The following is a 72,089-nucleotide window of genomic DNA, read 5'->3' on the forward strand; positions in this document are numbered from 1 at the left end:
CAAGAAGAGAGTTGGGGAGATCCAGAGAAGATAGAGAGAAAGAGTTCAAGGCCAAAGAGTTGCAAACTGCACTGGAGTTGTAATAAGGAGAAGTAAAAGAGCATGCCCTTTTAGAGCACCTGCCACATCCTGAAGATGTCTCAAAGCACTTTACAGCTAATGAATTACTTTTGAAGTGTAGTCACTGTTATGGAGGCAAACAATTTTATACAATAATAACTTGTATTTATATGGCACCTCTAATGTATGAAAATGTCCTAAGAGGCATCACAGAAGCGATAATCTAACAAAATTTGACATTGAACCACTTGGAGATTTTGGTCAAAGAGGTAGATTTTAAGGATTGTATTAAAAAGAAGAGAAAGAGATTGAGATGTGGAGAAATTTACTGAGAGAATTCCAGAGCTTAGGACCTCGGCAACTGAAGGCATGACTATCTATGGTGGAGAAAGGAATATCGGGGATGTACAAGAGGCCAAAATTGGAGCAGCAGAAATCTCGGAGGGTTGTAGAGCTGGAGGAGGTTACAATTATCAGGAGGGGCAAGGTCATTGGAGAAATTAGAAAGCAAGGATGAAAATGTTAAAATTGAGACATTGGAAACCAATGTAGGTCAGTGAGCCCAGGATGATAGGTGAATGGAACTTGGTGCAGTTCGGGTACGGGCAGCAGAGTCTTGTTTGAGCTTAAGTTTGCAGAGGATGCAAAGTAGGAGGCTGGCCAGGAGAGCATTGAAATAGAAACAAGAAATGCTGGAAATACTCAGCAGGTCTGGCAGCATCTGTTGCAAGAGAAGCAGAGTTAACGTTTCACGTCAGTGACCCTTCATCAGAACTAGCAAATGTTAGAAATGTAATATGTTTTAAGCAAATAAAGCAGGGGTGGGGCAAGAGTTAACAAAAGGCAAGGTGTTGATAGGACAGAGGGTCACAGAAAATAACTGACCAGAAGGTCATGGAGCAAAGGCAAACAGTATGTTAATGGTGTGTTGAAAGACAAAGCTTTAGGGCAGAGAGGGTGTTAATTGACAGAAAAATGAACAGCCCAGGCCTAAAGCACAAACAGGAAAAAAACAATGGGTAGGCACATGGTAAAAAATGGATGATGAAACAAACTAAAATAAAATAAACAAATAAAAAATAATAAATAATAAAAAAGAAAAACTAACTAAAAATAAAAATTCTGAAATTATTGAACTCAATGTTCAGTCCGGCAGGCTGTAGCGTGCCTAATCGCTAAATAAGATGCTGTTCCTCGAGCTGGCATTGATGTTCACTGGAACACTGCAGCAAGCCCAGGACAGATTTGTGGGCATGAAAGCAGGGGGGTGCGTTGAAATGGCAAGAAACCGGAAGCTCAGAGTCATGTTTTTGGACTGAGCGGGGGTGTTCCACAAAGTAGTCACCCAATCTGCGTTTGGTCTCCCCAGTGTAGAGGAGACCACATGGTGAGCAGTGAATACAGTATACTAAATTGAAAGAAGTACAAATAAATCGCTGCTTCACCTGAAAGGAGTGTTTGGGGCCTTGGATAGTGAGGAGAGAGGAGGTAAAAGGACAGGTGTTACACCTTCTGCGATTGCATGGGGAGGTGCCGTGGGAAGGGGCGAGGTGGCGGGGGTAATGGAGGAGTGGACCAGGGTGTCGTGGAGAGAATGATCCCTTCGGAATGCTGACGGGGGAGGGGAGGGGAAGATGCGTTTGGTAGTGGCATCATGCTGGAGGTGGCGGAAATGGCGGACGTGGCGGAAATGGCGGAGGATGATCCTTTGGATGTGGAGGCTGGTGGGGTGGAAAGTGAGGACAAGGGGAACCCTGTCGCGGTTCTGGGAGGGAGAGGAAGGAGTGAGGGTAGAAGTGCGGGAAATGGGCCAGACATGGTTGAGGGCCCTGTCAACCACAGTAGGAGAGAATCCTTGGTTGAGGAAAAAGGAAGACAAAGCGCTGTCGTGGAAGATTGCATATCAGAGTAGATGCGTCAGAGATAGAGAAACTGGGAGAATGGAATGGAGTCCTTACAGGAGGTAGGGTGTGAAGAAGTGTAGTCGAGGTAGCTGTGGGAGTCGGTGGGCTTATAATGAATATTAGTAGACAGCCTATCACCAGAGATGGAGACAGAGAAGTCGAGGAAGGGAAGGGAAGTGTCGGAGATGGACCATGTGAAGGTGAGAGAACGGTGGAAATTGGAAGCAAAGATGATAAAGTTTTCCAGTCTGGGGCGGGAGCAGGAAATGGCACCGATACAGTCATCAATGTACCGGAAAAAAGAGTTGGCGGAGAGGGCCTGAGTAGGACTGGAACAAGGAATGTTTGACATATCCCACAAAAAGACAGGCATAACTAGGACCATGCGGGTACCCATAGCAACACCTTTTACTTGAAGGAAGTGAGTGGAATTGAAGCAGAAGTTGTTCAATATGAGAACAAGTTCAGTCAGGCGGAGGAGGGTGATGGTGGATGGGAACTGGTTGGGCCTCTGTTCAATGAAGAAGCGGGGAGCCCTCAAACCGTCGTGGTGGGGGATGGAGGTGTAGAGTGATTGGACGTCCATAGTGAAGAGGAGGCGGTTAGGACCAGGAAACTGGAAATTGTCAAAATGATGCAGGGCGTCAGAAGAGTCACGGATGTAGGTGGGAAGAGACTGGACCAGGGGAGAAAAGATAGAGTCAAGATATGAAGAAATAAGTTCAGTGGGGCAGAAACAAGCTGAAACAGTGGGTCTGCCAGGACAATCCTGTTTATGGATTTTAGGAAGGAGGTAGAAGCGGGCTGTACGGGGTTGCGGGACTATGAGGTTGGAAGCTGTAGAGGGAAGATCTCCAGAGGAGATGAGATCAGTGACAGTCCTGTGGACAGTAGTTTGGTGTTCATTGGTGGGGTCATGGTCCAGTTGGAAGTAGGAAGAAGTGTCTGAGAGTTGGCATTGAGCCTCTGCAAAGTAGAGATCGGTACGCCTGACAACAACAGCACCGCCCTTATCTGCAGGTTTGATGACAATGTCGGGGTTAGAACTGAGAGAACGGAGTGCAGTCTCAGAGAGAGACAGGTTACAGTGCGTGAGGGGGACAGAGAATTTGAGACGGCCGATGTCTCGTCGACAGTTTTCAATGAAAAGACCAAGAATAGGTAATCGGCCAGAGGGACGGGTCCATGTGGAGGGAGAATGCTGGAGGCAGGTGAATGCGTCTACTGGTCGGGGGGAGGACTCCTCGTCAAAGAAGTGAGCCTGGAGGTGAAAGTGATGGAAGAAGAGCTCAACATCATGCCGAGTGCGATATTCATTGAGGTGGGGGCGTAAGGGGATAAAACTGAGACCTTTGCTGAGTACAGAATATTCAGCGTTAGAGAGGGGAGGGTCAGAGAGTTTAGTGAATACACGGAAAGGCATTGAAATAGCCTTGTCTAGAGGTAACAAAGGCATTGATGAAGGTTTCAACAGCAGGTGAACTGTGACAGGGAAAGAGATAGACGATGTAATGGAGGCAGAAGTAGGTGACCTTTATGACAGAGAGCATATGAGATTGGAAGCTTTGAGAAGTCTGCTGGATGTGCAGCAAAGCCATGCGGAAAATATCTCGGAGATGCCTGAGGTGGTGCATGGCTTTACGCATGCCATGGAAGAGTCCATGCAAGTCATGACATTTGCCATGTCCCAGGCATATGAGGGCATGGCTCCCTCAGTCGAGAGTCTGGCGAGCTCCATGGCGAGTCTGATTGAGCACTTGAGCCATATGCGATCTGTTCTGCACTCCATCACTTTATCCATTGACTCTATGCGGCACAGTCTAAGTGAGAGGGGGACAAGGAACCTGGACCTCCCGCCAGGTGCTCCTTCCCTTCAGGGAGACAGGCAGATGTCATCATGCACACAGATGGAAGAGGAGGGCATACCAGCTTCCCCAAGGTCTTCCTCTCAGGATACCCCTCGGGTAAGCAATGTCTCGACTTCTACCCCTAACATTGATCCCCTTACCTCCAGCAGGCGATCACACAGGGGTTACTCAAGCACCATTGCAGTAGACCCCCAGTAGGATGGAGCCATCAAGGCCCCGTTCCTCCAGAAGACTCCCGCCACGGTCATTCACAGCAATGGGGCAGCGCACTGAGCAGACTGCCTCCACCTCAGCTGCTAATGTCAGGGTAGAGCCTAGACGTAGAAAAGAAAATTGAAACAGTTTTGAGCATGAAGGTGGCACAGGTGATATACATATTGTGATATTAGTAAAGATTTTTCAATGCATCTTTATTTCATTTAAAATTTCATCCATTCTCGCTAATTATTTGCTTGGTTTCAGATGGAAAAAAGATGTTCTTAGGAGGCCTTTGGCAGGAACGCAATGATATTTGCAAATTATCTCAGAACATGTCCAATGTCTATTTCTCATGGAAATTTGAGCCTTCACTCTTCAATGATGGCTGGTTTCCGATTGATGATTATTAACTTTTTCCACTACTGTATTGCCTTACTTTTGTGTTTCCGCAGTCATAGCTTAATGCTGCTTGCAGTGGTGCATAGTCAGATTCATCGTAGCCCATGGATGATTTCAAATGCCAATCATGAAAGTTCATGAAAACTTTGTTAAGATTGCAGCGACGAATAAGACCTCATGCAAAAGGGAATTTCTGTGGGGAATTGTTATGTTTCTCCTCCCAACGTTCCTTGATGATGTGACTTATTTTTGGCTGAAAACTGCATAAATGAGGTTCTCCCTGATGTCCCTTGCATGTCTCTCCATGGCCCTCATATCGATGATGGCATCGTTGTCATTGTTGTCCTCCTCCTCACCCTCTTCATAGTCATCCTCATCTGAGGAGGATTGGTGTTCCTCCTATTCCTCTACCTGCAGAATGTTTCTGGGTCTAGCTGCAAGGTTGTGCAAGGCACAGCAGACAACAATTATTCATGACATCTACTGTGGAACGTACTGAAGAGCCCCTCCAGACTGGTCAAGACAACGGATTTGCATTTTCAATGGTGTGTTCAATGATGGCTCTGGTGGATGTGTGAGCAGCATTGTACCTCTCTTCAGCAGTGCTTTGGGGATGGCGTACTGGTGTCATCAATCATGTACAAAGGGGGTAACCCTTGTCATCCAGGACCCATCCGTCCACTTCGGCTGGTTCCTCGAAAACTGCTGGCAGAATTCCTCAAAATGTAGGAGTCATGACAGCTCCCTGGGAAACATGCGCAAACATGTACGATTCTTCTCCTGTGATCACAAACCAGTTGATCATTTAAAGAGTGGTTGCCTTTGCGATTCACAAAGACAGCAGGCTGGTCCTCGGGAGCTCTAATGGCCACGTGAGTACAGTTGATCACCCCTTGCACTCTAGGGAATCTAGTGATGGCGCCAAAGACCACAGACCTTGCTGCCTGGCTGTCCTCATCTACAGGTAAGTAGATGAAATCATTAGCAAGTTGAAAAAGGACATTGGTCACCCCTTTGATACACCTGCGAATCACAGACTGCGAGATGCTGCATATGCTACACGTGCATCCCTGGAAGGGCCCGCTAACAAAAAATTGAGTGCAGCAGTCACCTTGAGGGCAACTGGCATGGGATTCCCACCGAAGCCGAGTGGCTGCAGGTCATGCCACAGGATCCTATAAATTTCTGTGACTATTTCACATGACATCCTTTGGCATCTCTGTCATTGCCTCTGAGACATTTGTACGTAATTTGTCCTTGTCCTGAGAATGCAATGACATGCCATTGCCCATCTTCAATAAGGCCATTCCTGATTATTATCATTCGGACCATCCTCACCTTCCTGTTCTGACTGTTGCTGCCGCTCACGCATCATGAGTTGAGGGAAAAGAGCCTTCCTTAGTCTCACTTTGCTCTTCATCCCGTGGTATGAGACAAATTGGGTGTATGAGACCCATGTCATTGTAGCTTTTCTAAACAATAAATAAGCAGAGTGTGGTGATTCAGCCGTCTGTAGCCAGTGAGCTGAAACATCAAGGCAATGAACAGCTCCCTTATATCAGCTTTCAAATTGCAGCCAGGTAGAAGACACACCCACTGTCATTTGTCTCCTCCCACTCTCCTTGCTATCTTTGAGTGGTCACATGGTTTCCATTATCATAGGAACATAGGAAATAGGAACTGGAGTAGGCTATTCGGGCTATCAAGCCTGCTCTGCCATTCAAACCGATCATGGCTGATCATCTACCTCGACGCCATTTTTTCCCCACTATCCCCATATCCCTTGATGTCATTAGTATCCAGATATCCATTGATTTCTGTTTTGAACATGCTCAATGATTGAGCTTCCACAGCCCTCTGGGGTAGAGAATTCCAAAGAGTCACCACCCTCTGGATAAAGAATTTCATCCTGATCTCAGTCTTAAATGGCCTGTCCCTTATTCTGAGACTGTGTCCCCTGGTTCTAGACTCACCAACCAGGGGAAACATCCTACTCACATCTACCCTGTCATGCCCTGTAAGAATTTTGTAAGTTTCAATGAATTTAGCTCTCATTCTTCGAAACTCTAGAGAATACAGGCCCGGTTTCTGCAATCTCTCCTCATTAAACAATCCCACCATCTCAGGGATTAGTCTGGTGAACCTCCATTGCACTCCCTCTATGGCAAGTATATGCTTCCTTAGATAAGGAGACCAAAACTGTACATAATACTCCAGGTGTAGTCTCTATACAATTGCAGCAAGACATCTTCACTCCTCTATTCAAATCCCCTTGTAATGAAGGCCAACAGCCTATTTTTCTTCCCAATTGCTTGCTGCACCTGCATAGAAGCTTTTATTTTTATTTATTTAGAGATACAGCACTGAAACAGGCCTTCGGCCCACCAAGTCTGTGCCGACCATCAACCACTCATTTATACTAATCCTACATTAATCCCATTACCCTCTCACAGCCCCACCTTCCCTCAATTCCCCTCCCACCTACCTATACTAGGGGCAATTTATAATGGCCAATTTACCTATCAACCTGCAAGTCTTTGGCTGTGGGAGGAAACCAGAGCATCTGGCAAAAACCCACACGGTCACAGGGAGAACTTACAAACTCCGCACAGGCAGTACCCAGAATCGAACCTGGGTCACTGGAGCTGTTAGACTGTGGTGCTAACCATTGCACCACTGTGTCACTTATGGTGACGCATGAACAAGGACACCCAGGTTCCTTTGGACATCAACACTACTCAACCTCTCATCATTTCAGAAAAACTCTGCCTTTCTGTTTTTTCTACCAAAGTGGATCACTTCACACTTATTGACATTATATTCCATCTACCATGATCTTGCCCATTCACTTAGCCTGTCCAAATCCCTTGAAGCTTCCTTGCACTTTCCTCACAATTTACATTCCCACCTTGTTTTGTGTCATCAGCAAATTTGGAAATATTACTTTTGGGCCCCACATTCAAATCATTTATATAGAGTGTGAGCAGCTGTGGCCCCAGAACTGATCCTTGCGGTACCCCACTAACACCTGCCTGCCATCCCGAGAATGACCCATTTATTCCTACTCTCTGTTTTCTGTCTGTTAACCAACGTCTCAATCCATGGCAGTATATTACCCCCAATCCATGCACTTTAATTTTGTTTACTATCCTCCTGTATGGGACCTTATCAAAAGCCTTCTGAAAATCCAAATACACCACATCCACTGGTTCTCCTTTATCTATGCTTTAAGTAACATCCTCAAAATACTCCAACAGGTTTGCCAAACATGATGTCCCTTTCATAAATCCTTGTTGACTCTGCCTAATCATTTCATTATTTTCTAGGTGTCCAGTTATCACATCCTTTATAATAGATTCTAACATTTTCCCTATTGCTGACATCAAAAGGTCTGTGGTTCTCCGTTTTCTCTCTCGCTCCCTTTTTAAATAATGGGGTTACATTTGATACTTTCCAGTCTGTAGGAACTTTTCTAGAATCTGCAGAATTTTGAAAGATAACCACCATCCACTATCTCGACAGCCACTTCCTTCAATACTCTGGGATGTAGCTCACCTGGTCGAGGAGAATTAGTAACTTTCAATCCATTAATTTTTGGAGTACTACCTCCTTTTTGATATTAATTTCTTTCAGGTCCTCATTTTTACAAGTCCGTTAATTCCCTAGTATTTCTGGAAGATTTTCTGTGTCTTCCTCCGTGAAGACAGACACAGAGTAATTATTTAGTCTCTCCACCATTTCCTCATTCTCCACTACAGTTTCTCCTGTCTCTGCCTGTAATGGACCCACATTTGTCCTTGCTAATCTTTTCCTTTTCACATACCTAAAAAAGCTTCTACAGCCCATCTTTATGTTTCTCGCTAGCTTGCATTCATATTCTGTTTTCCCTTTCTTTATCAGTTTCTTTGTCCTCCTTTGGTCGATTCTAAATTGCTCCCAATCTTCGGGCTTACCACTTTTTCTAGTGACCTTTTAAGCCACTTCCTTTGATCTAATACAATCTTTAACTTCTTTTGTTAGCCAGGGTTGATTCACCTTTCCAATTGGGTTTTTGTGCCTTAGAGGAATGTATATTTGTTGTAGACTGTGTAATTCTTCTTTAAATACTAGCCATTGTCTGTCTACATAAAATCTTTTAATATATTTTCCCAATTCACCATAGCCAACTTGCCTCTCATACCTTCATAGTTTCCTTTGTTCAGATTTAAGATCTTAGTTCTTAGAATGAACTATATCTCCTTCAAACTTAATGTAAAATTCTATCTTATGTGGTTACTATTTCCTAATGGCTCCTTTACAGTAAGGTTATTAATTAGCCCTTTCTCATTATATAATACTAAATCTAAAATAGCCCAATCCCTAGTTGATTCCTCAACATAGTGCATCAGAAACCCATCTCATACACACTCCAGGAATTCATCCTCCGCAGCATTAGTGCTGATTAGGTTTACCCAGTCTATATTTAAATTGAAGCCGCCCATTATTACTGTATTGCCCATGCTACATGCAGCTCTAGTTTCCTGATTTATACCATGCCCAACATTACCACTACAGTTTGGTGGCCTATAAACAACTTCCAACAATGTTTGCTGCCCATTGCTGTTTCTTAGCTTCATCCAAACTGATTCTACAACTTGCTCCTTCGATCTAAGATCCTCTCTCACTAATGTACGGAACTCATCCCTTACAAAGACTGCTACCCCACCTCCTTTTCCCCTCCGCCGATCTTTCCTCAATGACGAATATCCCTGAATGGTCAGTTCTCAGTCCTCGTCACTCTGTAGCCATGTCTCTGGCAATTAAATCATACCCATTTACCTCTATTTGTGCCTTCAAATCATCTACCTTGTTGTGAATGCTGCGTGCATTCAGATAGAGTGCCCTTTACTTTGTCTTAACATTATTCCTCATTCTGATCTGATTTGATGTTTGCCTTCGTTTCGTCTGTCTTTGAATTTCGCTTACTTTTCTACTACTTTTCTACTTCCTGTTATCAGTTTTGTTTCCCTCCAATCTGAACTCCCTCTTAGGTTCCCAACCCCCTGACAATTTAATTAAAACATCCCCAACAGCACTAGCAAATCTTCCTATGAGGATGTTAGGCCTGGTCCTGCTAAGGTGCAACCTATTCCATCTTGTACAGGTCCCACCTGCCCCAGAACAGGTCCTAATGCCTCAGAAGTCTGATGTCCTCCCTCCTGCACCAATTCTCCAGCCATGTGTTCAAACGCTCAGTCCTCCTATTCCTATACTCACTAGCAAGTGGCACCGGGAGTAATCCTGAGATTACTGCTTTTTAATTTCTTTCCTAACTCCCTAAACTCTGCTTTCCTCTTCCAACCTATGTTATTGGTACCAATGTGGACCACAACCTTTGGCTGTTCACCCTCCCCCTGAAGAATGTCCTGCACCTGCTCTATGACATCTTTGACCCTGGCACCAGGGAGGCAATATACCAGCCTGGTGTTATGTCTGTGGCCGCAGAAACGCCTGTCTGTTCCTCTAACTAACGAATCCCCTATCACTATTACCCTTCCACTCTTCTTTCTCTCCTCCTGTGCAGCTGAGCCACCCATGGTGCCACCGACTTGGCTCTTGCTGCACTTCTCTGAGAAACCAACGCCCTCACCAGCATCCAAAATGGAAAACCGGTTAGCAAGTGAGATCGACTCAGGGAACTCCTGCCTTGCTCTCTTAGACTGCCTGGTAATCACCCATTCCCTCTCCGCCTGCACACTCTTAACCTGCAGTGTGACCACCTCCCTAAACGTGCTATCCACATAGGTCTCTGCTTTGCGGATGCACCACAGAGGCTCCAGCCACTGCTCAAGTTCTGAAACCTGGAACTCAAGCTTCTGCAGCCGGTGACATTTCCAGCAGATACATTTGTCAAAGACACGTGGTGCGTCTACATACCACAGGAGGCACATTCCACTTGGCTGAGCTGCCCTGCCATACCTTAAATTTACAAACTAATTATTCTTAGTGGAAAAAGTAGAACAACTCACCAATCAGCTTCCTCCTCTGTACCAAAGTAAGAACCAAATACTGGAGGCTGAAAAGGCCGAAAAAGAAAAGAAAGAGATAAAGGAGCACCTCCTTGCCCTCGTCAGCGAACTCCCTCACACACCAAACTCACAGCTTCACACTCCATCCAAGCAGCACTTTCTAATTAGTAATTACTAATAAATTACACTAAATTAAACCTCAGTAATAATAATAAACCTTACCACTTATGAGGGTTAAAAAAACTACTTTTTTTCTAATTTTCAAGCTATTCAGAGACACTGTTTAAGACCAGTTACTCACCTGGAATGCTGCAAACCCGCTGCCAATGTAATTTCTCTATCGGGAATCCGAAAAAATATCTCCCGCCTAATTATATCACCTCGCATGCCACCAAATCTGCTCTTGCACGGCCCATAAAATTCCACCCCAGGTTACCATTTACACCTTGAATTACAAGAACTCTCCTGATCATTTATATATCAAGGTGGCATAATGCAATGGAGATGTAGCTTACATTATTTAAGAAGCATTATAAAAATTGCTGTCCTTCCCAGGGGCTTTTCCGCTGGCTAGAGAATCAATGGCATCACTGAGTTCCGATTTTGTTGGCTGTATGTCCCTGGGAAGGACAGCATTACCCCTGAAATAATCAAGAGTGCCAAGCCTGCTATACTCTCAGCACTACATGAACTGCTATGCCTGTGCTGGGACGAGGGAGCAGTACCTCAGGGCATGCGCGATGCCAATATCATCACCCTCTATAAAAACAAAGGTGACCGCGGTGACTGCAACAACTACCGTGGAATCTCCCTGCTCAGCATAGTGGATAAAGTCTTTGCTCGAGTCGCTCTAAACAGGCTCCAGAAGCTGGCTGAGCGCGTCTACCCTGAGGCACAGTGTGGCTTTCATGCAGAGAGATCGACCGTTGACATGCTGTTCTCCCTTTGTCAGATACAGGAGAAATGCCGCGAACAACAGATGCCCCTCTACATTGCTTTCATTGATCTCACCAAAGCCTTTGACCTCCGTCAGCAGACGTGGTCTCTTCAGACTACTAGAAAAGATTGGATGTCCATCAACGCTACTAAGTATCATCACCTCATTCCATGACAATATGAAAGGCACAATTCAACATGGTGGCTCCTCATCAGACCCCTTTCCTATCCTGAGTGTCGTGAAACAGGGCTGTGTTCTCGCACACACACTTTTTGGGATTTTCTTCTCCCTGCTGCTTTCACATACGTTCAAGTCCTCTGAAGAAGGAATTTTCCTCCACACAAGATCAGGGGGCAGGTTGTTCAACCTTGCCCGTCTGAGAGCGAAGTCCAAAGTACGGAAAGTCCTCATCAGAGAACTCCTCTTTGCTGACGATGCTGCTTTAACATCTCACACTGAAGAGTATTTGTTTTTTGGTGTAGTTGTCATGCTCTAGAACAGGAGGCAGTGACTCCAGATAGATGAGACATGAAACATAGTGATTATTGCACTTACACTCCAAATCCATGCCAAAGAAATATACCTGTCATGAGGCTGAGGTTGTGAAATCAAATGAAATTGATGTTTCTTGGAAAAACTTGGGCATCATGTAGGTTTGTGCAACAAAACCAAGGAAGCTAAATGCCTCTTTATTAAATGTAAAGAAAAAAATGAGCCATTTATTAAGTTAACATTACCATTAAAATTGTGAAACACGCATGGAATAACACCAAGCTGAGCCTTAGGACCAAGCTGATGGTTTACAAGGCCTGTGTGTTCTCAGAACCTTGATTTATGGCTGTGAAACATGGGTGACTTACAGCTACCAGGAAAAGAAGCTCAATAATTTCCATTTTTGCTGTCTACAGCGTATTATTCTGGCAGAGCAAAATCACAAATGCAGCAGTCCTCTGAAAGGCAGAGCTCCCAAGTGTGTTGGCACTAATCGAACAGAGGTGGCTTTGGTGGATCGGACATGTCCGCAGGACGTCACATACCCAAGGACCTTCTGTATGGTGAGGCAGCTGGGGCCAAACGACCAGTGGGGTGCCCAAAGCATGATATGGAGGCCTTAAGTGTCGACTATTGCACTTGGGAGTCACTAGCTGGTGAAAGAGGGAAATGGCAAAACATCCTGTGGATTGGTGTGCACTACCACGATGACCAGTTGCTACAGCAGCTTGGCAACAGGTGCCAACGTCACAAACAACACCTCACTGCATCACTTGGCAGCTTCGCATGCAGCACTTGTGCCAGAACCTGCCTCCCAAGGATTGGCCTTCACAGTCATCAACAAAGGTGCACCAAGAGAAGACACCCCACTTAAATGAATTGTCTGCTGCGTGTCCATCACTTTTCATAGATGGAAGGATGCCAACCATTACCATTAAAATAGTGGATAGAGGAATGTCACATGAATATCATAGAATCAGAATCATAGAATGGTTACAACACAGCAGGAGGCCATTCGGCCCATTGTGTCTGTGCCGGTTCACTGCGAGAGCAACTCAGCTAGGCCCACTCTCCTGCCTTTTTCCCGTGGCCTGCAATTTTTTTCTCTTCAGAATAGAAAGCATTTGTTGCTAACATCACAAACCATAACTTCTAGGTTACAACTTTTCCTTTGTAATACTGCGTTAACTGATTAAACAAGAGTAGTGATAAGCAGGTAGATTTTATCTATTGGGGGACTGACAGGCGGAGTCCCAGTCTGCTGCCCAGCTGAATGGTACTGGTGGGAGGGCCAGGCCATTCCCACTAACACTACTGCTCCTTCTGGACCCATTTTAGCACTTATCTTTCTGAGTCTTTTCTATTGTACTATCAGGTTTTATGGAGTAGAGTGTCCATGGCACATAATTAACCCAGTAGCAGTTAAAATAAGGACCCCCATTATATCTATATTAAAAAATCTCCCACTTGATTCAGGCAGGTGCCTCAGTCTCCCAGTGGAGAGCCTTGGGAAAGATCGTAGCAGAGCAGAAATGTGGCGGTTAACCGTGTTACTATCCTGTTTACACTAAGCGGAAATTAAAAATCTCCCCCAAGATTTTTACTTCCAAACTTTGTAACCCATAAGCATATTAAAAAGAAAATTAATTATTTGTTATATCCTAATATGTTCAAAAGTGGAATGCATCCTTTCGCTCAACTAATTTACAAAGCCTATTTGGCAAATGAAAGATAAAATGGATGGTGAATATTATATGTAAAACCAGTTCAAATTTTGAATCCTAAAGAAACTCTTTTGGAGTATATTCATCATTTTCTGGAGTTAATGGGATTTGCACGTCCAGTTTAGTATTATGGAATAGATATGCTACCTTTAGTCCTAGCTGAATACTTCACAGGAAATTGCCTGGGGATTGAAAGAAAAAAAATACGTTTGGTTCAGGACAGCTAATGTATTTTGCTTAGAGTGTTGTAATATATTAGGATCTATTGGAACAAGCTTGATTTATTATGGGAAGTATTCTGGTGGGGATGTGATGTCCTCTCTGCAGAGCTGCATGTGAGAGAATCTCATTAAGCCATCATAAGAAAAAACATGCATCAGGGTTAGCATCAACCCCCTCACGCACAAAGGAACTTCAAATAACGCTTGTATCCGAAGAGGCTTATCACTTGGCTCACTCAGCTGCACAAGAAAAATGATTTTCTGCTTCCCTTAATACCCTCCAGCGATTTTTCTATCTGTTCATTTAAAGAATCATTAACCTGATGCTTGTTTTTCTCTATGTTGCTCAGTACTATAAGCTGTCCTCCATGTTATGTTGCAACTTGCTGAATTGGCAATGTATATTGTTGTCGTGAAGTAGTTTCAACACATTCAAACTGTATGTAGCTGTACATTAGGCTAGTTTGGCACTAGTTTTCAACATGATTTATGACATTTTGGTAACATCATATATTGCAGTGTAATCTGGCTCTACACTTCATACAAACACACTTAGTGAGTGGGCAAGAACATGGTAAATGGAATATAATGTGGAAAAATTTGAGGCTATCCACTTTGGTAGGAGGAATAGATGTGCATAGTATTTCTTAAATGGTTAGAGATTAGAAAGTGTAGATGTACAAAGGGAATTGGGTGTCTTTTTCAGTAAGTCACTGAAAGCTAACATGCAGGTGCAGCAAGCAATTAGGAAGGTTAATGGTATGTTAGCCTTTATCGCAAGAGGATTTGAGTACAGGAGTAACGAAGTCTTGCTTCAATTGTATAGAACCCTGATTAGACCGCACATGGAGTACTGTGTGCAGTTTTGGTCCCCTTACCTTAGGAAGGATATTATTGTCATAGAGGGAATGCAATGAAGGTTCACCAGACTTGTTCCCGGGATGGCGGGACTGTCCTATGAAGAGAGATTGGGGAAACTGAGCATGTATTCTCTAGAGTTTTGAAGATTGAGAGGTAATCTCATTGAAATTTACAAAATCCTTAAAGGGATAGACAGGGTTGATGGAGGTAAGATGATTCCCTTGGTTGGGGAGTCTAGAACCAAGGGACACAATTTCAAGATAAGGCAGATGGCACTTAGGACCGAGATGAGGAGAAGATCCTTTATTCAGAGGGTTGTGAATCTTTGGAATTCTCTACCCAAGAAGGCTGTGGAAGCTCAGTCATTGAGTATGTTTAAAGTAGAGATTGACAGATTTCTAAATACCAATGACAAAAAGAGATATGGGGATAGTGTGAGAAAAAGGCATTGAAGTAGATGATCAGCCATGATCGTATCAAATGGCGGACTCCATGTGGGCTGGGGGGGCCCTCCTGTACCACACAGAAGGCTCCCCAGTGACATGGGCTGCCCCTGCTGGAATACATCCCTGCCCTCTCAATTGACCCCGGCCCCTCTTGCTGGGGCCTGGCTAATTGACCTCGGCGAGCCCTGACCCCAATTCTGAGACCGGCATCGATGGTGCCGCTTCTTGCTGGCTGCAGTCCCAGCAGTGGCCACCGCTCCCAGTGGAATTGCGGGGACTGAAGAGCGGCCGGCTGTCAGGTTGGCCGGCAGCTCTTGGAGGTGGGACGTCCTGTCTCACGACTGCAGGCAATAATTGCCTGAGCCACATAAAATACAGTTGTGACATCCAGGGCCAGCAGAGATGGGTTCGCTCCTGGATTTCCAGCCAGTGGACCGGGGCCACCGCCTCCTCGTGAAATTCTGGCCTACAACACTAAATACTATTTTCTGCAAGAAACCTTATCAAACTTGCTTTTGAATTAATTCGTACTATTTGCTTCTATTGTTGCCCTATGGAGTCCATTCCATAGATTTACCATTTGTTCACTGAAATATGTTCCCTCAGTTAAGTCTAAATTTTACCCCCTTTTAGCCTAGGCCCTGTCCTTTTGTTTCTACTGTTCTGGACAAGGTTTTTTTAAAAAAAAGAATTCATTCATTCATGAGATTTGGGCATTGCTGACAAGGCCTGCATTAATTGCCCACGACTAATTGCCCTTGAAAAGGTGGTGGTGAGCTGCCTGCTTGAATCGCTGTAGTCCATGCGGGGTAAGTACACCCACAGTGATATTAAGAGAGGGAATTCCAGGATTTTGACTCAGCAATCATGAAGGAACTATGATATATTTCCAAGTCAATATGGTGCACGACTTGGAGAGGAACTTGCAGGTGGTGGTGTTCACTTGTGTCTGCAGCCCTTTTCCTTCTAGTTTGCAGAGGTCGTGTTTGGGAGTTACCGTCAAAGTAGCCTTGGGAAGTTGCTGGAATGCGTCCTGTACATGGTAGACACTGCTGCCACTGTGTGCTGGTGGTGGAGGGAGTGAATGTTTATGGTGGGGGATGGGTGCTGATCAAGTAGGATGCTTTGTCCTGGATGATGTCAAGCATCTTGAGTGTTGTTGGAGCTGCATTCATCCAGGCAAGTGGGGAGTATTCCATCACACTCCTAACTTTGCCTTGTGGATGGTGGAAAGGCTTTAGTGAGTCAGGAGGTGAGTTACTTGCCGCGGAATTCCCAGTTTCTGACCTTTTCTTGCAGCCACAGTATTTATGTGGCTGGTCGAGTTAAGTCTCTGGTCAATGGTGATCCCCAGGATGTTACGGAGGTGAAGAATTCAGTGATGGTAATCCCGTTGAATGTCGAGGGAAGATGGTTAGATTCTCTCTTGTTGGAGATGGTCATTGCCTGGCATTTGTGTGGTGCAAATTTTACTTACCATGTAACAAGTCGAGGTGTTGTCCAGGTCTTTCTGCATCTTGCATGAACTGCTTCATTATCTGAGGAGTTGCAACTGGAACCGAACACTGCAATCATCAGCATACATCCCACCTCTGATCTTTTGTTGGAGGGAAGGTTAATGATGATGCGACTGAAGATGGTTGGGCATAGGACACCGCCATTAGGAATTCCTGCAGTGATGTCTTGGGATTGTGGTGACTGACCTCTAACAAACACAACCATCTTCCTTTGTGCTCGGTATGACTCCAGACAGTGCAGAGTTCTCCCCGTGATTTCAATTGACTTGAATTTTAAAAGGCCATTTTGGCACCACACTCGGTCAGACATTGCCTTGATGTTAAGGGCAGTAATTCTCACCTCAACCCTGGAATTCAGCACTTTGGTCCATGTTTGGAACAAAGCTGTAATGAGGTCAGGAGCCAATTGGACCTCGTAATACCCAAACTGAATATCAGTTAGCAGGTTACTGTTAAGCAAGTAAAAACCATGATGATACCTTCCATCACTTTGCTGATCATTAAGACTACTCTGATGGAGTGGTTATTGGTTGGGTTGGATTTGTCCTGCTTTTTGTGGACAGGAGATAACTGGGCAATTTTCTGCTTTGTAGGGTCAATGATAGTGTAGTAGCTGTACCGGAACAGCTTGGCTAGAGGCACGGCTAGTTCTGGAACTATATTCTCAATACTACAGCTGAGTGAAACCGGCTTGTCATGGTCTATGTCATTTAACCCCTTTAGAATCCTAAAAACAGCAACCATATGGCTTCTCAATCTTCTCTTTTCCAATTAGAACCCACCTCCAGTATTCTTTCTCCACCTGGACCCCTCCCTTTGGCTTCTTACCTGTGCGGTAAGCTCTTGATCTTTTCATTGAGAACTGTCGGCGTGTCATCGGTCATCTTAATTTCCTTCTCCTCTCACTCACTCTAAACTGTCTCCCTCCAAACTTGCTGCACTGGTTCTCTCAGGTCTAACCCCAACATTGTGATCAAACCTGCTGACAAGGGTGGTGCTGTTGTTGTCTGGTGTACCTTGTGGAGCGTCGACTGTCAGGCACTTCTTCCTACCTCCCCCTGGACCATGACCCCACCACCGAACATCAAGCCACTGTCTCCAGGACTGTCACTGATCTCACCTCCTCTGGAAATCTTCCCTCTACAGCTTCCCACCTCATAGACCTGCAACCCCGGACAGCCCGCTTCTACCTCCTTCCCAAAATCCACAAAAAGGACTGCCCTGGTAGACCCATTGTTTCAGCCTGTTCCAGCCCCACTGAACTTATTTCTTCCTATCTTGGCTCTATTTTTTCTCCCTTGTACAGTCTCTTCCCACCTACATCTGTGACTCTTCTGACACCCTACATCATTTTGACAATTTCCAGTTTCCTGGCCCCGGCTGCCTTCTCTTCACTATGGACGTCCAATCTCTCTACAGCTCCACCCCCACCAGGACGGTTTGAGGGCTCTTCATTTCTTCCTTGAACAGAGGCCCAACCAGTCCCCATCCACCATCACCCTCCTCTGCCTGGCTGAACTTGTTCTTGCATTGAACAACTTCTCCTTCAACTCTACTCACTTCCTCCAAATAAAAGGTGTTGGTATGGGTACCCGCATGGGTCCTAGTTATGCCTGTCTTTTTGTGGGGTATGTTCAATTTTCTTTGTTTCAGTCCTACTCAGGCCCCCTCCCCCAACTCTTTTTCCAGTACGTTGATAACTGTATCGGTGCCGTTTCCTGCTCCCACCCTGAACTGGAAAACCACATCAACTAGGCTTCCAGTTTCCACCCTTCTCTCACCTTCACATGGTTCATCTCCGACACTTCCCTTCCCTTCCTTGACTTCTCTGCCTCCATTTCTAGGGATAGGCTGTCTACTAATATTCATTATAAACCCACCGACTCCCACAACTACCTCGGCTACACTTCCTCACATCCTGCCTCCTGTAAGGGCTCCATTCCATTCTTCCAGTTTCTCTGTCTCTGTCGTATCTGTTCTGATGATGCAACCTTGCGCAACAGTGTTTCTGATATGTCTTTCTTTATCCTCAATCAAGGAGTTCCCCACCCACCCCCCGCCACGGTCCCTCGACCGTGTTTGACCTATTTCCCACACTTCTGTCCTCACTCCTTCCCTTCTGTCTTAGAACTGTGACAGGGTTCTCCTTGTCCTCACTTTCCAACCCACCAGCCTCCACATCCAAAGGATCATCCTCTGCCATTTCTGGCACCTCCAGGGTGATGCCACCACCAATCATATCTACCCCTCCCCTCCCCTGTCAGCATTCCTAAGGGACCGTTCCCTCCAGAACACCCTGGTCCACTCCTCCATCACCCTGATACCTCGCCTCCTCCTACAGCACCTTCCCATGCAATCACAGGAGGTGTAACACCTGACCTTTTACCTCCTCTCCCCTCACCATCCAAGGCCCCAAACACTCTTTCCAGGTGAAGCAGCGATTTACTTGTACTTCTTTCAATTTACTATAATGTATTCGCTGCTCACAATGCAATCACCTCTGCAATGAGGAGACCAAACACAGATTGGGTGACTGCTTTGCGGAATACCTCTGCTCAGTCCACAAGCATGACCCAGAGCTTCCGGTTGCTTGCCAGTTTAATTCACCACCCTGCTCTTTCACCCACAATTCTGTCCGTGGCCTGCTGCAGTATTCCAGTGAAGCTCAACACAAGCTTGAGGAACAGCACCTCATCTCCCGATTAGGCATTCTACAGCCCTCTGGACTCAACATTGAGTTCACCAACTTCAGACCATAACTGTCATTTTGATTGTTTTTTTTACCATGCGCCAGTCTTAAATTTGTTTTTCATGTTTTTGCTTTTGGACAGAGCTGTTAATTATTTAGCCATTAACAATCTCTCTGGACACATGCTTTGTATTTATGATGGTTATTACTACTCCCTTTGCCTTTCATTCCATGACATCAGTGTCATTTATTTTCTCCTGCCCTGTGCCCTATCACAGACATATCCTTTGTTCTTCTTTCACCCCACCCCCTTTCACTTGCTCAAAGACTATTACATTTTTAACCTTTGCCAGTTCTGATGAAAGGCCACAGACCTAAAACGTTAACTCTGCTTCTCTCTCCACAGATGCTGCCAGATCTCCTGAGAATTTCCCACACTTTCTGTTTTTATTTCAGATTTCCAGCATCCGCAGTATTTTTCTTTTCTTATGAGAATGTTTCATTGTTAGGTGTCAAAGATTGCTATGCTTTTATCTCTTGGCTCCTTCCACTTGTTTTAGTAGATTATTGTCTTGCTTTATGGAATTGACAAATAGTGAAATAGTGTCTGTCTTGTTTGAGCAGAGATTAATTACTGACCACTATTACCTCTCTCTGGTGGTTGTCAAGATCCTATATGAACTGAGAATGGGTAGGATTTTCCCAGTACCTAGTGGCTGTGAGTCACGTAGGCCGAAGCTGGTTCTGATTTGCCAATAACTTGCTAAGTTCAGAATTCTCATGAGGATAGTTTGTATAGCAAATAGAAAATGTCACACTGGTGCAATGTGGACAGAAAAAAACAGTTTCACTCAGCAGAAGTAGTAATTCCAGTCTTCACCAATTTTAGTAAAAAGAAATAAGCAAAAAGTGCAATTTTACTCATCTATACTTTGCTGGAATTACTGAGGATGAGGTTTAAAATTCTACCGAGTCCACTAGTAAACACAAATTCCTCTTTAACAAGCCTGTTTAAATAAAAACACTGCACAATATTGCACAAGTAGACAAGGCTGAGCTGTCTCTGGTGAATCTGCTCACTGCATTGTTGTGAAATCAGCAATGCTCCTTCCAGCTGTTCTGGGACATTATCATTCAGAGCACGTGAGCATTTTGAAGACCTTTCTGTGGGAGTTCTCTATGAAGGCCATTGGGGGCTGTTGCTAATCTGCTGTATAAACAGCATGAATTGCCATTAATGCTCTCACTTCATTTTGTGCCTTTAAACCACTATTGTAGAGATAATAAAAGGCCTACACTCCAACTTGCTCTCACAGACTCAGAAAAATGTTTAGCTTGTTTAGTGAAGCATTGAATTCCATCTCATTACAATTGGGTCCTTGCTCCCGTTTTATTGGATGAGATGTTAAACCAAGGACGCATCTGGATTTATCAAATCCTGTGGTTCTACTTGAAGTTCTCTGGCAAGTTCTGATGTTTTGGCCTACATTTATTCCTCAACTAATGTCAATAGAATACAGATTATTTGCATATTTATTTAATTGCTGTTAGCTGGATCTTGCTGCATGCAAATTGTTGCTGCATATCCCTACATTAGAACCATGACTGCACTTCAATAAAAACAGTAATTTATTGATGAAGTGCTTTTGTATGTCCTGAGGTCATGAAAGGTGATATATAAATGCAAATTTGCATTTTTTTCTGAGTAACTTTCAGATTTTTTCATGGCTGAGGTGGTCCTTGAGCATCACCCAGCAGATGGCCCTTTGAATTCCAGGGCCTTTCTAAATCTTGGAAACCAACATGTTGTAGATATATGAATTGAGCAGTGACACCATTCTAGTAGGAAATTCATGCTATGATATCATGAATTGATTAATCTATATTATTGCTGAAAATAGAGGCATGTTGTCAAAGATTTTCCTCTTGCACTCATCGGGACAATCTGCAAGAATACCAATGTAAGGGCAAACAACAGCTTTATGCTGTATGAGAAAAGAGTGCTGACAAGTTGGCAAGTGAACTCTGATTGGTAGAGGCATTGCCATGGAGAATGCACTGGTTTATGGTGACTGACAGTTAACTGCCAAGGTTAGTTTGAAATTTAAACCAGGCAGCTTGACTCTGATTGGTCAAGGCATTGCCCTGAGGAATGAACCAGCAAATGGCTGTCACTTATTTTGTTTAGCTGAAACAAGCGCAATAGTTGCACATGTTCTTTCTGTTTGCAACAGGGCCCTGTGTATTAATATATGTAGCTACCAGCATGCACAAATGTGCCACACTGCGAGCCCTACTGACAAGAACATGTACAACCATTGCACTTGTTTCAGTCTTTGCCTCATATATATCAAACTTGGCTAAACCTCACTCTAGTCCCAAGGACATCATAGTAGATAGGACAACATAGATAGGACTTGGAAAGAGGTTCTGCATAGAGACTATGAACAGCTAGGCACTAAATTAAAAAGCAGAACATCAAACATAATAATTGCTGGATTATTACCTGAACCATGAGCAAACTGGCATAGGGTAAATAAGATTAGGGAGTTAAATGTGTGGCTCAAAGATTGGTGTAGGAGAAAAGGGTTTCAATTCATGGGGCACTGGCACCAGTACTGGGGAAAGTGAGGGCTGTATTGTTGAGATGGTCTTCACCTGAACCATGCTGGGACCAGTGTTCTGGCAAGTCATATAACTAGGGCCGGGGAGAGGGCTTTAAGCTAAATAGTGGGAGCAAGGGATCATGTAGTAAATTAAAGGGAAAGGACAAGGCAATAGAGCAGGCTAGCAATAAGGGTAATGATAATCAGTGCATGGCAGGAAGGGGCAGAGCATACAAACTTAAGAGTGTGCCAGCAGTTAAGGCCAAAGTTTGCAAAAATAGTAAAAAGACAGAACCAAAGATTGTGTATCTGAATGCGCATAGCATTCATAACAAAACAGATGAATTGTCAGCTCAAATAGAAATAAATATGTATGACCTGATAGCCATTACAGAGGCATGGCTACAAGGTGACCAAAGCTGGGACCGGAATATTCAAGGGTACTTGACATTTTGGAAGGACAGGAAGCTAGGAAAAGGTGGTGGGGTAGCTCTGTTAATTAAGGATGACATTAGGACAATAGTGAAAGAACACCTTAGTCCTAAGGATCAAGGTGTAGAAACAGCTTGGGTAGAGATAAGAAATAGCAAAGTTAAAAAGTCACTTCTGTGAGTAGTTTATAGGCCCCCTAACAGTAACTACACCGTAGGACGGAGTATACAGGAAGAAATTATGGGGGCTTGTACGAAAGGTACAGCAATAATCATGGGTGATTTTAATCTAAACATAGATTGGATGAATCAAATTGGCAAAGGTAGCCTGGAAGATGAATTCATAGTGTTTTCAGGACCATTTCTTAGTGCCACATGTTCTAGAGTCAACAAGAGAGCAGGCTATTCTAGACCTGGTATGTGTAATGAGACAGAAAAATAATCTCATAGTAAAGGAGCCTCTAGGTAGCAGTGATCATAACATGTTGAATTTCATATTAAGTTTGCGGAAGAGAAGACTGGGTCTGGGACTGGCATTTTAAATTTAAATAAAGACAATTTCAAGGGTATGAAGTGAAAATTAGGATAAAGGGTAGGACAGTAGAGATGCAGTGGCAGACATTTAAGGCAATATTTCATAACACTCAGCAAAGATACATTCCAGTGAGAAAGAAAGACTTTAGGAGAAGGATGCACATCTGTGGCTAACGAAGGAAGTTAAAGAAAGAATCTAATTGAAAGAAAAAGTGTATAATTCTGCTAGTGGTAGGTCAGAAGATTGGACAGAATTTAAAAACCAGCAAAGAATGACGAAAAAGAGGAGGGAGCAATTAGAGTATGAGAGAAAGCTGGCTAGAAATATAAAAACAGACAGTAAGAGTTTCTACAAGCATTTCAAAAGTAAAAGAGTAACAAAAGTGAGTATGGGTCCTCTAGAGAGTGAGTCTGGGGAATTAATAATGGGAAATAAGGAAATGACAGCGTTGAGCAGATATTTTATGTCTGTCTTCATTGTAGAAGACACAAATAACATCCCAGAAATACTTGCAAATCAAGAGGTGAAAGGGAGGGAGGAACTTAAAACAATTATAATCACCAGGGAAAATGTACTGAGAAAACTGTTAGAACTAAAGGCTGACAAGTCCCCAGGACCTGATGGACTTCATCCTAGGGTCTTAAAAGCAGTGGCTGCTGAGATAGTAGATGCATTAGTTGTAATTTTTCGAAATTCCCTAGATTCTAGAAAAGTCCCTTCCGATTAGAAAATAGAAAATGTACCTCTTGTTTTCAAGAAAGGAGGAAGACAGAAAGCAGGAAGCTGCAGGCCATTTAGCTTAACTTCTATCATCGGGGATATGCTAGAATCTATTAAGTAAATTGTAGCAGGACACTGAGAAAATCTTAATGCAATCAGGCAGATTCAATATAGTTTTGTAAAATGGAAAGGGAAATCATGATTGACTAATTTATTGGAGTTCCTTGAGGAAATAACAAGCAAAGTGAATAGAGGGAAACCTGTCGATGTGGTGTACTTGGATTTCCAAAAGGCCTTTGATAAGGTCATAGAGAGATACAGCACTGAAACAGGCCCACCGAGTCTGTGCCGACCAACAACCACCCATTTATACTAATCCTACATTAATCCCATATTCCCGACCACATCCCCACCATTCTCCTATCACTAGGGGCAATTTACAATGGCCAATTTACTTATCAACCTGCAAGTCTTTGGCTGTGGGAGGAAACTGGAGCACCCAGCGGAAACCCACGCGGTCACAGGGAGAACTTGCAAACTCCACACAGGCAGTACCCAGAACTGAACCTGGGTCGGTGGAGCTGTGAGGCTGCAGTGCTAACCACTGCCGTACTGTGCCACATCAAAGGCTACTATTCTAAATAAGAGCTCATGGTGTCGGAAGTAACATATTAGCATGGATAGAGGATTGGTTAGTTAACATGAAGCAGAGAGTCGGGATAAATGGGGCATTTTCAGGTTGGCAAGCTGTAACTAATGGAGCATCACAGGGATCAGTGCTGGGGCCTCAATTATTTACAATCTATATAAATGACTCGGATGAAGGGTCCAAATGTATGGTTGCTAGGTTTGACGATGACACAAAGATAGGTAGAACAGTAATAAAAACAAGAAATGCTGGAACCGCTTAGCAGGTCTGGCAGCATCTGTGGAAAGAGTTCCGAAGGGTTCCGAAGAAGGGTCACTGACCCGAAATGTTAACTCTGCTTCTCTTTCCACAGATGCTGCCAGACCCGCTGAGTGGTTCCAGCATTTCTTGTTTTTATTTCAGATTTCCAGCATCCGCAGTATTTTGCTTTTAATATAGGTAGAACAATAGTTGTGAGGAGGATATAAGGGCCGGAATTTTACCGGCATTAAACGTGTCTCTTCGGAGGCGTCCAGATGCTAAAATGAAGCGCCATGACGTCGGGCCGTGTCCCCGGCGTCATTACGCGCAGACGTCATTTTACCAAGGTCGGAAGTCGGGCGTGAGCGAGTCTGTGCTTGCTGCCCGAATACAAGTAATTGAAAGGTAATTGAGGTTGTTTACAAAGCAATTGACTACAATTTTATATCTGAGGTCTGATTTAACGTCCGTAAATCGGCTCGTGGGGTGTGTCGGCCATCCGGCAGCTACATAAGGGCGGCAGGCATTGATTCAGGAGGGAGTTGGAAGTACAATTTTCAGTTTTACTCTGATATAATTTTAATGCTATTTGTATATCCTGACAAGGTGTGTGACTTGCAACTAGTGCTAAAGGATTCATCTGAATGTTCTGCACTGCTGATGGGGACCCATCAACTTTGATTTATGTGGTGAAAGGAAGGGGATCTCATGAGCCAGTCCTAACTGCTGGAAGCTAATACCTGTGGTCAGAGCATCTGGTGAATAGTACAGCAATGGGAATTGTTCAATGTGGAGGTGGATCATCAGATGAGGAGGACCTTGCCCCTATGAGGGACAGAAGGACAAATGTGCAGGGGAACGTGCAACAAGCTGACCCAGTGCACCATAGTGATGTGGGAGGGAGAGGAGGTGGCAGAGACGTCCGTTCGCGAACACATGTCAGGATACGTGCCTACCCCCAGGAAGGGCATACCGGCTGCGCCTGAGCTACCTGCAACTGTCAGATTGCCAGTGCAGAAGAAGAGTGTGACTGTCACGGGAGACTGTCACATCTCTTTGTGAGATGTTGACAGTGGATGTTTCCTCAAACTGTATCGGAGGCCATCCAATGCCGGTCGCTCTAAAGGTTACAATATCTCTTAACTTCTATGCGTCTGGCTCATTCCAAGCCTCAGCAGCAGACTTGTGCGGAGTCTCACAAGCAGCAGCGCACCACTGCATCAAGGTTGTGATTGATGCATTGTTCCAACATGGTAACCAATTCATCACATTCAAGGCGGACAACACTTGTGAAGCTGAGAGAGCCAGAGGCTTCAGCACTATACCTGGGTTTCCAATGGAGCAGGGCGTGATTGATTGTACTCTTTTTTTTTTATTCATTCATGGGATGCAGGCGTCACTGACCAGGTTAGCATTTATTGCGCTCCCTAATTGCCGTTGAGAAGGTGGTGGTGAGCTGCCTTCATGAACCGCTGCAGTCCATTTGGGGTAGGTACACCCACAGTGCTGTTATTTTATTTATTTTATTTAGAGATAAAGCACTGAAACAGGCCCTTCAGCCCACCGGGTCTGTGCCGACCAACAACCACCCATTTATACTAATCCTACATTAACCCCATATTCTCTACCACATCCCCATCATTCTCCTACCACCTACCTACACTACTGGCAATTTACAATGGTCAATTTACCAATCAACCAGCAAGTCTTTGGAGGGGAGTTCCAGGATTTTGACCCAGCGACAGTGAAGGAACGGCGATATAGTTCCAAGTCAGGATGGTGTGTGATTTGGAGGGGAACTTGCAGGTGGTGATGTTCCCATGTATTTGCTGCCCTTGTCCTTCTAGTTGGTAGAGGTTGCGGGTTTGGAAGGTGCCGTCTAAGGAGCCTTGGTGCATTGCTGCAGTGCATCTTATAGAATGGTACACACTTCTGCCATTGTGCGTCGGTGGTGGAGGGAGTGAATGTTTGTAGATGGGGTGCCAATCAAGCGGGCTGCTTTGTCTTGGATGGTGTCAAGCTTCTTGAGTGTTGTTGGAGCTGCACCCATCCAGGCAAGTGGAGAGTATTCCATCACATTCCTGACTTGTGCCTTGTATATGGTAGACAGGCTTTGGGGAGTCAGATGGTGAGTTACTCGCCTCAGGATTCCTAGCCTCTGACCTGCTCTTGTAGCCACATTATTTATATGGCTACTCCAGTTCAGTTTCTGGTCAATGGTAGCCCCTAGGATGTTGATAGTGGGGGATTCAGCGATGGTAATGCCGTTGAATGTAAAGGGGAGATGGTTAGATTCTCTCTTGCTGGAGATGGTCATTGCCTGGCACTTGTCTGGCGTGAATGTTACTTGCCACCTATCAGCCCAAGCCTGGATATTGTCTGCATTTCTACACGGACTGCTTCAGTATCTGAGGAGTCACGAATGGTGCTGAACATTGTGCAATCATCAGCAAACATCCCCACTTCTGACCTTATGATTGATGGAAGGTCATTGATGAAGCAGCTGAAGATGGTTGGGCCTAGGACACTACTGTGAGGTACTCCTGCAGTGATGTCCTGGAGCTCAGATGATTGGCCTCCAACAACCACAACTATCTTCCTTTGCACTAGGTATGACTCCAGCCAGCGGAGGGTTTCTCCCCTGATTCCCATTGACCTCAGTTTTGCTCGGGCTCCTTGATGCCATACTCGGTCAAATGCTGCCTTGATGTCAAGGGCAGTCACTCTCACCTCACCTCACCTCTTGAGTTCAACTCTTTTGTCCATGTTTGAACCAAGGCTGTAATGAGGTCAGGAGCTGAGTGGCCCTGGCAGACCCCAAATTGAGCAGGTTATTGCTAAGCAAGTGCCGCTTGATGGCACTGTTGATGACATCTTCCATCACTTCACTGATGATTGAGAGTAGGCTGATGGGGCGGTAATTGGCCGGGTTTGACTTGTCCTGCTTTTTGTGTACAGGACATACCTGGACAATTTTCCACATTGCAGGGTAGATGCCAGTGTTGTAGCTGTACTGGAACAGCTTGGCTAGGGGTGCGGCAAGTTCTGGAGCACAGGTCTTCAGTACTATTGCCGGAATATTGTCAGGGCCCATAGCTTTTGCAGTATCCAGTGCCTTCAGTCGTTTCTTGATATCATGCGGAGTGAATCGAATTGGCTGAAGTCTGGCATCTGTGTGCTGGGGACTTCAGGAGGAGGCCAAGAAGGTTCAGGTGTCTTGACCGCTCAGGTGCAGCACTGCAGTACGCACCTTCAAGGGTTTCAAGAATAATTGTCGTCTGCTGTGCCTTGCATAACCTGGTTACTGAAAATGGAGAGGCACTGGAGAAGGATCAGTGTCATCGCGATGTGTCATCAGATGATGATGATGTTTCTGATGATGAAGCTGGACACCACTGGTGTCATGATGGTCATGGAGAGGAAGCTGAATTTAATTTGGATCTATGTGCTCGATAGACAAGGGTGTCGTTAAGAGGCAGACGTTTCCATTGAGAGTCTGTAAATTTTCGCACAATTGGGATTACCGTATGACAAGACTAATTGTGAGGCTCTGAAAGGGCAAATTCACTCACCTTCAAAGGGAGAGAGAATGCAATAATGCAATCCTTCACATCATGAGGAACGCCACCCAAGTTTGAGACCTCACATGTTGAACTACTTTTGTTGAGCAACGATGTTGGAATTGACTTCAGGAAAACCATGACAAAATCTCAGAGAACCCGATTTTATTACAATATTTTATAACACATTCAAATAAAAAACCTTTCAATTCACCCTGTGAACCATTAGTGATGTTAAAGTGATTTCTTAAATCTTTTCCGAGTGCTCTTTCAGGTGCATGATCCCTCGCCACCAGACACACCAGAGGCAGGTGGCTGAACTGTTTGCCTTGCTGCTTGTGATGACTTTGGTGGACGTCCTCTGCTTGCTCGCGGCCCTGAGGGCCCCGGCATCTCAGGGTTCTCCTGTGAAATCTCATGAGTACCCTGTAACACCCTGGAATTTCGCTGATCACATGTCCCTGGCAGAGGGAGCAAGGAGCTGGAGGATGCATCAGAGGCGTCCTGAGAGGAGCTCCCATATGCAATCTGCTGCCCCTGTGCCCTCATGAGGCTCGGACGATCCTCAATGTTGATATCAGAGGGATGAGTGACCTCGACCTAGCGCCAGCGCATCAGATTCTACTCTCTGATGCTCTGGTCCAGGGAGGCTACAATCGATCTGACCTCACGAAGTGCATCCTTCCACTACAGCCGCCAATCTGTCAATGGGGGAAGCCAGATGTTCAATTGCCTGAGAGTGAGCAGAAATCATATTCTGGATGGATGTAGCCAGAGTTTGATTAATTCCGCGCATTGTCTCAGGCAGCTCCACCAGATTTTCAAGGACCACTTTCTGCACCTGCAACATCTCCCGCCGAATGGATGTTCTCAAAGGCATGTCATCAGCTTGCTGCTCTGCACTGGCCTGGCTCCCACACTCCTCCGACTGTGTGAGGCATCGGCTGATTCTGCCTCCGGTGGCTGGCCTGGCATCTGTGCTGTGCTGACATCTGGATGTGAAATCGAATCCACGGACGTGCAAATCCCAACCAAGGTGTCTGTATCTGCGCCCGTGCTTGGTGCGTTGCGAGGATGTGATGGTGCGCCCTCTGAGGTGCCCTCCTCAACCTCAGAGGTGGATGGTGGTACAACTGAGATGCTTCCTGTTCTATGCAGTCGGTCACCTGCTGGGAAAATCATATTAATCAGAAAGCCAGAGTGGAGAACATGTATTTGAGTCCATTATGGTTACATCAGTGTGATGGGACTTTTGAGGGACTAATTATGTTCATTAGTAACTCATAACAACATTGGTCCATCAACACTCCCCCACCCTGCCCCCTCCCCCCTGAAATGCACTAACACACCACTTTCTGGATCACTCACGATCATGGCCAAGTCCACCGGCCTCGCCATCTGCTACAGTTCGTCCTCCTTCCTCCCCTGCTATCATCAATGCGTCCTCCTCCATTCTACTGGAATGCTGGACAGGCCACGCCACCACCTGTCCGGGACCTCTCTCGGGCGTTGTGTGCCCTCTTTTACTAATGAAAGAAAAAAACTAGGTCAAACATTTGTGTGCGCATTTCACGTAATCACCCAAATGGGTTGATGTGGCTTTTAACTGCTGTGCCATTGCTGAGCGTGCCCTCATCAATCCCTCCTTAATGTTCATCTCACATATACCCATCTTGCATCCCAATGCAAGGAGGCAGCCAGGCAATGATCACACAGGGGTTCCACATTGCATCATAAATACAAATACATCCTCCCTTGACAAAATAACGATTAGATGAATGAGGAATGCCCCTTACCCAGGCAGAGCGAAGCAGGTCATTGAGGCGCTTGCGGCACTGTATCCATGTGCGCCGAACAACGCCACGGCTGCTGACCTCCAGCCAGGCCCTCTTTGTCACTGTCGAAGGTCGCCTTCTACCATTGGGTTGAAGAGGATATCACGACTCTCCTCAACCGCCTGAAGGAGGACCTGTAGTGAAGCATCCGAAAAACGGGGGGCTGAGCGAGTGCTTCTTCCCTCCATGACTTCCTCCACCTGTGTTTAAATCTCTAACTCCTTCTGCACTAACAGAACTGTAGCCTCTCAGTGAACCACAACTACTACTGCAGATTTTTAAACAATGAATGAGTACCTGGTCAATTTCACTGAGGTAAACATTTTTCAAGTGTTTACATCAGACATTCCCGGATGTGGCTCCACCCCCAATGATGTATATCTTCCCGCCCGCACCAGCCGATTCAGGTCTCAATTACGCCGCGGGGCCGCTAATTGGCTACCCAGCGCGTGATGCCGGTGGATAGGAGACGCAGCGCGGGAACGGAGGCCGCATCCGTTTGAGTTCCACCCGTACCGGAGCCAGCGATTATGGTAAAATTCCGGCCAAGGAGTTTGCAGAGAGATTTAGATAGGTTAAGAGAGTGGCAAAAAATTGGCAGATGGAATATGATGTGGGAAAATGTGAACTTGTCCACTTTGGTAGGAAGAATAGAAAAGCAGTATATTATTCAAATGGAGAGAGATTGCAGAATTCTGTGGTACAGAGGGATTTAGGTGTCCTGGTACATGAATCACAAAAAGTCAGCACGCAGGTACAGCAAGTGATGAGGAAGGCAATGGAATGTTGTCATTTATTGCAAGGGGAATGGAATATAAAAGTAAGGAAGTTCTGCTACAGTTGGAAAGGACTTTGGGGTGATCATATCTGGAGTACTGTGCACAGTTTTACTTAAGAAAGGATATAATTGCATTCAAAGCAGTTCAGAGAAGATTCACTCGACTGATTCCTGGGATGAAGGGGCTGTCTTATGAGAAATACTTGAGCAGGTTGTACCTGTATCGATTGGTGTTTAGAAGAATGAGAGGTGATCTTATTGAAACATGTAAGATCCTGAGGAGACTTGACAGGGTGGATGCTGAGAGGATGCTTCCCCTTATGAGAAAGATTAGTTTAAAAATAAGGGTCTCCCATTTAAGATGGAGATGAGGAGAAATTTTTTCACTCAAAGGGCAGTTAGGCTGTTGAATTCTCTTTCCTAGAGAGCAGTGGCGGCAGGGTCATTGGATATTTTTAAGGCTGAGCTAGATAGATTCTTGATTGACAAGGGAGTCAAAGGGTATAGGGGGTAGACAGGAAAGCAGAGTCGAGGTCACAATCAGATCAGCCATGGCCTACTCCTGCTCCTAATCGGTATGTTCCTATCTGTGTATTAATGCGGGTAACACTCATCAGTAGTGGTTCCATCACATACATGAGTATGGAACCCACACTTATTTTTGTGAAGCATTCTGACAGATATCAAAGAACAAGTTAAATTCTGTTGACTTTATCCAGCTGATGTAGTTAAGGCCTGGCCTGAGTGTGACTGTTAACCTGGGTAGCATACACTACATGATGATTCTGAATTTGTAATGTGACTTTATTACTCAAGTTAATTGTATTTCCCCCTTCCCAATAATTAGCTCAATTGTTTTTAGCATACCAATATAAAGCATTTACTGCTGGCAGCATTTGTGAAATAGTGTACTACTACCCAAACTAGTTCTAATGCAAAATTGCCATTTTTCACTTGCTGTTAAGTCAGCATGAATTTTCCTGACAATCAGAATTTAGTTCTGAATCATTCAGAATGGTCCCAGCTGGTGGCTTCTTGCTATGCAAACTTGCACTCCCACTTGCTGGGAAGCTGGTGCTTCCCACCTGTTCTGGGCAGGCAGCCGACCAGCAGCATGTCAATGAGGCCTAGGAGTTAACAGTCACCCGGGACTCGTGTTGCCATAATCAGCGTGTTTGGCTCTCAACATAAATCCTGTTCCCAGTTAAAGTCCCCCCTAAAGTTTAGATTTGTTACAAACATTGTCACAGCAGTCCCTACCATCCTTTTTAACATCAAACTGTTAGAAATTGGATAGTCCTGTTTGTTAAGTGCAGGGGGCGATAGTCCCAAGGCTGTTCAGATTGAGGTGGGTGACATGTAAAATTTATGTACACATCTCATCTGAATGATTGTAGTTCTGGGTGGCGTTCCTCCATCACTGCTGTCTGGTCTTGAATGCTGCTGGTGAGCTCTAGACACAGCAGGAGGCTCCGACAGCACTGTTGCAGTCTCCATGGTGCAAACAGCCTGTCCTTCTAAAGGCAGGCTGTCTTTTAAAGAGAAGCTACATAAAAAGATTGCTGCAACATAATTCCATAGTGATGGATGCGTGCTGGAGGGATTAGTGGTACAGGTAGGCAGGAGGAGAGATGCCATGGTCCCCTAAGAGGCCAGAAAACATTCAAGGACCACAAAAAAGAGTGGGAGCAGGTGGCCAGGGAGTTTAATTTTCTCACATGGGTGGTCAAGGTCAGTGAATGCATCTTCACATGGCATCTCCTATCCATCACAGCATCAGCCTCTCATGCTGCTCAATGCAGCACAGCCCCATCACTTACCCAGCAGCAGTCCCTGGTACTCAGGATTCACGTCTAACGTCCAAATACTTCACCCCATCCTCACACACTCAGCACTGCTGTCAGCCTCTAACCCACCTCTCACTGCCTTCATATATACCTCCAGCTATTCAGCTATGGCAGGCACATCATCCAATCACAAAGCTACACAACTACTGACATTTTGTCCTCTTGCTTGCAGGACAAGGTGGCACACAATAGAAGGAAACAGAACAGAACCAGCTCAAGACAAGGATGCCTGCATCTCCTGAACACTATGAAGGAAATGGTTCTCTGCCTCATGGTGATTGGGCCTGTGGCATCTGATGTTGCTGAGAACGTTGGGATAGATGACATGTTCCGGTCTTATGCCTCTTCTCAACTCCTAGCATGTCCTCATCCTGCTATCTGGTATGATGAGCAGGATGCTGATGGTGTGATCATGGATCTCTTGCTTCCCACGCCATCCACCCTTCCCTCACAACTTTCTGCTTCTGAGTTCCTGCTTTGACATACCCAAGAACCAAGAATTGCCTCCTGCCCCACTACAGATACCCCAGGAAGAGAAAAGAGAACAACACCGCAGCACTGATGAAGATGCCCTGTTACTTGATCTGACACTCACAGCCACTAGCTCAGATATTGGTACTGCATGTACCTTAGAGGCTCATATACAGTTGGCATTAGTACGTTGTGATGAAAACCCCACATGCCAAATGGAAAATATTAATTTCCTTGTGTGGAACTTTGCCTGAGACCTTTACTGGAAATTGCTACAAATAACTTTTAAAACAGAACAGCTAGCAGCCAAGATGGCCATGAACATTTGCATATGAAAAAAACAAAGGATTAGACTGGAGACAGACATGATTGACTCAGCCTAGCCAGAGCTATGGGGTGCTCTCTGATTCAATTATCTGAGATACCCTTGTCAATGTTGGTCATCAAAAGCCATCAACACCCATTGACTTTGATAGAGCCAACACCCCTCTCCCCCACAAAGTATGTATTTTTTTTATTTTATTTTTTCATGGGATGTGGGCATCGCAGGCCAGGCCAGCATTTATTACCCATCCCTAATTGCCCTTGAACTGAGTGGCTTTCTAGGCCATTTCTAGGGCCAAGTCAACCACATTGCTGTGGATCTGGAGTCACATGTAGGCCAGACCAGGTAAGGACAGCAGATTTCCTTCCCTAAAGGACGTAAAGTGGTCCAGATGGGTTTTTACAACAATCGACAATGGTTTCATGCCATCATTAGACTAGCTTTTTAAAATCCAGATTTATTAATTGAATTCAAATTCCACCTTCTGCTGTGGTGGGATTCGAACCCATGTCCCCAGAGCAATACCTGGGTCTCTGGGTTACTCGTCCAGTGACAATACCAATATGCCACAGCCTCCCCTGTCTGGGTAGTCTGAGAGGAGGGCCTTGAATTTTAGAAGATTCTCATTCAAACACAAAGAGGTGGTCATATCATGTGACTGCTTGGGCCACTCTAGAGATTGTGAGTGGTGACTCAGAAGGCAGACTGTAATTGTAAGTCATCGAGGGAGCTATAATCTCTCTCCTCTCTCCCTCTCTCCAGAAAAGATTCACAGAAGCCTTGGCTGCAACTACTAAACCTCAAACCTACAGCCCAGCACAGCCAGCAATGAGGGGACAAGGATAAAGCCCCTCTTCTGCCTTTCGGAACCTGAGAAGCAAGACCGAACCATGCACGTGGCTCAGTGAGGGCTTCCAGGCCATAATTTCAACTAAGCAGTCTGGGACTGAGGTTCAGTATTGAATTCCATTTATTACAGACTTTATTCCAACCTCCCAACTCTGTTTTTCCTGCTGTATCTATGTGTGTGTGTGTGTGTGTGTGTGTGCGTCTGTGTGTGTGTGTGTGTGTCTGTGTGTGTGTGTCTCTCTTGTGTGAATGTAGGGCATGGATGTGTTGCGTATTTTAATAATTTTAACTGGTTTTGAGTGATAAGGTTAATAAACTTACATCTTGTTTAAACTCTAGAAAACCTGTCTGATTCGTTCACTTGCAATTAGATAAGAGGAACAGGAGCAAGCACTCACTGAGGTGATAGGGCCAATCAAAGGTCAAAAAAGGATAAACCCTGTTGCGGTCAAACCAGAAAAGGGGCGAAATGGGAGCCTGAGACCCCCTCCTCAACTGGTCGTAACAACGTAGTGAGTCACCAAGCATGAGTAGGTTACAACCAGAACATGGGTAAAGGGTGGTTTGCTGTGTACAGCAATCTTAAGCAGACCATGCACAACAAAGAAAAATTGGAGGAATTGGTCCCAAGGTGCTTCACAGAAGCATTATCAAGCAAAATTTGATGCTAAGCCACATAGGAAATATTAGGACAAGTGATCAAAAGCTTGGCCAAAGAGGTAGGTTTTAAGCCCAATGGGATTGTTATATTGTGTAGAAACAATACAAGTCTTGAAGGAGGGAGAGGCGAGTAAACTAGTGTAAAAAATGTTGTAAAATTAAAACAAAGGCAACTCCTATTTACATAAAATACACACTGTACTCTTTATGCTAACTTTTAGAGTCATAGAGAGATACAGCACTGAAACATGCCCTTTGGCCCACCAAGTCTGTGCTGACCATCAACCACCCATTTATACTAATCCTATGTCCCCTACCTCATCCCCATCTTCCCTCAATTCTCCTACCGCCTACCTACACTAGGAGCAATTTACAATGGCCAATTTACCTATCAACCTGCAAGTCTTCAGCTGTGGGAGGAAACTGGAGCACCTGGTAGAAACCCACACAGTCACAGGGAGAACTTGCAAACTCCACACAGGCAGATACCCAGAACTGAACCCAGGTTATTGGAGCTATGAGGCTGCAGTGCTAACCACTGCACATTGTGCCACCCTCCTGTGACATGCATTAAGACCTATTTATTTTTTATTCATTCATGGGATGTGAGTGTTGTTAGCAAGGCTATTCCTAAGTGTTCTAGTGAAGGTGGTGGTGAGCCACCTTCTTGAATACAACTCAAGGCCATCACAGAGGGCAGTTAAGAGTAAACCACATTGCTGTGGGTCTGGAGTCAGATATAGGCCAGACTAGATAAGGACAGCAGATTTTCTTCTCCAAAAAAGCATTAGTGATCCAAATAGGTTTCTATGACAATCTGGTAGATTCATAGTTACCATTACTGATGCTGGCTTTTTATTCCAGATTTATTTAATTAATTGAATTTAAATTGCACAGTTGCCATGGTGGGACTTGAACTCAGGTTTCTGAATCATTAAAATAAAAGCAAAATGCTGATGCTGGAAATCTGAAATAAAAACAAGAAATGCTGGAAATACTCAGCAGGTCAGGCAGCATCTGTGGAGAGAGAAGCAGAGTTAATGTTTCAGGTCGCTGTACAGATGCTGCCAAACCTGCTGAGTATTTACAGCATTTCTTGTTTTTATTTCCGAATCATTAGTCTGGATTACCAGTCTAGTAATTTTATCACTATGTCACCATACCCACTACTTTAATGTAATGCAGGTTCTTTTAAAACAAAATAGGTTGCCTTTTTAATAAAAAAGCCATTATTTTCTTTTTTGTATCACAATACTGTAGATACAAGTAATCAGTACACACCAATGGATGACTCCATTGATAAATATAATTTATAATGTTGAACTGAGGAGTACAGATCATGAAGGTCCAGGTATGATACCTGCTGTTAAGGGCACATTGGATGACGACAGGATCAGGCTGGGCTCTGATACCTCATAAAGTTTAGGTTAGTATTTGTTACAGGCAGTAGGAAAATGGGGTGGCTGTTTTCCACTTGCTACCTCCCAACTGACCGCAGAAGTTTTTGTTAAACTAGTTTTTCAGCCCCTGTGCTTTGTTTGCTAAATAAACAGATAGTCACAGGTTTTCTTAAAGGTTTGAAACAGAAGATTAAATGTTTATTGAACAATAATCACCCAAAATGATCACAACACCACCCACGCACACATTCACTCTCACATGCACACTTAAGAAAAGCTCGTTAGAAGGTAAAGAGTAAGATTCATTAAAAGTTCAAAGTGTAAAAGTTTGCTGTTTTCATGACAAAAACCTGTGGGATCCCCTTAGAAGGTAAGTTTTTAAAGTTGAAGGCCTGTTTGTTGGTTGTCTTGCATTCGTTGCAATGTTGAAGTCTTCAGGCAGTCAACGCTTCAGTTTGAAGATGTATTTCTAAGTTCAATTTTCACAGGCAGAGGAGTTGTTTTAAAAATACCACTGTCTTATTTCTCTGCTGCAGTTGGTTGCAAACCCGTCTCAGCAGGTTTCAACTGTCTTAGCTGGAATTGATATCTCTCTCTTAGCCTTGTGCTGGAATTAAAGATGACTTTCTATGTTTTCACTGTGCCTGGAGATCTCTGGCTGATATTTTGATGTTCTTTGTTCTCCAGAAAAAATTACCTTTAAAGGTAAACTCATTAAATGCTATTATTACCCATGTGACTTTAGTTTTCAGTTGCTGAAGGGCTTTACAATAGCTTCCGATGATAAGAGGAGGTATTTTCACACTTCAATGTAATGATTGTAGCTGCAGATGGAGTGTCTGCGAGTGCCTTTGTTTTAGCTCGTTTTTGTGGATAGCTCACACCCATGTGTGATGAACTGTCTATAATTGCAATGCAGATGGGGTTAACAAGTTTTAATTCTAGCTGACATTTCAGTGCAGGAGAAGGTGTATGTCATGTGACTTTGTTCTCCATCTTATTGAAGGCAAGTGCACCACTCTTTCAAATTGTTCTTTTTTTTAATAACTCTCCAATTTATTTTAGTATTTCCATCGCTGCACTTCCCATGAGCGTGACACAAAGGAGAAGAGCAAAGAACAATCTAAAGTAGAACTTCTAAATTGGAAGAGGGCTAACTTCAATAGGAAGAGGGGGGATCTAGCTAGAGTAAAAAGGAACCAAACATTGACAGGAAAAGCTTAACGGAGCAATGGATGATCTCTAAGAAGGAGATGTTTCAGGTACAGGCTAGGTACATTCCAACAAGGATGAAAGATAGGGGAACCAAAGGCAGGGCTCTTTGGATGATGAGGGAGATAGAGAATATGATGAAACAAAAAAAGTGCGTGTATGATGCATGTCAAGTGAATTCTTTAAGTGTGAACCAGGCCAAATACAATAAGTTGAAAGGGGAAGTGAAGAGGAAAATAAGATACATGCTTAGAGGCACAGAGCAAGGATAGTATACTTTATGAATACTTTGTAAGGGTGTTTACTAAGGAAGAAGATGCTGACAAAAGTAGAAGCAGAGATGGGAGAGGCAATGGATAAGGTAAAAATTGAGAAGGAGGAAAGGCTAGCTATGTTGAGGGTAGCTAGGTCATCTGGTCCAGATGGCTTGAATTCCAGATTGCTAAATGAAGTGGCGGTGGAGATAGTGGAAGGCTTTCCACAATCTTTCAATCTTCCCTGGATATGTGGGAGGTGCCAGAGGATTGGAGAGTGGCAAATGTGACATCCTTATTCAAGAACAGATATAAGGACATTCCACAAAACTGCAGGCTGGTCAGTTTAACAGCAGTAATGGGTAAGGTTTTAGAAACAATGCCCACTGGCCAAGAACTCGGCGGCGAGCCCACCTCCGCCAGGCCTGGGGAGCCATGCCAGGATTTTTTGCTCCCCGGGCCCTTAATTCGTCTTGGGCAGGAGTTCCACCTTCTTGAGGCAGGAAGTCTCGCCTAATGGAGCTTCCAGCCAATCAGTGGGCGAGCAACTCTTAGTCCCAATAGCACCACCGGAAGCGGTGGCCATTGCTGGGGGTGTCGGTTGGTTGATGGGGTGGGGGGGGGAGTGTTGTGCATTGGGGGTGGTTGGGGTTTTGGGGGTGGCCCTCTGTGGGGTACGGGGTGCCCAATCAGGAAGGCCATCCTCTCCCCAGCCCGCATGAAGGCCTCCTGTTTTTACCAGGCGAGGTTCTTGTGGCCTGTGCCATCCGGCAGCTGCAGGTAAAATACCATTGGTGGCAAGAGGAGGCCCTTAAATGGCAGTTAATTGGCCACTTAAGGGCTTTGATAGACCATAGAACATGGGCCGTTTTTCGCCGCCACCACCCCGCGTAAAATTGCAGCAGAGTCGGAAAGGCATCGGGAATGGCCCCCCGCCCCCCCTCCCCCACCGCCTCCCTCTCAATTATTCGGGCCTCCCCACACCTCCCACCACCAGCTCGCTCATTGTGGGGGCTGTAAAATTCTGGCCAATATCAGGGAAAAAAATCAACTGGCACTTGGAGAGGTTTGAGTAAATTAAAGATAGCCAGCACAGATTTGTAAAAGGCAGATCATGCTTAACTAATCTAATTGATTTTTTTAATGAAATAACAGTGAAGGTTAATGAAGGGAAAGAAATGGATGTTGTCTATATGGATTTTAAGAAAGTGTTTCACAAAATAGAAGTGTTTCACCACATAAAAGGCTGGTTAACAAAATTGAAGGTCATGGAATCGGAGGGTCAGTGTCAGCTTGGATAAAATAATTGGCTTAAAGACAGAAAACAGCAAGTCATGGTAAATAGTTGTTTTTCAGACTGGAGGATGGCAGACAGTGGTGTTCCCCAAAGGTCAGTGCTAGGACCACTGCTGTTTTGCTATATATAAATGACTTGGTGTTACGATCAGGTGAGGAAGGGTTGAAAGGCCCTCCTCTTGTCCTTCTCCTTGTTTGACTGCAACAAGGTTTATTTCTTTTAAACAGTGGATGTGTTTTCCAATTCAGTGAGTGTTTAACACTTTATGTGCTATGATCACGTCAGGCAAACCCTCCACCTGCCAAGACAGAGGCCCACATTATTTCGCCACATGAACATGAAACTTAAAATTGCAAGCCCCTTACTGGAAAGACATTTTTGTATAGTAACGAGCAGTGTTGGAACTAAAGAGACCGAGTCGTTGCTTCCCCAATACACAGAAGAAGTGGTCAAACCAGTTTTAGTCACATGACTAGCTGGCTGGAGTTTTTTTGAATTTGAGCTTCCAACAAAGGATTTGAACTCAAACAAAGCTGTGTGCTCATGGAGTAAAGATCTCTCCTGGAACTGAAGCAAGAAAACCTCTCTCCTGCCTGCTTCCATCTCCTTCTCATGAAACTGAATCTTGTGAAAACATGTGAAACTCAAAGAGAGAAAAGTTTCCTACCTGAACAAGGTTTTAAGAAGACTATTGGGCCCCAATGAAAAGCAAGACTACTTACAAAAAGACTACAGTGAGCTTGAAGCACCATAAGAAGATATTGCCTCAAACCCCTCTCTACTATATTTTCCTCTTTACTGTTCCTTTCTGTATGTGTATATCGCATGTGCATGCTAGCGTGGGCATTTCATATATCTGTACGCATTAACCGTATTAGAGTTTAAATTTAAGGTTTAATAAATTTCATCTTTCGTCTTTAAATCAAAGAAAGCCTGTTTATGCTCATTTCTTTGCCTTATAATTGGAAAGTTGTGAACAAAGATTCACAAAGGGGGAGCTCAAAACACAGTGTGTTTAAAATTAAACCCTGTTACAATAAGGCCAGGTGAAGATAGTAACAGAGCCCTAGACACCTTTCTCACCTGGTCGTAACAATTGTAAAAGGAACAATCAGACAGATTTTCTTGAGTTTAAACAAGAGGTTAGTTTATTGTATTTACAATCAAAACCCGATCCATGTAAAAATAATGAACTATGCTCCAATTTTCACTCACACACACACACACACACACACACACACATGAGAATCACACACCCAAATAGGTTACAGAGGGAAGAAGAATAAATTGGTTGGATTAGAGTCCAGAACAAATAAAAGAATATAAAGTCTGTGGGTCTGGCAATTTAGTTGTCTTCTGGATGAACTTGTGGTCCTGAAGTTTCTGGCTGATAGAGGTGGCCACCTGGTTCAGGGTTTTCTTGGATAGTGATGTAGAAGGCTTTCTCCCCAGAGTCTCTGTATGCAGCAATGGTAGACTTGGATGTTTTGCAGTCCACAGGCAGGGTTCAAAATAATGTTATTGGAGAGAGAAGGAGTGAGAGAGACAGCTCCACTGGGGTCCTGCACTGTTTAGCTCAGTTGCTTGTCTGGCATGTCCAAAAGGAACTCCAAGTTTTCACACAGATGGGAAGACTGTCACATGATTATCCCAGTGTATTCTCTTTTGCACTTTAATCAGATCCAAGTATAAGAGTTCCAATCACTCTCAGGACTTATTGTTTCAATGTTTACCCTTGAGGTTTGTCTCCACTCGTGTTAATGCTCCAAGATAGCTTTGAATATCTTGTTGATGAAAGCGATACCAGGTAGCTCATTCAACTGCTCAAGCCATTGAGCTGGATTTTGTTCTCCCCCAGGCATTGAGTTCCGTGGTGGGGGGGTGCTTAAGATGCCTCTGGAAGAGGGCCGCCATGCACCCTGATGCCGGGAGGGCCTGGCCCGATATTACCAGCGGCAGCGAGTGCTCGTGACGCACCCCCCCACCCCCCGCTGCTCAGCGGTGGGACCCCAATTTGAGTATTTAAATAAATTGAAATGAATGAATTAATGACACTCATGTCACCACCTGATGTCCTGCTGCAATCTTTGGCCGGCCCTGTCCAGGCAAATGAGGCACCATATTGGTGGGGCGGGGGAGGAGGTACGTTATTCAGGGCAGGGGCGGGGTGTGGTGTGGTGGGAAATGGGGTCAAAGTAACATTATGCGTGTAGGGGATGGTGGAAAGGGTTGGAGTTTAAAGTTTGTGCAGTTTAGGGGGGGGCGGGTGGGGATGATCAGATGGACAAGGTAAGTGTTTTGGAGGGAAGGGCAAATAATTAATTTTATTGTTATGGTGGGGGGAGGGGTGGGAGAGGGTCAGAAGAAATGTCTGTATTTCTTTTTATTTACTTTATCTTTAAATATTTAAATTTCCTGGTAGGGCTGAAAGCCCTTTTAAAATGGTGTCAGCATCTGCGCACAGGCAGCTGATGCCATTGCTGGGGATGGATAGCCAACCCTCTCCATGTGATCGGGGCGGTCCACACCGGCTATTTAAATGAACCACCACATGGAGGATTGCGGCAGCTCCGCGACATGTGGCCTGCTGTTTCTTTCGCCCTCCGCCAACATCGGCGGCCGGCACAGAATTTTCAGCCCATTGTTTTGGATGAGGGCTATTCAGACATGCGTCTCCACCTCAATACCTTGGAATGTGAGGTATTTCAATGCAAATTGTGGTGGCCATCTCAGCTGCTTTCTTTTTGAAAAGTTGAGTTTAGGTTTGCAGCTTTCTTTTTAAAAGTTTAATTTAGGTTTCCACATTTTCATAACACTTGGATATAGGAATACAGAGTAAAAATTCAAAATTTTCTGATGATACCAAACTTGGAGGAACAGAAAACAATGAGGATAATACAGAATCACAGAATTGTTACAGCACAGAAGGAGGCCATTCAGCCCATTGTGTCTGCATCAACTCTCCGAGTGAGTAATTCACTTAGTGCCATTCCCCTGCCTTCTTCCCATAACCCTGCACATTCCTCCTTTTCAGGTAACTATCTAATTCCCTTTTGAATCCCTCGATTGAACTTGCCTCAAGATCGAACCACTTGCAATAGGACAGATAGGCTCACAGAATGGGCAGACAAGTAGCAGATGGAATTTAGTGCTGACAAGTGTGAAGTGATGCATTTGGCAGAAGAAATAGGAAAAGACAATATAGACTTAATAGCACAGTTCTAAAGAGTGTGCAGGGACAGAGGGACCTGGAGGTTTCCGTGCATAGATCATTGAAGGTGCAGGACATAGCGAGAGAGTAATCAGCAAAGCATATGGGATCTTAGGCTTCATAAATAGAGTATTGAGTACGAGAGCAGGGAAGTTATGCTGAACCTTTATAAAGTTCTGTTCAAGCCACAACTGGAGTATTGTGCCCAGTTCTGGTCACCACACTTTAGGAAGGATGCGAAGGTCCTTGAGAGGGTGCAGAGGAGATTTACCAGAATGGTTCCAGGGATGAGGGACTTTAGCTACAAGGTTAGTTTGGAGAAGCTGGGGTTGTTCTCCTTGGAGCAAAGCAGATTGAGGGGAGATTTGATAAAGGTGTACAAGATTATAACACATTTAGACAAAGAAAGGTTATTCCCATTAGCTGATGGTACAAGGACTACGGGACAGAGATTGAAGGATTTGGCCAAGAGATGCAAGGGGGATGTGAGGAAGAACTTTTTTACGCAGCAAGCGGCAATGATCTGGAGCTCACTGCCTATGAGGTTGGTGGAAGCAGAAACGATGAATGATTTCAAAAGGAAATTGGATGAGCACTTAAGGGAAATAAACTTACCGGGCAATGGGGATAGATCCAGAGAATGGGACTGACTGGATTGCTCTACAGAGAGGCAGCATGGATTTGATGGGCCAAATGGCCTCCTTCTGTGCCATAATGACTCTATGGGCTGAAATTTCCTGGCTCATGGGAGATGGGTTGGGAGACGGGTGGGCTGGCAATTTGACAGGGGAAGGTGTCGGAAGGGGAGCAATATTGCCAATGTGGGAACTTGGATGGCCAATTGAGCCACTTAAGTGGCCAATTAAGGGACATTTCCTGTCCCTGAGGGCATTTTGCCCACCTTCGGAGGGCTCGGCACTGTGCCTCCCAGTGGGTTCTGGAGGATCAGGGCAGCCCTCCTTGCTGGACGCTCCTTGGCCCTTTGAGGGCAGTCCTGGTGCAAGGGCCACCACCCCTGCTGAAAGACCATTGCTGCCCTCAGTAATGACCCCACCTCCCCCACCCCTCTTGCCGGGACCTACCTGAGTCGTCTTGGCGAGTCCAACCCCACTTACCTGTCTTCTGGGGCCTCCTCCATGACTGCTGCTCTGGGCCTCCTGCAGTCCCAGCTGTGTCCACCGTTCTAGGTGGCACTGCTGAACTGCCGGCCTTCTGATTGGCTGGCAGCTCTAGGGGCGGGATCTTGTCCCTTAAGGGGGATGGGATCCCCAACGGCAGGCAGTTAATTGCTTGCCCATCGTTGAAATTGGATGGGGGTCCAGAAAATAGCTGAGGTGAGGACGCCCCCCCCCCCCCCACCCCCCACGCCTCACCCCGCCTTCTGACTCGTCACTGGATCCCTTGTCGATAAAATCCAGCCCAGTATCTTTTTGCATTTTTCGATGTATAATAAGCCTTGAGAATGAGAAGTGTTTTTGATTGTTTAATGACTGACGGATTTCCACAAAAGGTACGGCACATCATTCCATATCGTCGAAAGGTGTAGCCATGAACTGATGTGGAATTTTGAGCTTTGGTATCAAAAGATGAATTAGAGTTTTAGTTCTCACGAGAAATTTCCTTCGGTCCCTGCCAGCTGCCTCCTGGTGCCCAACATTCTGCTCAGCCCATCAACCAGCTGCCACCCTTTTTTAAACACTGGCTAGGCTATGTCTATGATAGTGGGGGGCAACTGGTTAGGTGCATGCAGATGTGATTCAGGCTTTCCAATCAGCCAGGCCTCATCCTGGTGGGGGTGGGGTGGGATGGGGGATGTGGTGATGGCCCCTTGGGCCCTAGCTGCCTGATTTCCGTCCCTAGTTAAAATCGGGGTTCGAGCCTGGCCACCTAGTTTGGTGCCATCAGCAAATTCTCTAATATTGAAGAATTTCTGAGTATTATAAATAGTAGGCCATTCAGTGCAGACCCATAAAGAAGTCTACTGATCGACATGGGGAAGCAGAGCTTTGTCTGTTTATCAACTTCTGCTGGTTCTAACCAGCTAGTTAATTGACCATTAATTTCAGCAGCAGAATTAATATGTCAGTAAATCAATAAATAGCAGAATGGTGTGACAGAAATTTGATGTCATCCGGGATTAAAGGCCTGCTCCCCGACCTGAACCTGATGGGGTTCGACAATATGTGTCGGGTTCAGGTTGGGTTGGTTTGCTGTTCCAGGTCCGGCTTTCAGGCTCGGGTCGGGTCGGGCCGGACACACATTGTACTACCTTTCGCTCTGCTGGGAGGAAAAGGAGTTGAATAAGTAAACGTAAAAAATTTGAAAAGCCTGCCTGAGCTGGGAGTCCAGGATGTCAGTGAGGGAAACGTGCATCCGGACTCCACAGACTCTGAGTCTGCGCAGTGAGAAATGTGAGTCATCGCATTCATGCTGCAGCTTCCTTCCATTCCATCCATCCAAAAGTGGTAAGTACAGTGAGTGCACTATGGGTGTAAAATGAATGCTTTCAACTGGAGAAAGTGAACATTACGGTGGTCGGGTCAGGTCGGGCTTGGGTCGGGTGCGGGTCGGGTCGGGCGTGGGAAGAAATGGAAGGACTCAATCCGGGTCGGGCTCGGGTCCAATGTGGTTCTGTCAGGTTCGGGTCGGGTTTTTTTTTCCAGACCCAGGCAGGCCTTTATCTGGGATCTCCTCCTGGATCCTCGGGCCCAGCAATCCTAGTTTAAATTTATGCCTTGTTTATATGTTCCAATTTAGCTAGTAGCTGCAGTAGTAAATTATAATGAAATTATGATGTAAGGAACTGAAGGAAACTTGCAATATCTACACCAATAATGAATTTGTCTTGTCCCTTTTACTAGAAATTGTAGCAATTTTTTAAATAAATTGACAGATTGCAACAACATTTGTTTGCTCCATAAACATTAATCTACTATTTCAGTATTGTTTCAATTCATCACATCGATTCTATTCCAGGCAAGCTTCTGCTTTTGTTCTTACCAACCGATTGATGTTTCACATACTGTCTTTTCCATTCCTGGGTAGAAATGTACATTGTGCTACATTCAATGATGCTAATCTTTCTACAGATTGAGTACACTCTGACAGTTGGTGACAGTCTGCCTTGAACAAATCTGTGTGGAATGCTGAACAATGCAATCAGTCGCTCTCCACCTACAGAAACTGCTGGAAGCTACTTAACATTGCCATAGTGTCCAGAATAGAATTGAAACAGATGCTGGTGCATTATCCTCAGGCAAAATGGATTCATTGGCTACTATTAAGTGAATTAGATTTTCTGAATGAACAACTCTTTTGAACCACCCTGTATTCTTTTTAGCATTTGGTTAATGTGCTTAAACCCGATGTCCTTTTCCCTCTCTGGATGACTTGCACTTAAGAATCAGTGGTTAATGATGTTACAAGATACCTGCTTAATTTTACTTCGATTGCTTTTCAGATACCAGCTTTGGAAGCGATGCTGCAAAGCACAGGTCCAGCATGCTGATCTTTTGTTTACTTCTGCCGTTTGGTTCGGTTTTGGATTTAAAAAAAATGTTCTTTATTAGATAATGGCATTATTTGAGAAGGGGTGGGGGGATGGTTGTTGGGATGGAGCTGCTACAAAGTATAGTACAGTAAAGAATATGGGAAGTCCTGGAAAAGAAGTGAAAGCGTCTTATCTAGAAAGTACTGTGTGTGATATTAGCACACAAATGCCTTTAATATTGGCACTAAACTGTTAATAACAATCAGTAATTTCTAGGCCCATAGGTTAAAGTATAAAGTTGTGATCCTCTGGCATTTAGTGCTTAAAATAAAAATGTAACAGAAATGTCTCATTTTTCATCTCCACAAGGAATTGTCATTCTGTGTATTTTTTGAGTTGGCAAGTTACTTACATAGTATTATCATCACTGAACAGAGGCAAACAGCAGCCTCGCTTACTTTGCTATATACAATGTTTTATATAAGATATCCTTCTTGTCTCCCACTCCAACATACAACATGTTAGATCATTTCTTTCATTAACTGTCGCTTATCTTTTTTTACTTCGTTTGCAATCATAATGGGAGGGAAATTGATAATTAATGAGACAAGATATTTTAACATTATTGCACTTTCCCTTTAATATCGTCAGATTTCTAGGACATAATTTTCCTCAATAATTGACTATGAATTGGAAGGGGAATTCCAGCTTCAAATATGCATCTTAATTCAGCTCACATATGTTGACTGGCTCAGTATCTCCTCTAGCATTGGTACTGCTAACAAAGCCTGCGAGGTCACCAGTTAGTTACTGTTCAGCTTCAAAAACTGGATGATTTCTGTTTAGACTCAGTGCTAAAGTTTCTTGGTAGAAGGAATCCTGCATTAACAGTCTAATAAATTCTTACTGTCTGGCCAATCTTTCCTCCAAAGTAAAGCAAGCCTGATAATAGAGTCATAGAGTTAGACAGCACAGAAACAGGCCCTTCGGCCCATCGTGTCTCTGCTGGCCATCAAGCATCTATTCTAATCCCATTTTCCAGCACTTGGCCTGTAGACTTGTATGCTATGGTGTTTCAAGTGCTCATCTAAATACTTCTTAAATGTTGTGAGGGTTCCTGCCTCTACCACCCCTTCAGGCAGTGTGCTCCAGATTCCAACCACCTTCTGGGTGAAAAGATTTTTCCTCAAATCCCCTCTAAACCTCCTGCCCCTTACCTTAAATCTATGCCCCCTGGTTATTGACACCTCTGCTAAGGGAAAAAGTTTCTTTCTATCTACCCTATCCAAGCCCCTTATAATTTTCTATACCTCTATCAGGTCCCCCCCCTCAGCCTTCTCTGCTCTAAGAAAAACAACCCTAGCCTATCCAGTCTCTCTTCATAGCTGAAATGCTCCAGCCCAGGCAACATCCTGGTGAATCTCCTCTGCACCTTCTCCAGTGCAATCACGTCCTTCCTATAGTGTGGCGACCAGAACTGTACACAGTACTTCCAGCTGTGGCCGAACTAGTGTTTTATACAGCTCCATCATAACCTCCCTGCTCTTATAAAGGCAAGTATCCCAAAATGCCTTCCTAACCACCTTATCTACCTGTGCTGCTGCCTTCAGTGATCTATGAACAAGTACACCAAGGTCCCTCTGACCCTCTGTACTTCCTAGGGTCCTACCACCCATTGTATATTCCCTTGCCTTGTTAGTCCTCCCAAATACATCACCTCACACTTCTCAGGATTAAATTCCATTTGCCACTGCTCTGCCCATCTTACCAGCCCATCTATATCGTCCTGTAATCTAAGGCTTTTCTCCTCACTATCTACAACACTACCAATTTTCGTGTCATCAGCAAACTTACTGATCATACCTCCTATATTCATATCTAAATCATTTACCACTCAGGTTTACTCAGGATGCTCCTAATTTTCGACAAAACATCTCAAGTCATGAGTAAAAAAAGTTGTTCCCTATTTTAAAATATTACAATCTGGAAATAGTTTATGTTACTGACTGTACTAAGTCTATGAACAAAAAAATTGCAGTCTCAAGGGACCACTTAATTTTTCAGACTGGATGAGCACAGCAGCTTAGAAATATTTCCCAATGAGAAGCTCTGACTCGCTATTCAGATCAGCTGCTAATAAGATCAATATTATATGCCACCATTTTATACTTTCTATCTCACCAAGTCTACTAACCTTCACAATTCAGTTTTTGAGTTCTCAGTGTTCAGAAGAATGCACATTTACTTAACAGTTTAGAGTGGTGGACAAGTTGTGAGACCACCCCCCATAATCAGAGTATTGGCCTTAAAACTTCTACTCCAAGAGGTGTACTTTAATTCATTCTGTGTATAGGTTTTCAAGCAACAGATGTTGGTGGTATGCAGGATGTGATACTCAAAATCCTAAAATTTTTACCAATTTGTTCACAGTGTTTTAGACACAAAAAATATTTAAGTTCTTTTTTGAACCTTTTTTAAGCCTACTTCAATACATAAGCAATAGAAATAGGCCATTCAGCCCTTCAAGCCTGTTCTGCAGTTTGGTAATTTTAGAATTCAGAATGGGGATAGAACATTAGAGCCTAGTCTTTGTATACCGACATGCTTTTATTTACAGAGACACACATTGCATATATATATATAAATTATATGTTGTATATATATATATATATATACAGGTGAGTTCACAATTAATAACTGCCACTTGAATGCAATTAACACCCAACTGATAAGCAATTAACAATTAAGATCATGGCTGATCTTCTGTCTCTACTCCACTTTCCTGCCCAATCCCCATGTACCTTGATTCCCTTATCCAAGAAATATAAGTATTCCCTTGCCTTCCACATGGATACTGTTTTAGAGTAGGAGGATGTATTGCATGATATTTTGCATAGCCTTCCAATGAGGCCAGAGAATCTTTACATCAGATGATCACCATGATAACAATTTGGGAAAAAAAATCCAAAACGTAATTCAACATTGTCATTTTTCATTTAGTAACATTTGTACCAAAATTTACACACACAAAAATACTTATCATTTCGAATGGATCATTGGCAAGAGTCGGGGACTAGAGGAAACCTGCAGCTGATGTGACATCCTTACTCCTGACATACGACTTATATAGCACTCACTGAGGACCACAATTCAGCCACAGTATCACTTCTGCCAAGTCATGAGATTGCACTGCAAAATGTTTGCATTATATTTGGAACAAAAAAATGCTTGTATATTGTTAGTGGAGCTAGATGGAATAACCTAACTCCATATTAAGAAGGCATTAAGCAATTTAATTTTTCTTTATTGTAACTGACGATAATGTAGTGACATCTGCTTTCCTGATAATTAGCACAAAGCTAGGAAATCTATGGCTTCAGTTTCACTTGGGACCCTGCTTATACCTCATTAAAGCTCTGGGAGCAGGTCTTCCCATGGCGTGTTAGCAAAAATTAGATTTCTTATTGAGGTAAACCCTCGGTATTCAACTGGCTGAAGAAATTGAGAATTGTGATGGGAAAGAAAATCCCTCAATCACTAAGCTGTTGCTACCCTTGGTAATACACCCATCTGCTCTGTGAAAAGATCATATCCTGCCAATTGAGCACCACTGATATTGGATCATCCTCCACCCATCGTAACAGCTGAAGGTGACATCATGGAGAGGTGAATGGATTTAGTGCAATGGGGACTGAAACAAAGGGAAAAAATTAAATAGGAAAAGTCATGAATAATCATGTGAATAGAAAAGCAGAATTAAATATAAAGTGTCATAATATTTTTCAAAGGTAACAAGCTCATATTCTTGTAATAACAAACACATAAGATGATTTTCAGCATTTTATCAGCCTGGCTCTAATTTTAACAAGAAATCCTACCAATTAAGAATGTAGCACTACTGCCAGCCAGAAATATTGAGACGACATACTACAGAATACCATGATTGATGCTACTAAGATGTTATTTGTACTTTTACATTTTGTATATTGGATACCATAAGGGGTTGCAGCTGGAGGCAACTGCAAAATTTCTTGTAATTGACCCTGGTAATAGCCAATGGTACAAGTGCTCCTATAGAAGCTGCAGTTAGAGAATGGTGGGAAAACAATTGTTTTGTCGAGCCTTGGCTGACACTCCAAGAGACTTTTTCAGCAACTAACTTCATTCTGAATTTGAGCTTGTTCAGACCCCGAGGGAGTGGCATTGCCAGGGTTCCAGTAGGGGTTTTGCAGCTGATATTCTGTATAGGCTTCTTGGATTAATACGGATGTTGAGGTGCAGCTGCAGCTAATGTAGCTCTTGTGTGTCTGATGTCATATGGAGGGCTACCTCAAGAACTAGCAGCTCATGTGGCTCTTTATTTTTAAAGAGGGGTGGAACCCAAACAAACGTCTCCAATGCTGTACAGACTCTGGCACAAGTGGGGCATACTCAACCAGCCGATGGGTTTGATTGCTTTTGCATTATACTGGACCTGGGAGCAAGTAATTGTTTGTTATATTTCTGCAGGTTTAGTAATGTGTATTTTCTGTAACAAGTTGTTTTCTACTTGAGTTATTTTCTGGTCATCTATTGAATGCACATAGAGTAGAAAAGTGACTGGCATGACCAGGATATCCAAGTGTGGATACAGACACAGCCAGCCCTAATTCAGTAAACATTAGTCTGTTAAATACTTACAATTCTTTTGCTAGCACTTGTTTTACCTTAATATTCGTTGCTCCTGGAAACATTAACTACATCATCAAAAATTGCTTTGGATCCAAACTAAGAGATGCACGTGAATGCAGTTAAATCGGCATTGTTTCTTTTTAACATTTGATCACCAAGCACATAAAGAGAATTATTCATATTTTAGACTCAGTTGCAGTTCGGTCATTATTTTTGGTATAAAAAATCCCAAAAATAAGATAATTAGTAAGAAATGAAGATTTACAATTATAAAATAGCAATTTGTGATTCAAATTTTGCAAGACAAACTCCTCATGGTAGAGAGTTCACACCTGTTGTAACTGACCACTAACTTGGGTTGATTTTCAAATCTGACATCAATGTATTTTTATTTGGGTAAAGAAATAAGATGTTATCCTGTAGTTCAATATTTCCAAATTCATAATTTTAAACTTTCCTTCCTAGCAATCATCATATGTGGGAATGAATAATGTTTTATGATTTAATGGTGACTGGTAAAGTGGTGAGTGATTTGGGCTTATTTTATAAAAATGAAATGTTGCTGTTAGGTATGGTATCCTACCATTCTTTAAGATGGAACTTGAAACGTTTCTCAGGGAGGAACAGGTAGTGGGGCATTTAGGGGCTGTTTGGATTAGTTCAGATCATCTAATGAAGTCTCAAGGGGAACCATGGCCTCCTGCAACTTGTTTGGTTGCATTATTGAGTTGGGGAAGTTCCAAGAATGTTTCCTGAAAATTGTGACAGACTTTTCTCTCTTCCCTCCCCCAAAGGTTTAGTATTACTAATGGTTAGCAATGCATGTTGTTGCATAGTCTAATGGCAGAAATGAGGATTGATGGGTCTGATTGTAACTTCTTTTTCGATCATAGATTGACACAATTTTAAAACCCTACTGTGATGGACAAGTGGCATTGGAAACAGGACTGTGAACCTAGAGGTCTCTGGTCACAAATATGCACGTAGACAGTGGTTGCCAGATTGTCGCTGAGCTCTTGGAATTGGGACAGAAGTAGCTCTCCAGCAGCAGCATCCATGACTGAGCATTCCTTTTTAGCGTCCCCTCTGCTCACCTCACTTGAAGAAGGGGCTAGAAAAGGTGCCTCAGACAAACTGTCCAAAACTGTCCTGACCAGGAAACTGCACCTGGTTGGAACATCACCCTTGCGGTTGGGAACACACAAAAGCAATAAAATGCATGAATTTCTGTTCTGGTAATGTGTAATCAAAACAGCGGATGCCCTGAAAGGAGAACCGCAATAGTTTCTCAGGAGCTTGCTAGATATAATGTTGATGTTGCAGCTCTCAGTGAAAAACGACTCCCAGCGGAAGGCCAGCTTAGAGAGGAAGGAGGAGGATACACTTTCTTCTGGAAGGGGAAACCAGAGGAGTATCATCGCATTCACAGAGTTGGGGTTCACCATCAAATATAGAATCACAGATATACTTACAGAACTTCCAATTGGCATTAAAGAATAGCTCATGATCCTACGTCTTCAACTCAGTGGCAACCAATGGGCCACAAACATCAGTGCTGGTGCTCCCACACTCGATTCTACTGATGAAACCAAAGAGCTCTTTTATGAAAATCTGGATTCTGTATTGGCAGCCACCCCAAAACAAGACAAACTGATCCTACTGGAAGATTTTAATGTCAGAATTGGGCACAACTACACCATCTGGAAGGGTACCATCGGCAAAGAAGGAGTGAGGAATTCAAATGCCAATGGGTCTTCTCCTCATCACCAAGTGCACTGAACATGGGCTCATCATCACAAACACACTGTTGGATCAGAAAGATAAATATAAGATAACGTGGAAACACCCCTGATCCAAGCATTGGCACCTCCTGGACTATGTCATTGTCCGAGTCCAGGATAGGAAGGATGTGCACATCACCCCAGCCATGCAGGGTGAAAACATCTGCTGGACAGACCACAGACTTGTAAACTATGACCATAGGCCTGGCACCCAAACACCAAAGACCCTCTAAAAAATCCAGGAGAAGACTTAACATCCACAATCTCCAGGATATAAAAACAAGAGAACAATTCCAGGTGCAACTTATATACAAACATACATACATACAAATTAGGGGCAAGAGTAGCCAATTGGCCCTCGACTCTGCTCCACCATTCAGTAAGATCATGGCTGATCTGATTGTAACCTCAACTCCACATTCCCACCTACCCCAATCACCTTTCACCCTCTTGCTTATCAAGAATCTATCTACCTCTGCCTTAAAATTATTCAAAGACTCTGCTTCCACTGCCTTTTGAGGAAGAGAGTTCCAAAGGGCGGCACAGTGGCGCAGTGGTTAGCACCGCAGCCTCACAGCTCCAGTGACCCGGGTTCAATTCTGGGTACTGCTTGTGTGGAGTTTGCAAGTTCTCCCTGTGTTTGTGTGGGTTTCCTCTGGGTGCTCCGGTTTCCTCCCACATGCCAAAGACTTGCAGATTGATAGGTAAATTGGCCATTAGCAATTGCCCCTAGTATAGGTAGGTGGTAGGGAAATATAGGGACAGGTGGGGATGTGGTAGGAATATGGAATTAGTGTAGGATTAGTATAAATGGGTGGCTGATGGTCGGCACAGACTCGGTGGGCCAAAGGGCCTGTTTCAGTGCTGTATCTCTAAAACTAAAGACTCATGACCCTCTGAGAGAAAGAAATTCTCCTTAGCTCTGTCTTAAATGGGCAACCCTTTATTTTTAAATAGTGACCCCTAGTTCTAGATTCTCCCACAAGAAGAAACATCCTTTCCACATCCACCCTGTCAAGAAGCCTCAGGATCCTATATGTTTCAATCAAGTCACCTCTTATTCTTCTAAACTCCAGCAGATACAAGCTTAGCCTGTCCAACCTTTCGTCATAAGACAACCCGCCCATTCCAGTTATTAGTCTAGTAAATCTTCTCTGAACTGCTTCCAATGCATTTGCATCCTTCCTTAAATAAGGAGACCAATATTGTACACAGGACTCCAGATGGGGGCTGGAATTTTACGGCCCCCAAAAGTGTGGGCTGGTGGCCAGGGGGTGGGCGTAAAATGGAGTGGGAGGCTGGGATGGGGTACTTCACAACCCGCTCCCGCCTACGCTGTCAATTTATGTGGGGCGGTGAGAAACAGCCCGCCTAACCCAGGCCAATTAAGTCCCTTAGTGGCCGATAAACAGCAACTTAAGGGCCTCCGCCCGCCTTCACGGGGCTTCTACATTTGGCTGGCGGGTGGCTGAGGCCTCAGAAAAGCCGCCTGATAAAACTAGGCAGCCTTCTGATGGCCTGGGGTGGGGCCCTCCTGATCGGGCCCTCCTGATTGGGCACAGGGTGCCCGATGGAGGGCTGTCCCCAAAGCCCCAAATGCCCCCAAAGCACAACACGCTCCCCACCCCCCTAACCGACCCCCACTTGCCTCGCCGGGACCCGAACGATTGCTCCCGGTGAGGCGCCAAAAACTTACCAGTTTTCTGGTGCTCTCCGTCATCTTCATCCTTCAGCTGGGTTGCAGTCCCAGCAGTGGTCACCACTCCTGGCTGGCAGCTCCATTAAGTGGGACTTCCTGCCTCAATGAGGAGGAAGTCCCGCCCAAGACCAATTAAGAGCCTGGGGACCGTAAAATCCAGTTTGGATCCACAGGACTAGCAGAGACGGTATCACCACCGACATTTCGGTCGGTGGATGGCTCCCCCCCGCCCACCATAAAATGCAGCCTGTGATCTCACCAATGCCCTGTATAACTGAAGCATAACCTCCCTACTTTCGTATTCAATTCCCCTCGCAATAAATGACAACATTCTATTAGCTTTCCTAATTACTTGCTGTACCTGCATACGATTCATGCACTGGGACATCCAGATCCCTCTTCATCTCAGATCTCTGCAATCTCTCGACATATACGTTTTTATTCTACCTGTCAAAATGGACAATTTCACATTTTCCCACATTATACTCCATTTGCTGGATCTTTGCTCACTCACTTAATCTATCCATAACCCTTTGTAGCCTCCTTATGTCCTCTTCACAACTTACCTTCCTGCCTATCTTTGCGTCATCAGCAAATTTTGCAACCATACCTTCGGTCCCTTCATCCAAATCATTTATATAAATTGTAAAAAGTTGAGGCCCCAGCACTGATCCTTGTGGCATACCAGTCATTACATCTTGCCAATCAGAAAATGACCCATTTATGCCTACTCTCTGTTTCCTGTTAGATATCAAATCTTCTATCCATGCCATTATGTTACCCCCTACACCATGATCTTTTATTTCTGCAATAATCTTTGATATGGCACCTTATCAAATGCCTTCTGGAAATTTAAGTACAATACATTCACCGGTTCCCATTTATCCACAGCACATGTAACTCCCTCAAAGAACTCTAATAAATTGGTTAAACATGATTTCCTTTTCACAAAACAAGTTGACTCTGCTTGATTACCTTGAATTTTCCTAACTGCCCAGCTATAACATCTTTCATAATAGCTTCTAATATTTTCCCTATGGCAGATGTTAAGCAAACTAGATGTTAAGGAAACTAGCAGTTTCCTGCTTTCTGTCTCCCTCCCTTTTTGAATAAAGGAGTTGCATTTGCTATTTTCGAATCTCATGGAACCTTCCCCAAATCGAGAGAATTTTGGAAAATTAAAACCAACACATCAACAATCTCACCAGCCACTTCCTTTAAGACCCTAGGATGAAGCTCATCAGGAGCCAGGGACTTGTCAGTCCAACAGTTTGCTCAGTACCACTTCCCTAGTGTATGTAATTTTCTTGAGTTCCTCCCTCCCTTCCATTTTCTGTTTTACAGATATTTCTGAGATGTTACTTGCATCCTCTATAGTAAAGACTGATGCAAAATACCTGTTCAATTCATCTGCCATCTCCTTATTTTCCATGATTAATTCCCCAGGCTCACTTTCTATAGGAGCACAAGAACACAAGAAATAGGAGCAGAAGTAGACCATATGGCCCATCGAGCCTCCTTCACCGTTCGAAACGATTATGGCTGATCTTAGGATTCAACTCCACTTTCCCGCTCGCTTGCCATATCCCTTGATTCCCTAAGAGACACAAAATCTATCTATCCCAGCCTTAAATGTATTCAATGATGGAGCATCCATAACCCTCTGGGATCGAGAATACCAAAGATTCACAACCTTTTTACTGAAGTAATTTCTCCTCATCTCAGTCCTAAATGATTAGCCCTTTATCCTGAGACTGTGCCCCCATGTTTTAGATTCCCCGACCAGCGGAAATAATCTCTTAGTGTCTACCCTATCCAGCCCCTTTGGAATCTTATATGTTTCAATGTGATCACCTCTCATCCTTCTAAACTCCAGAGAATACAGGCCCAATTTACTAAGTCTCTCATCATAGGATAATCCCCTCATCCCAGGGACCAATCTAGTGAAGACTCGCTACACTGTCTCCAATGCAAGTATATCCTTTCTTAAATGTGGAGACCAAAACTGCACACAGTATTTCAGATATGGTATCACCAAAACACCGTGCAATTGTAGCAATACCTCCTTATTCCTGTACTCCAATCCCCTTGCAATAAAGGCCAACATGCTATTTGCCTTCCTAATTGCTTGTTGCCTCTGCATGTTAACTTTCTGCGTTCTTTGTACAAGCACACCCAAGTCTCTTTGTACAGCAATACTTTCAAGTTTCACACCTTTTAAAAAAATTCTGATTTTCTATTCTTACAACCAAAGCAAATAACTTCACACTTCCCTACACTGTACACCATCTGCCATCTTGTTGCCTACTCACTTACCCTGACTATATCTCTTTGCAGCCTCTCTGTGTCCTCCCCACAGCTTACCTTTCCACCTACCTTTGTATCATCAGCAAACTTAGATACATTACTATCTGTCTCTTCATCTAAGTTATTAACATAGATTGTAAATAGCTGAGGCCCCAGCACTGATCCTTGTGCACTCCTCTATTTATTGCCTGCCAACTTGAAAATGCCCCATTTATGCCCACTTGTTGCTTGCTGTCTGTTAACCAATCATCCATCCATGCTAACATATTACCCTCAACTCCATGAGCCCTTATCTTGCCAATTAACCTTTTGTGTTGCATCTTATTGGATTCCTTTTGGAAATCCAGGTATACTACATCTACTGGTTCCCCTTTATCTACCCTACTAGTTATATCCTCAAAAAACTCTAATAAATTTGTCAAACAAGATTTCCCTTTAGCAAAACCATATTTACTTGTTTTAATCATACTGTGCTTTTCGAAGTGCATTGTTAAGACTTCTTTAATATAATTATAATCCAACATTTTCCCAATGACTGGATGTTAGGCTAACTGGTCTGTAGTTCACTGTTTACTCTTTCCCACCTTTCTTGAAAAGCAGTGTAACTTTTGCCAACTTCCAATCTAATGTGACCATTCCTGAATCTAAGGAATTTTGGAAAACCCATCTCTGGGGATAGGCTGTCTACGAATGTTCGTTATAAGCCCACCCACTCTGACGGCTACCTTGACTACACTTCCTCACATCCTGTTTCCTGTAAGGACTCCATCCCATTCTCCCAGTTGCTCCATCTCTGAGGCTTCTGTTCTGATGATGCAATCTTCCAGAACAGCGCTTCTGACATGTCTTCCTTTTTCCTCAACCGTGGATTTCCCCCACTGTGGTTGACAGGGCCCTCAACTGTGTCCGATCCGTTTCCCGCACTTCTGCCCTCACCCCTTCCCCTCCCTCCCAGAACCGCGACAAGGTTCCCCTTGTCCTCACTTTCCAGCCCACCAGCCTCCACACCCAAAGGATCATCCTCTGCCATTTCTGCCACGTTCAGCGTGATGCCACCACCAAACACATCTTCCCTTTCCCTCCTCTGTCAACATTCCGAAGGGATTGTTCCCTCTGTGACACCCTGGTCCACTCCTCCATTACCCCCGACAACTCGTCCCCTTCCCATGGCACCTTCCCATGCAATCTCTTCACCATCCAAGGCCCCAAACACTCTTTCCAGGTGAAGCAGCAATTTACTTGTACTTCCTTCAATTTAGTATACTGTATTTGCTGCTCATAGTGCGGTCGCCTCTATATTGGGGGGACCAGGCGCAGATTGGGTGACCACTTTGTGGAACACCTCCACTCAGTCCGAAAGCATGACCCCGAGCTTCTGGTCTCTTGCCATTTCAACACCCCACCTCCTGCTCTTATGCCAACATTTCTGTCCGTGGCCTGCTCCAGTGTTCCAGTGAACATCAATGCAAGCTCGAGGAGCAGCATCTCACCTTTCGATTATGCAGTCTACAGCCTTGTGGACTGAACATTGAATTCAATAACTTCAGAGCATGATTGGCCTTTTTTATATTTCTATATTTTTTATTTTATTTTATTTTTTAACCATGTGCCTGTTTTTCATGTAGGCAGAGCTGCTCATTATTCCACTATTAACAGTCTCTCTGGACTAATGCTTTGTCTTTCACCACAAGCATTAACACACTCTTTGCCTTTGTCCCAGGACTGCTTTGTTACCTAACTGTTTTCTAAACTTTGCCAGTTCTGATGAAAGGTCACAGACCTGAAACGTTGGGCTGAATTTTACCGGCCCATCGACGCCTCGGCTTGCAGCATGGGATAAAATGCTGCGGAGAGAGGCCCGCCTCGACCCACGATGTCGAGAAAGGCCCGCCACATATTACAGGTGTTGGCGGGAGCTTGGTATGGCCCCCCTGCCGCACGGCAGCAGCCCCACAATTAGCATATGGTAAACGGTACTTCCCTTTGCTGGTTATGCAGCCCGTGGCCCCTCCATTGACACTTCCGGATTTTTCGCTGAATGGGCGGCCAGCAGGTGCTGTCCCATTCACGATTTGAAAAGCCGGCGGGTCCTCAGAGGCAGAAGTTGTCTCCAGCGAAGGTACTTTCTGTTATTCAGGGGTCTCACTCTGCATTACCAAAGGGAGCCACTGCGATTCCGCCCTCCGTAATGGTTGGCAGCTCTGTGCCTTGACTGCCTCTGTCATTGAAGGAGCAATGGCATTCGAGTCACCCCGTTTGTGGGGAGAGTGTCAGAGATGGTAGGCGTGTGAAACCTATGTGTTTTGTGGATTAATCTATGCAGCTTGTACAATCTTTATGTGGTCATGCGGTGCCACTCTGAGTGGGAGCTAAAACAGGCAATGGTATGCCATGCCACACAGCTGCTGCATGAAAGCACCTGATGTACTACTCAACATCAATCTCTGCCCTGTCAGGAACCTTCGAAACATTAAAGGAACCAAGTTGAATTGCAGCTTGAAGATGGGGATGGTTCACCCTATATTCATTGAAGCGCTCCTTGAGAGGATCAATATGTGCTGCAGGCAAAACCAACAGGCAGATGCAGGCCACATAGAGGCCCCCAGTCATGAGCAGCAGCACCCAAGGAGAGCTTGCCATTACAGATCGCTGCACATTTAGAGCGCCAGTGTCAGAGGCAACTGCGGATGTCGAGAGAGGCGGTGACATATCTCTGTGTCCTGCTGAATGATGACCTGCAGCCCAGGGGCTTCGGGGGACATTCTATGCCTGTGGCCCTCAAAGTGACAGCGGCTTTCAATTTTTACGCCTCTGCATCATTTCAGGGGCCCACCAGAGACCTTTGTGGGGTCACACAGTCAGCAGTGCACCGCTGCATCAGGAAGGTCACCGATGCCCTGTTCCAGAGGGCTCGTGACTATATCCATTTCACAACGGACCCGGAAGCCAAGCTGAGAGGGCACTGGTTTTGGCTCTATAGCGGGATTCCCACAGGTGCAAGAGGTCATAGACTGTGCCCATGTGGCCATCAAGGCTCCTGCCAGGCGACCAGCTGAATACGTAAGCCGTAAGGGCTTCCACTCGCTCAACGTACAGTTAGCATGTGATCATTGAAAGCTCCTGACACAGGTGAGACACCGCAGCACTGCTGCAGAAGAGCAATACAATGCCAGCCACAGAGCTACAAGAGCCACCACTGAGCAGACGATCGACATGCTTAAATTGCAATTCCGTTGCCTGGATAGATCGGGTGGTGCCCTGCAGTACAAGCTGGAAAGGGTAGCTCACATCATTGCTGTTTGCTGTGCTCTGTACAACTATACAATCAATAGGGGGGGAGGCCTTGCAGGATGAAGAGAGACATGAGCAGGACTCATTCTCGGATGATGCGGATGCTGAGGTCTTGCAGAAGGGAAGGTACATGGGAGGACAGAGAACATCCAGGCACCACATGCAGGGCAAGCAGCGAGCTACGGTTGCATGGCAGCGCCTCATTGCTCAGTGGTTCTCCACACCATAGGAACCACCGTGGGCTCTGCATGCCACACAGCACCCTCATTAACCTGTTGTGCAGCAGTCCGCATCTGCAACAACTTTGCATCCACCATTACTGGCAGCAGAGTACTGAGCCATTGTCCATAGTACTGCATCCGTGGAGATGCACATGAGTGATACTGGCATGGCAATGATGTTATTCCATACTTTGGCAATTCTGGAAGGCCAATGATGCAATGGGAGGAGCTACGATCGGTACATACTAGCACACTTCATTCACACAGTAAAAGCGCTGCAATGTTATTGAAGATGATTTTGTGTCCGGCCTTTCTAGGGTGTTGTGTCACCCATGCAGACCCATCTGTGTCAGGATGCTTGTTGGAAATGCTTGCAGATTCATCTACGCGGTGCCACTTCTGCGCTAGCAGCCTGGCTGTTGGAAGGCTGCTGCTATGATAGCCCTTTGGCTGTGGATGACTTTGGCGGTCGTACCCTGTGTGCATGAAGCCCAGAGGGCCCAGCTGGCTGGGAGAGTGATCATTCTTCCCCTTGTGGCATTGGACCCTTTGATGCCAGATAGCTCCATGGCTACTCACCTTCTCTGCCACCTTGAGCTGGACTGCCTTGTTCAGGCAGAGGGCTGCTTCTTACCATTGCTGGTGAAAAGGACCTCCCGCTTTGCCCACGCAGCCTGGAGGAAAGTGAGCAGGGAGACGTCACTACACTGTGGAACCACCCTAGAGCACCTCTCTGCCATCCTTGGATTTTGGTGTGGTTCTTTAAATGCAAAGGTGCCTCCACCGTGTAACAGCTCTAATGTCTGGCTGCAAGTTTTGTCTTGCACATGTTTGAAAACCAGTGCAGGACTGGGGGTGTAATCTGTACCAAAAACAAGAAATGCTGGATTCACTCAGCAGGTCTGGCAGCATCTGTGGAAAGAGAAGCAGAGTTAACGTTTCGGGTCCGAAACGTTAACTCTGCTTCTCTTTCCACAGATGCTGCCAGACCTGCTGAGTGAATCCAGCATTTCTTGTTTTTGTTTCAGATTTCCAGCATCCGCAGTATTTTGCTTTTATTTTGGTGTAATCTGTACTGCTGTCATGGTTTTTCAACAATTACACATCGACACATGTTCACAAACACTTTGCTTCTGCAGCAGCTGATCATATTTATTGCTGTAATATTTGCAGTTGGCATTGTAGCTAGAATATGAACATATTTTCCTGTTTTTTTAACAAAGATGGTATAATTGCAGTTACATGTATTTTCACATAACAGTTAGCAGAGAAATGTACACAGATTCCAAATGCATATTAGTCTGCGCCTTTTCACAGTCAGATGATTAGATGCTCATAGTAGGTAATTACTCTTCAATTATGGTTTTATTTCTGTTGTGTATTTGCCTTTTATGCTATATTTAAGACTCACGTCATGGAATGTGCAAAATTAAAGATTATTCACCCAGGTGTGGCGTGCCTACAAGAAGGAATGTTATACTCAAGTGGAAGAAGAGGATTGCAACTTCATAGGACACTGGGACACAACAGGGTAAGTATGTGACAGCAAAGCAGAAAGTGCTGGAGAAACCCAGCAAGTCAGGCAGCATCTGTGAAGAGAGAAGAAGAGTTAACTTTCAGGTCTGTGAATTTGGATAAGTTAACTCTGCTTCTCTCGCCACAGATGCTGCCTGACCTGCTGGATTTTTGCAGTACCTTCTGCTTTGCTGCCAGATTGACAGCAGCCCCACTCTTCAATAATCAGGCAAGTATTTCTTTGACAGCTGTCAGGAGGCAGGTGCTGGGGCGCTTAAAATAAGGCCCCAGCGCCTGCTGCACAACTGTCAAAAACTCTCTCGCTACGCCGAATGCCCCGCCTCTCCCCTCGTAATATGGGGAGGGCCGCTTGGCACCGTGATTCTAATGAGCCCCCGCACGTAATATCACGGGGGCTCTGTGGGCCAGGTGGCCAGGCTTTGGTGCACTTGTTGCTGGATACAGCAAAAGTGTTCTTTGTTTTGGAGGTCATGTTACTATTCACAGGATTGGCCCTCTCTTGGTGTACAGTAGCCCCCAAAATGGCCAGTTTGCTGTGGTCTGCCTCCTCCAACAGAACCTTCAGACTCATGGCTGCTTGTAGAATTGACCTTATAGTTCAGTCATCTCAGTTGCAGGGGTTGATATCCAAGCAATTTAACTACAAAGGGGGTTGCAAACAAAGCCTATTGTTCTGAGAAATGTGACCTGGTCGACTACTTTACTCCTGAGGGCCCTGAGGTACCACCTTGGCAGGGGTTATCTTTGTGTCTTGACAGTTAGTTTGACAATCTGAATTGTCCAATATATAAACAGAAAATGCGAGAAACACTCAGCAGTTCAGGCAATATCTGTGGAGAGAGAAACAGGGTTAATGATTCAGGTCAGTGACAGCACCATTTCTGTTTTAACTTCAGATTTCCAGCATCTGCCGCATTTTGCTTTTGTTCAGATTGTTCAACTTATTCCTCTGGGGCACTGCCAGCCTGCAAGTCCTGGCAATTCTTGAAGTCCAAACAACTCCGTTCTATTTGCGTTTATCTTGCACTGGCACTGAAGGATACAACTTTCGATTTGCTAATTTTCAAACTCCTTTTTCAGTAATAAACATTTTTCAATTGGCTATCAGGATATGAAGTGGCTGGTTTGAATTTTATGGGCCTCGTGGATTGGAAAGAGCTGTTTTTAGCACTGTTGCCTCATTGGTGCATAAACCCTAAATTAGGACATCCAAGGTCTGTTAGCATTGGCAAATGAATAGATAATGAATAGAGATGTTTCTTCAGCCTTAGTGATGTGGACCAATGAAGATTGACTCTCAGACACCTCTGACATCTAGCATAGTTTTGTAGGAGATTCAAATCCCAACTAAGATTCTTCCTTTCAGTTACAGTGCGGCATTTTGCTTCTTTTATTTGCTGTGCTTTAAATCTATCCCCTGTACCTGGGGTAAAGTGAGGATGAGTAACTACAATCTTCAGCCCTTGCATAGCTTCTATAGTGTAGAAGTTATTTAAAAAATTGACTTATTTTGTGGGGAGAAACCTGTCGAAGAGAAATGATTTTGTGTATTGTCAAAATTGCTTTCTCCTTGCATGGTGCATTGTGCTGTCTTCCAGCATAGCAGGTGTGTTGGATTGTACTAAGCAACAACCTGCTTTTGTCTATCTCAATTATTCTCTAAATGATCAATAATAATTTGAAAACAGCATCAACCTTTACCATTGCAGACCTGGTAATACAGGACAATACCTTCTGCTGCTAGCACCCATGGTGGTTGGTGTTAAATGGGTGGAAAGTGAGGAAAGAAATTGCAGCGTTTAATGCCATTTAAATTTTTAAACTTGGTTTTCTGCCCTCTGAAAACAGAATTTATTAGCACAAGTGTTCTGGTGTTATCTTATTTCCCACTGATTAAGTGTTGATTGTGACATTGCTTTCTGTTAAGATTGTCCAATGGTGACCCATGCTCCCGAATTGAGTCAAATTTGTTCTATTGTCTGGAGAAGTGAACTTGCTGGTATTACCAGCTGCAATATGTACTGAATCCTGAAATCATCCTTATTTGATGCAGGATAAAAGAGATGCTTTTGTCAAAGACAGAAGCTTTGATAATGTAGCATTCCTTCAATACTACCACTGTTTCTTGGCATGTATGTAAGGCCCGAGGAGTAGTTGGCAGGGTTGTCGGTGGATTTTCCACAATGCTTTTGCTTCTGTTCTGCCCACTATTAATACTCCACTGGCATGAGCACGTTCTTGTATTGCTTGTTGCTTACAGTCACCTGATATTTTATTAATGCTAACATTAGGTTTACATTGTGGAGATCCTTTTGCATGCCATAAGTGTCTATCTGTCACTAGTGAAGTATGTGTGAGGAAGAATGTTGTGTGAGAAGGTATACTCATGTTTGAGGACTTCTGTGTAATGACATGGTAAATGGATGAGATGAATTTAGTGTATATATGCATACCATTGTGCTCTTGTTGCCTTCCTGCTCCTTCTCAGACTTCTCCATCCTAATTTACCTCTATGTGCTCAGATTCGCCAGGGACTGGTGACTGTAAAATGCCCCAAAGGGAATGACAGAATATTCTCTGCCTCTAGCCAGAAGTAGCAAGTGGAATTCAACCTGGAGAAGTGTGAGGTGATGCATTTGGGGAGGTCAAACAAGGCAAAGGAATACACGATTAATGGGAAAATACTGAGAAGTGAGGGACTTTGGTGTGAATGTTCACAGATCCCTGAAGGTAGCAGGACAGGTTGATAAGGTGGTTAAGAAGGTATTATGGAATCCTTTCCTTTATTAGCCAAGTATGGAATATAAGAGCATGTAGGTTATGCTGGAACTGTCTAAATCATTGGTTAGGCCACAACTTGTTTGCTGTGTGCAGCTCTGGTCACCTCATTACAGAAAGGATATAATTGCACTAGAGAGGGTACAGAGGAGATTTACAAGGATGTTGTCAGGACTGGAAAAATGGAGCTATGAGCAAAGATTGGATAGGCTGGGGTTGTTCTCCTTGGAACAGAGAAGACGAAAGGGGGATCTGATTGAAATGTACAAAATTGTGAGGGGCCTGGATAGAGTGGAGGTGAAGGGTGTATTCACCTTAGCAGAGGGGTCAGTGATGAGGGGGCATAGATTTATAGTAATATAATAAAAGCAAAATATTGCAGATGTTGGAAATCTGAAATAAAAGCAAGAAATGCTGGAAATACTCAGCAGGTCTGGCAACATCTGTGGAGACAGAAGCAGAGTTAATGTTTCAGGTCAGTGACCTTTCATCAGATTTGGATCAGATCAGATTTATAGTGATTGGTAGAAAAATTAGAGGGGAGATGAGGAAAAACCTTTTCACCCAGAGGGTGGTGGGGGTCTGGAACTCACTGCCTGAAAGGGTAGTTGAGGCAGAAACCCTCAACTCATTCAAGTGCCGTAATCTGAAGGGCTACGGACCAAATGCTGGAAGGTGGGATAAGAATAGGTGGATCGTTTTTCGGCTAGCACAGACACGATGGGCCAAGTAGCCTCTTTCTGTGCCTTAAACTTTCTATGATTCTAGCCCTGATGCAGTGGGATGAGTACCAGGAGCTTATTGAGATGTTTTCATTCTTATATCTAAGGTGTCAGCAGTTTGTTCCGTTAACACTGGTGCTATGGTTGCTGTTTGAACAGGATTGTCAGCATCATGAAATCCAAGTAGTAAGCCCTATACATTATCTCACCTCACACTTCAGAATGGTATGTCCTCATAAAGTGGTCTTTTGGAGCATACATGAGACATTTGTACGAGCTGCTGCAATACTTTCGTCAAGGTGATTGGCACTCTTCCTACGAATGAGTTACGAGCAGTCTTCACAACTTCTTACTTGTTGTTATACATCTGGCTTCACTCACTGAGGCTAATGAGCATGTGCCACAATGTTGGTACTTGCTTCACATCAGAACTTGCTTGGGAAATTGCCTTATCCATATTAAGTGACTGAACTTGTGGACCCTTTCCCGATGAAGATGGCACTTAGGATAATGAAGAGCATTTTATTTTTATTATGTGGTCACAGTGCTAAAGCGTTTCTTTTGTAACACCTGTATGATATGATGCTTCTATAGACATACAGAAGCAGATTTTGAGGACCCCTGTCCAGCAGAAATAGGGTGATAGTGCCTAGGAAATGGTGTGGTGTGACTTACGCCCTTTCCTGCCAACAGTGTGGCTGAATCTATCTGGTCAAGGCTTTACCGCTGGATCATCTGTAGAATCTAGTGATAGGTCATCTAAATATGAAAATCAGGATCCTATGATGTGCATGGAACCTGACTGCCACTTTAGGATTCAAATGGACAGAGTACATGCAGCTCACATCCGCACGCTTTCAACTGATGGTCCAGACGAAGAGGAGCCCAGAAGATGACATTTTATTTATTCTTGTGGGACTGAAAGAAGTAGGAAGTTCTTCAGCTCTGGGCTGCTGCCACACACCATCGCCCCCATCTCCTATGCCAATCCCCAGTTAATGCAGCCCTCCTCGCATCTACATTTTTCAGGGCCTGGCGGCTGGCTTGGCAGTGGGGTGGGGAGTGCTGGTTGGACCTGATTTTGTTGATCACTTTCCACCTATAGTCCATCAGCTGTATGTGAATCAGGCCTGACCCTCAAAATGGACTGAGTCTCCCACTGATACTATTGGCTGGTCAACTGGTGAGAATCACCAGATGACTGACTGGAAACCACACAGAGGGTAAATCTACCTTACAATGTTCAGGGTTTGTGTGATGGCTCAGGTATCTCTCACGACTCACTGTCACCAGTACAATGCAATTTTACAGTTCCTGCTTGCTAAGGTCTTGCTGCAATTCCTGTTAACAGACTTAATGTGTAAAATTTACGGGCCTCGCCAAACTCGGGAACCGAGGTGGACGGGGCCTGAAAATACTGGCCTGATCGGTGTGCTGGTTTCCTGACCCCATTCCTGGCACTACCCATTTTTGCTGAGGCGTGTTCGGGACTGGCAGGGTTACCTGTCTCCATGAGGCGGGCAGCCAATTAGGCTCATTAAGAGCCTTGTTAACAGCAATTAAAGGAGGCTGACTGAGATTTTCCAGTCGGCGTCCAGCTTCCCGATGTGACAGGGGAAATTTAACTGCCTGGAGGTGGGCACCCAGCGGCAGGTTGGGGTACCAGCATTCTAGGCAGGTCTATGGATACTCCCTCCCCCTCCACAGTGGTGGCCTTGCTGCTTTTTCTGTCTTTTAATTACATATTTAAAAAAGCTAGTGAAAGGGTGCATTTATGTTGAAGTACCCTCTCAGGTACTTACCCTTCACTGCAGCCAACTGCTCCTCTCAAGCTGGAAGGCCTCTGATTGGCCCTCCAGCTTTGAGAGCCCGCCTGCTAACCTGAATTAGACAGGGAACCAATCTTCATGCCAATTAAAGGGGCACCTCTGTGAAAATCCCAATTATTAACTGTTTCCCCCCAGGGGCAGATTCAGGACCTGGAAACAAGCCCAGCTCCTATTTCCCACCTCCAAAGTGAAAATTCAGCCCCACGTCCTGTATGACCCAGAGATTGTAGTCTTACCGTTTTCTACACCTGCAGAGACCTAGCGTTGAATTTTACCAGCCCAATGGAGACCAGCTGGGAGACGAAAGAAGTCACAACATTGGGGCGGAAGGCTTCAGGAGGGAGGCCCGAAGCCTGTAAATTGCATCCGAATATTAAAAAACACAGCTGAGCTGGTGGGAGGAGGTCACACTGAAGTGAGGTGGGAAGGCAATTAATAGTGATTTTATGAGGTTTTTCTAATTTTTCCATGGGTGTATGGGAACAATGGTGTTACAAAGCCTTGCCAGATATAACCAGGTGGAAGATTAGAGGGAGGTTAGTGTTGGCTGCAGGCGGCAGCCGTTATGAGCAGTGGCATGGTTTGGCAGGGAGGGTGGAGCTGGTTGGACAGCAGCAATGGCAATCGGGAGCAGGGATAATTTGCCTAGCACAGCGGAGACATTACACTTGAGTGCCCTCTTGGACTTGGCACCTGTAACTAGGGAGCAAGGGGGTTGGGAGGCCCTGAGATCTGAGTGTGGCAATTTGCCATGGGTCTCATCCACTCAGGCTTCGAGACGTTGAGTGAGGAGCAGCGTCAGAAAGGGAGAGATTTTCAGTTACAGCGGCAACCAGAGGGGCACCAGGATCAGGAACCTGGAAGGGGGTAGGGAGGAGGAGGCCGCAGAGAGGTCTCAACTAGCCACTAGGGCGTAGATGACAATAACCCCCAGAGAGGGTCTACTGTCGGAGACTCAACTTCCTACAAACTTCCTCAGCGCATCAGTGTCGCTGAAGACTGTGCCTCTACAGGGAGACGGTTACCGAGCTGTGTGCTGTGATGGTGGATGAGCTGAGTCTATGTGGACAGGTGGGCTCCCAATGCCTGTCACATTGAAGGTCCCCTTGGCGCTGAATTTCTACACCTCAAGATCATTTCTGGGATCTTCTGGGGATATCTGTGACATTGTCTAGTCGGCTCATGACTGCATCAAGATGATCACCAATGCCATGTTCAAGAGGGCCAACCAGGACATCCGGTTTTGTACCGATCCAGACAGTCAGACTGAGAGGGCCATAGATTCAGGGCTATCGCTGGATTCCTGAGGTACAAGGTTTTATCAAAGCTCCCACAGACCAAGCAGCGGCCTTTGTCAACAATGTACAACTGGTCTGTGACCACCGCAAACAGATCTTTCAAGTCTGTGAAAGTTTCCCGGGAAGATGCCATGATGCCTACATATTAAGGCAATTCCATCTGCCCGACCTTTTCAGGCACCGCCACAGCAGAACTCGAGCAACCATTGAGCAGACCATAGGCCTTCTGAAGATGAGGTTCAGATGCCTGGATAGATCTGCTGAAGCCCTTCAATATGCCCCAGCAAGGGTCTCGTGTATCCTGATGATGTGCTGTGCTCTGCACAATCTGGCACTACAGAGGGGAGAAGCTTTGAGCAGTGAGGCCATCTAGGAGCGCAATGCCTCCTCTGATGATGAGGATATGGAGGGATATGATGACCTGGTGTAACAGGATGAAGACCCTGAGGTACAGCAGGCAAGGCATGATGAGAGATGTGCAAGAGATGTGCAAGAGAGACTCAAACAGTCTCAAGTTTCACTTGATATGACTGATAAGAGGGCTGTACACTTTCCAAAATGTCCTTCTAACTACTGTTAGGCCAATGTGCTTTGTTGAATGATATTTTTTTTTAATCCACTGACTGGAAATTTGAATTTATATTTTTTTAAAAGACATTTTGAAAATTTCATCCTTTCAGCTTAAGATGATCATCTAGTTTTCAACACTGTATCCTACATTGCAAAGGACTGTGAGGAGAGAGATAGAATATCTTCTAATTTCCCAGCAAGAACCAAGACCCAGGAAGTTTAAAGGAACTACCTGTTCTCTCAGCAAGCAGAGAATTACTATTAACTGCAACGTTTGAATGACTGAGTGACTGTCATGTGATAAGCCCCTCCCCAACTGTGGTTTCAAGCTGGTGTTTTTGCTGCAGTAGAGGAGAAGCAACTGGACTCTGACATGAACAGACCCTAAGTGGGGGTCCTTCTCTCTCTCTCCATTCCAGCTTGAAATCTTTCAAATCCTGCTTGTTGACGGACCACCTTTGCATAGTCTGGCTACAATCAGAAACCCCGTTGGAGGAAATCATCTGCATCACTATTTCCACATGACTCACTGAACCAGTCATCTACCTCTTCAAACTAAAAGCCTCTGGAGCACTGAATTCAGCTAAAAGCCAGCCAAATCACTAAACTTCACAGACTGTATACCTTTTTTATGAACACTAACTCAACCAATCTACCTTTCCCCACTCTGTACCCTATTTGTGTGTGTGTAAACCTCGAGTGTGTATTTGAGAGTGAAAGTCGGCACGTTGTTTATTATTTTATTAGTTCGGTTTAGATACAATAAAATTAACCTCTTTCTTTGTTAACTCAAGAAAACCTGTCTGATTGGTTCTTGTTATGATCATAGCAAGTAAGTAATCAAACACCTATTGAATTGGCCAGTACATTCACTTTAAGAAAGAATTATACCTGCTGTGGTCTAACAAAGAGAGGGAAAAGAGGGAACCCCTCCTCACTTGACCATAACATTACTCATCATCTGGGGTTCTATGTGACCAGGGGTGCACACATGGGCACAATGCTTTGTGTTCAACAGAGGGTCTCTTGAGCCCATCCTTTAGGCCACACACTGTCTCGGCGCTCCACACCCATCCACCATAGTCTGGCCTGCTTCCATTCCAACCAGCTCCAGAGCCCCTTCATCCACGGGAGTGAGGATGGCCATATAGGGCACGCTACCTCTGGTTCTGGATATTTTCCGAGCATTATGAGCTCTCTTCTCCTGCAAACACATACATTCCCATTGTTTTTCACCCATCAAAGAGAGGCATAACTCCTATGTTGCTGACTCTCCAACATGGTCCCACAGGCAAGCCTCCTGCATGCAGTCAATCAGCACTGGCTGTGCAGGAATCACCTCTGCCTGGCGGGTGTCCTCCACAGAGAGACTGACATTCATGTGAAAGCCAATGCTGATGCCTGGGCAGGGGTGGGATGGAGGCGGGGCACCCCCTTTTCTGTCTCTTCTTCATCTTCACTCACATTTAAGAATGTCAGCTTAATGCTGCACTCACCTTGTCAGACCACATCAGGTCATTGACCCTTTTTCAACATTGCAGCCAGGTATGTCTGCTGGCCACCTCTGCAACCTGCAACCAGACCTGCTTGGTCTGCTACTCCTGTCTCCTCGTGCTGTCCTGGAGAACAGGACTTCTCTCCACTCCTTACAGTCTGGAGGAGTATTTCCAGTGAGAATTGCTAAATTTTGGGGCGACCCTTGATCGAGCTTCAGCCATTTCTTCCATTTGCACTGCTGCCAGGGCTCTGTCACCGCTCCCTCCAGGGCTGCAGCATTATCCTGCGCTGCTGCCTGGCTTTTAAAGATGGCACCAGCGAATGAAGCTCTGGAACTTCCCCCACCCTCCCCATCTTACTGGATGCCTCCCCTGACTCCCAGCCCTTAATTGGCTGTCCCTGATAATATCACATGTGAGACCTGCCTCCGCATAACCTCCTCATCCACCGCCCATGCGGCTTTGCCACCCGCTTCCGACCCCAGCGGCGGCAGTTGCTGCCTCCATGTAAAATCCAGCTCCTTCTCCCTTTTAGGATTCACACACTCCGAGTTCACCAGTACAATGCATTTTCTTTCTCTCCAGTTACCAGTAACAGTAACATTGACACACCACTCACTGTTTTGCTCAGATGCAGAAGTAACTAGCTAGATTTATTTGTAGAAATTAAACATGGGGACAGTAAAAGCTTAAATACAATGGGATCAGTAACTGGCCTAGTCTTTTAAAATGACATCGATAACATAGTCAAAGCCACTTTATGAATTCCTGGAATGCTTGCTTTGGGTTCTGTTTCACTCAAGACCACACTTGTTCCCATGATTTTGTCATTCAGTCATTTTCCCAATGTGGGTAATTTTCAAATTTGACAGGGACAGAAAGTGGCTTCACCCACTGAGGCTACTGAGCATGCGTTACAATGGCTGGTACTTGCTTCACATCTGAAAGAGGTGTATAACGGGCGGCAGATCCTGCACTGTCATCTTTCTGCCCTTGACATTGAAAACAACCCTCCTATGTTTCACAGGCTACAGGTTAAATGATACATTGGGCTTTAAACAACTTGGAATATATTGACAAGAAAAGCCCGTATGGTAAATAAGAAATATTAATTTCATCTGTTGGAAACTTACATTAAGCTTTTAATAGAAAAGAATCCTACAGTAACTTTTAAAAAACAAGCAGCCAAGATGGGCACTGCAGCTTACATCTGAAATACCAGGATATTGAACTGGAGACAAAAGTCCAACAAGAAGCCCAGCCAGAACAATGCTTTGGCTAATTGAGTAGTTTATGCAGATCATCCTTGTTAGCGGAACAGTCAAAGCTACTTTGAGGCATTCATAAGTGGAGACGTCCCTCCAGAGGGTAAAAACTGACAACCCCACCGAAGAGAGGTTTTGGGTTTTAGACTTTGGACCTCATTAAAAACAAAGGCAATTGAGAGAACCACTAGACTGGCTGTCCATCTCTGAAAAAAAAGATGTTTTGTTACACTCAGAGGAGACAAGCAGAAACTGAGACTGCTCGAGTAGAGAAAGCTGTGGGGTTCCCTTTCTCGCTCTCTTTCTCTCTCCCCAGAAAAAGCATCAAGTTTGAAAACCGTCTGTGACTATGAACCCTCCAAGCCTACAGACTGCTACAGCCAGAGACCATGGGAAGAGAGCTTACTACAATTCTGCCTTCAAGAAAACCCTGAGCAAAGCAGGCCAGCCACAAAGTGCACTTTGACCAGGGAAGACTTCAAGAATAGAGCTTCAGTTGGAGGACTACTGGATCATCCACATCACAGACTGTATACTTACATTCCATTTATTGTGAACTTTAAGCCAACCACCAATCTATTTTTCCCTCTGTAATCTATTTGTGTGTGTGTGATTCTCATATGAATGTGTAGCGTACCGTTTAGTATTTATAAATTGGGGTTAGAGTTTTAAGTATAATAAACTTCCCTCTTGTTAAAATGCAAAAAAAAACTGATTGGTTCTTTCACGATTACGGTAAAGGTAAAAGGTAAAACACTCTCAGAGGTGGTAAGCACAACCACTGTTTAAAAGGAATAAACCCTGTTGCAGTCAAACAAGAGGACGGACAAGAGGGGAGCCTGAGACCCCCTCCTCACCTGGCTGTAACAATATAATAATAGCTTAATGTTTTCTTTAACCATCTCCTTTCCAGTTCAATAATCCACTGTTG

Source organism: Heterodontus francisci, chromosome 12 (assembly GCF_036365525.1).
Source record: "Heterodontus francisci isolate sHetFra1 chromosome 12, sHetFra1.hap1, whole genome shotgun sequence".
Classification (NCBI taxonomy): Eukaryota; Metazoa; Chordata; class Chondrichthyes; order Heterodontiformes; family Heterodontidae; genus Heterodontus; species Heterodontus francisci.